The sequence below is a fragment of the Eublepharis macularius genome, chromosome 4 (genome assembly GCF_028583425.1).
Source record: "Eublepharis macularius isolate TG4126 chromosome 4, MPM_Emac_v1.0, whole genome shotgun sequence".
Classification (NCBI taxonomy): Eukaryota; Metazoa; Chordata; class Lepidosauria; order Squamata; family Eublepharidae; genus Eublepharis; species Eublepharis macularius.
In genome coordinates this window covers 174283232-174337523 of record NC_072793.1, presented here as the reverse complement: position 1 = coordinate 174337523, position 54292 = coordinate 174283232, and the positions used below count along the sequence as shown (strand labels likewise).

Below are 54292 nucleotides of genomic sequence, written 5' to 3'. Positions count from 1 at the left end.
GAAAAGGAGGTGAAGACTCGGCAGGAGTTGTATTTTAAAAGAGACTAAGTTTAAAGAAGTTATTACAAAAATCGGACTATTGTTTTGAATACCTGTGGTTTTGGAGCTGTGGGAAAAAGACACCATCGCGAGACCTGCTGTGGGAAGACGGGAGACAGGAAGTGCGTAACAACAATAGAGTGGCTGGAGGGAAGCGGCCCTTGCCAAAGGACAGGAAGTGGGGGAATCGCCATCTTTGAAAGTGGAAGGGTCGTGGCTTTAGCGGAAGAGGAAGTAGGCCATCTTGGATTACAACAACATAGAGAAACCATAGAGAAAAGACGCCCGACATTTTGGATATAAAAAATTAATTTTGGCAAAGATTGGGACATTTAAAAAAAAGGAAAACGTTTAATTATACGCCACGGAGCTGAGGAAGAGAGCAGATTCGTGGGAGCGAGCTAAAGCAAGCCCCACGATGTCGAAAAAAGAGTGGCAATCGGCAATAGAAAATTTGGACAAAAAACTTATAGACATGATGAAAGAACTTAAGGACACGAAATTGGAGCTTATTAAAGAGGTCAAGGAAGTTACACAGACAGTAAAGTCGGAACTGTCAGAAGTGAAAAAAGGCGTGGAAACGATTAGCAGTGAATTACAAGGAACGCAGCAGAGAGTTAAAACAGTAGAAGACGCGATGGAGAATTTAATAGACACGCAACAAACAGAGATGAGGTTGGTGAAGGGGAGGATGTCAGTTGCAGAAACTAAACACATGGAGAAGCAGCTTCGTTTTCGTGGTCTGCCAGAAGTGGAAGGGAAGTCAGCGCAAGAACAGATGACTGAGGTGTTGGCTGATTACCTGGGGAAGGAGGAGGAGGAGATTGTGGCTATCCTAGATGTGGCGTATCGTGTGAACTCGAGAATTGCAACCCAGAGGAAACTACCAAGGGATGTGATTGTGCAGTTTACAACTAGAAATATGAAAGAGAGGATTGTGACAAAACAATTTCAAGATCCATTGGAGATTGATGGCAAGACGATTATTATAATGAAGGAACTGCCCAGATCAGTGTTATTGGACAGGAAAAAATATAGAGTGCTAATTCAGACTTTGAAGGACATGAATATCAGATACAGATGGGAGTTACCGGAAGGAGTGTCCTTTGAGTTTGGAGGGGCAAAAAAACGCATCAGATCTGAGCGGGAGATGGAGAGATTTATCAAGGACAATGAAAAAGACTTACCAACAAAACCATGAATATGGAGTGTAAAGTATTATCTTGGAATGTAAATGGACTAAACTCACCGAATAAGAGAAAAAATATTTTTCATTGGCTATTAAAACAAAAATGTGATATTGTTTGTCTGCAGGAGACCCATATTAGAAAGCAGGATGTAAAATATTTAAAATCTGGAAAATTGGGCAAAGAATTTGTAGCGGCTTCCAACAAGAAAAAAAGAGGAGTGGTGTTGTATATAAAAGAGGAGCTGCAGCCAAAACTTGTTATGAGAGATGTGGAAGCTAGATTTGTAGTAGTGGAATGTAATTGGAATTTAAAGAGAGTGTTGGTAGTCGGACTTTATGCACCTAACGGTGCAAAGGAAAGCTTCTTTAAGGACTTAAGGAAGCACCTAGACGATCTTGTATATGACCAGATAATTCTTGCTGGAGATTTCAATGGAGTGACAGATTTGGAACTAGACAAAAAGACTACAAAAGCACAAAAGAAAAGAGGACTATTGCCAAAGCTTTTTTTTGAGTTGATTCAACAAGAGACTCTCGAAGACGTATGGAGGAGAGAATATCCTAAAACCAGACAGTTTACTTTTTATTCTGCAAGGCATCTTACATTATCAAGAATTGATATGATCTGGGCCTCAAAGGACTTAGCGTTATGGACTAAGGAGGTAGAAATAATGCCGATGGTAGGCTCAGATCACAACCCAATTATGTGGAAATTTGGAAAAAGGAGAAAAAGGAAAGCCTGGAGAATAAATGAGGACTTGTTACAGGAAAGTGAGAATATGGAAACATTGAGAAGAGAGACTAAGTTTTTTATACAATACAACGTGAATAAAGAAGTACCAACCAGTAAAGTTTGGGACGCGTACAAGGCGGTTGTAAGGGGCATACTAATGGACTTAAATGGCAGAGCAAGGAAAAAGAAAGAGGAGAAGAGACAAGAGATTGAGGAGAAAATAAAGGCCAAAGAAGCACAGTTAAAAAAGAGACCAGGGAAAAAGAAAATACATCAGGAAATCAAAATTCTTCAAGAACAGTTAACAGCAATGAGTAATAAAGAATTGGAGTGGAACCTTAAAAGACTGAATCAAAAAGCTTTTGAGGGTGCTAATAAACCTGGGAAATATTTGGCATGGCAATTGAAGAAGAAAAGGGAAAAGAAAATAATAAATAAAATCTGTGAAGAAAATAAAACGTACCTGGAGCAGACTACCATTAGTAGAGCCTTCTATAAATTCTATGCGAAGCTGTATAATAAAAAAGAAGTAACCAAAGAATCAATAGCATCATATTTGGAGAAAACTAAACTTCCAGAGATTTCGGAAGCTTGGAGAAACAAGTTGAACAGTGAAGTAACTGATGAAGAAATAAGTAAGGCAATACAATCCGCAAATCTAGGAAAGGCGCCAGGGCCAGATGGACTTACGGCTAAATTTTATAAGACAATGGCCAACGAACTGGCACCATTCCTAAAAGAGGTGATGAACGGAGTTTTCAGGGATCAAAGAATTCCAGACACTTGGAGCGAAGCGAATATATCATTGATCCCAAAAGAGGGCCAAGATCTGACTAACGTGAAAAATTACAGGCCTATATCATTACTTAACAATGATTACAAAATTTTTGCGAAGATATTGGCGGAGAGACTGAAGGGGTGGCTCTCGGAAGTCATAGAGGAAGAACAAGCAGGCTTTTTGCCGGACAGACAAATAAGAGACAATTTAAGGACAGTGATCAATGCTATTGAATACTATGACAAGCGTTGTGATAAAGAGGTTGGTTTCTTCTTTGTAGACGCTGAAAAAGCGTTTGACAATTTAAACTGGGACTTTTTGTTTGCCACTATGGAAAAGCTACAATTGGGAGAAAGATTCATCAGAGCAATTAAAGAAATTTATAGAGACCAGACTGCAGCAATTGTAGTGAATGATGAATTGACCAAGAAATTGACGATTAGTAAAGGAACAAGACAAGGTTGCCCGTTATCTCCATTGTTGTTTATTTTAGTATTGGAGATTCTGATGATACAAATACGACAAGATGAGGAAATACGAGGAATAAAAATAAAGGACTATTCATACAAGGTTAGAGCATTTGCAGATGACATAATGTTAATTGTAGAAGATCCATTGGAGAACATGCCAAAAGTGATAGATAAGATCAAGGAGTTTGGTGATTTGGCAGGTTTCTTCATTAACAAAAAGAAGTCAAAGATACTATGTAAAAACATGACTAAGCAGAAACAACAATTGTTAATGGAAACAACGGACTGTGAAGTAACTAGTAAAGTGAAATATTTGGGAGTTGAGCTGACTGCAAAAAATATAGATTTGTTCAAGAATAATTATGAAAAATTATGGACTCAGATAGAGAGAGACTTGATCAAGTGGAATAGACTGAATTTGTCATGGTTGGGCAGGATTGCAGCAGTTAAGATGAACGTGTTACCAAGAGTAATGTTTTTGTTACAGACAATACCAATCATCAGAGACTCTAAACAATTTGAAAAATGGCAGAGGAAAATATCAGATTTTGTTTGGGCAGGCAAGAAGCCTCGAGTGAAAGTAAAAGTTCTACAAGATGCAAAGGAGAGAGGCGGAATGCAACTGCCCAATCTGAGACTTTACCATGATGCAATCTGCCTAGTTTGGCTAAAAGACTGGATGACATTAAAGAATAAGAAACTATTAGCCCTAGAGGGATATAAAAAAATTTTTGGATGGCACGCATACCTATGGCATGACAAAGTAAAGGTCAACTCGATGTTCCTGCATCATTTTGTAAGGAGAAGTCTATATACAATCTGGAAGAAGTACAGAACTTACCTACAAGAAGGAACCCCCTTGTGGGTGGTTCCATATGAGGTGATAGATCCGAGAGCTGTGGATAATGAACAACAATGTTTAACGTACAAAGAAATAACTAAGATTGAAGTATCTAAACTTAGAATAAAGACGCAAGAGGAACTATCACCTAACTATGATTGGTTTCAGTATAGACAGATTAGAGACTTATACAACTCGGACTTTGCAAAAGGGGGCATACGAACAGAGAACTCGGAACTAGAGCAGACCCTTCTTAAAGAAGACAAGAAAAGAATATCCAAGGTATATCAAGTACTGTTGAAATGGTATACTGAGGATGAGATAGTTAAAACACAGATGGTGAAATGGGCTATAAACTTTAATAAAGAAATAACAATGGAGGCATGGGAATACTTGTGGAAAACTACAATGAAGACAACGACATGTATTAATATTAAAGAGAACATTTTCAAAATGATCTATCGTTGGTACATGACACCAAAGAAGATTGCGCTAGGGAATTTGAATACATCTAACAAATGCTGGAAATGTAAGAAACATGAGGGTTCCCTCTATCATATGTGGTGGTCGTGTGAGGTAGCTAGGCAGTTCTGGGGGGAAATAATAAGAGAAATGAGTGAAATTTTACAGTTTCAAATAAATAAGAACCCAGAACTCCTGCTGCTAAACTTGGGAATGGAGGGAATTCCAGCCCATCATAGGACGATGATATTTTATATGACTGCAGCAGCTAGACTTTTGTATGCGCAGAAATGGAAAGTACAAGAAGTGCCAACTATTGAAGATTGGATCTACAAATTGCTGTACATGGCTGAAATGGACAAGATGACAAGAAAACTGAGAGATCTGGACTCAGGGCAGTTTAACACAGACTGGGAGAAGCTGAAACAATATCTGGAGAAGAAATGGGAGGTGGGAGGAAAACTGTGGCAGTTTGAGAACTACTGAAGTATAATAAAAGTATAAAAGAGAGGGGTGACTTTACCGGGGGAGGAAGAGAAATGTGAATTTATAAGCAGTTAGATTAATTGATCGAGATATATATAGATATGTAAAGATTAAGTGATAGAATATTGATAGAGAATAATTAATGATAAGGTTTAAACATGAGGATTGAGTAACTAACAATATTTTCTTTCTTTGATAAGATTTATATGCACCAAACTGAATGCATAGAAGAGTTAAATTGATTGATTATGTGATAAGTTAGATAGAATTACCATAAAAAGATGAAATGAGTAATATATAGAGAATAAATCAAATTGTTTGATTTAAATGTGGGAAATTTTTATGGTTTACGATGTATAGGTTTATGATATATAGAAATATTCAAAACTGGAAAATGGGATAAATTGGTTATCTAAAGACGTACGGTTTGGGTGTATAATAAGTAAAGGAGTTAAAGATGTACTGCTTAATATAATGGAGAATGTATATTTGTTTTAGACAGATGAATTTTATAGAAGTAAGGGAAAAGGGACAGAGGGTGGGAAAGCTGTTGGAAGTCAACAAAAGGGGGGGAAAGGGAGGGGGTTAGAAACGAAAAATTAGGGGAAAATTGAATGTAATGTAAAAATAATAATGCTCTAACCCAATAAAAAATTTTTCAAAAAAAAAAGAAGAGGCTGGATGAATACTTGTCAGAGATGCTTTAGGCTGATCCTGCACTGGGCAGGGGGTTGGACTAGATGGTCTGTATGGCCCCTTCCAACTCTATGAGTCTATGATTCTAAGAAGGGAATTGCCTCCTGCTCTGTGCCTGATCCCACCCAGGTGAAGGCGCTGGGTGGGCAATGGCACCTGCTCCACTCCTGATCCCAGCTGGGTGAAGGGGGCGAGCAGTGCCATCTGCCCTGCTTCTGATCCCACCTGGATGAAGGGGTGTGGGTATGGTCCCCTGCTCCGTGCCTAATACCAGCTGGGTTAAGGCAGGGTTGGGTATTGCCACCTTCTCTGCTCCTGATCCCAGCTAGCTTAAGGGGGCAGGCGTTGCCACCTTCTCTGCTCCTAATACCAGCTGGGTTAAGGCAGGGGTGGGCATTGCCACCTGCTTCGCTCCTAATACCAGCTAGGTTAAGGTGGGGGGCAGGCATGGCCACCTGCTCCACTCCTAATACCCCCATCACAGGGGACCAAATTGAGATCCCTACTTATGAAAAGGCTATCAGGCTTAAATCTTTCACTACCTGTCAATCTGTTGGCGTTGTTTACTTAATAATTTGTAAATGTAATATGCTGTATATAGGGAGCACTGTTAGACATCTGAAAACCTGGCTACTGGAACACATGTCTAGAATCAGACTCAGAGTAATGGATGCACCTGTGGTGGAACATTTTGTGAATAATGGCCATAGACACGATGACTTTAACTTCACAGTTCTTTTTTCTGACCCAGGGACACCTAAACGTGATCTCCAGAGAGTATTACTTGGGAAGGAGGCACAATGGATATTCACCTTAAAGAGCCTCAAACCCACGGGTCTAAATAGTGATCTTGATCTCCCATGTTTTTTGTACGTTTCATTTATGTTCGCTTTAACTCTCAATGTGTAGTTGTGTCAGGAACACTTCCTGATTAATTCTTGTCTGTATATATTTGCCCGGTTCGTCTTGTAGTATGCTGGTATGCCACATGTTACTCTCTTGAGATTCATTGTAAACTGCTTGACTTTATTGGCACTTCTCAAGAATTTACTTTTGACTGTTGGTAAGTCTTTTTCATGTTTATTTATATAATTCTGGGGTTTATATTAATTTATATTAATTCACAAAAACATATACCAGCTGGGTTAAGGGGGGGGCATTGCCAACTGCTCCACTCCAATTACCGGCTGTGTTAAGGTGGGAGGTGGGCATTGCCACCTCCTCCGCTCCTAATACCAGCTGGGTTAAAGTGGGGGGTGGGAATTGCCATCTGCTCTGCTCCAGATTCAAGCTGGGTGAAGGGAGGAGGGCATTGCCACCTTCTCCGCTCCTAATGCCAGCTGGGTTAAGGTGGGGGTGGGCATTGCCACCTGCTTCGCTCCTATTACTAGCTGTGTTAAGGTGGAGATTGGGCATAGCCACCTGCTCTGCTCCTGATCCCAGCTAGGTGAAGGGGGGTGGGCATTGCCACCTTCTCTGCTCCTAATAACAGCTAGGTTAAGCCAGAGACGAGTGGGCATTACCACCTGCTCCGCTCATGATCCTAGCTGACTGAAGGGGAGGCAGGCATTACCAGTTGCTCTGCTCCTAATATCAGCTGGGTTAAGGTGGAGGATGGGCATTGCCACCTGCTCTGCACCTAATACCAGCCGGGTTAAGGCACGGGGAGGGCATTTCCACTTGCTCCGCTCCTGTTCCCGGCCTGGGCTTCCCACTACGACATGTTTGGATTTTGTTTTTGAAGGGTTTCTGTTGAACCACAGCGACTTTTAAGTCTTTGGTGGAATGTCCTGGTAGATTGAAGTGTTCTCCCACTGGTTTTTGGACGTTTCCATTTCTAATGTCAGATTTGTGTCCATTTATTCTTTTGCGTAGAGGTTGGCTGGTTTGTCCAATGTACAGAGCAGAAGGACATTGTTGGCACATGAGGGCATATATCAGATTGGAGGATGAGCAGCTGTAAGAGCCAGAGACAGTGTAGTTGATGCCATTGGGTCCTGTAATTGTATGTAATTGTAATTGTAAACGTCCAAAAACCAGTGGGAGAACACTTCAATCTACCAGGACATTCCACCAAAGACTTAAAAGTCGCTGTGGTTCAACAGAAACCCTTCAAAAACAAAATCCAACGGGAGGCTGCTGAATTGGAATTCATATGCAAATTTGACTCTGTCAAGCTGGGACTGAATAGAGACTATGAATGGTTATCACATTATCACAGGTAACAGATTTCCTTTACAGAGACGTGGTCTGGGGGAGCCCAGAGACGCCTGGTGTGGGCTTTGTTTGTCAATTATCTCAGCCTGAGTGCCTGTGGGCTTTCGGGGACCACAGTTCTCTTTGTCAGATGCAGCTGGCAGGGAGAGCTGTGGTTATCGAGGGCTTATACTACATAAGAATTGTATACCTTCACTGCGGCAAACTGACTCCACACCAAAAGGAGATGTTTACATTTACAAGCAAAGGAATGTTTTGATTGCCTTCACACTAATTGCATTCTGTCTTCTTGTGATATATGTCCTGTTCTTTCCCCTCCCCTCCTCTTCTGTATTTGACCAGTTCGGATCAGGCATCTGATGAAGAGAACTTGATTCTCGAAAGCTTATGCTACAATAAAATAAAATTGGTTAGTCTTAAAGGTGCTACTGGACTCTTTTCAATTATATAGTAAGATTCTATAAACAATTAGCTCTGAAAGTATATAAGATTCTCTACTATGACTGATTTTTATGCTTATGTCCTAACAAGGCATAGCACCTGAGCTTTATTATTAATAAAACTCAAATTTCTTCACTGACTGATCAGTTTGGTGTCTTGATTAATGGAGAGTAATGGCTGTTAATGGAAAATAAAATTAAAACAGAGTACTTTAAAAAGAAATTTCCATAACAATCACCCCTCCCTCCAAGGAGCTCCGGCAAGATTTCAGGATGTATCCCCCTCTCACTCTGATTTATCCCCACACCAACCCTGCAGGGTTGTAGAAAAGAGATAGAGTCTGGTAGCACCTATAAGACTAACACAATGTGTGGAAGGGTATGAGCTTTCACGAGTCACATCTTACTTCTTCAGATACAGCTAGAATGTGAGTCCATCTGTCCTTATAACTTGGAGAGAGGAGTGATTTCAGATGCTGAATGACAATAGCTGGTGAATGATAATGGCAGGAGTGATTCAGTTAGGTGGGGTATGTAGAAGGGTGGTGGGTGTGGAGAAATCGGCATTGGTAATGAGGCAGGAAGCCTAGGTCCCCATTCAGTCCAGGTGGATGCATTGTCTTGAGCTTTGTTATCAGTTGCAATTCAGCAGTCTCTCTTTCTGATCTCCCTTTGAAATTCCTCTACGAGATAACTGCTACTTTTAGGTCAGAAACTGAATGTCCTGGAAGGATAAAGTGTTTTTGAATGTGGTGGTTTCTGATGTCAACCTTCTGTCCATTAATTCTTTGTCAAAGGGAATGTAGAGGGCGAAAGGGCATTGCTGACATGCAATGGCATAAATCGCATTAGGGGATGAGCTGGAGTATGAATGAATCTGAGACGGTACGGCTGACGTTGGTGGGTGCACTGATGGTGTTGCTAGGATCTCTAGGAGAGCAAAGTTGGCATCTTGGTTTGTTGCAGGCCTTGATACGAAAGTCCATGTTACTGTTAAGTAGTTTATCTTTGTGACAGCGCCCCAAAGTGCTGGATGCTGCAAATAGGGGGGAAATGATCGACAGTGTGACTTCGGGTTTATTTTGCTTTCTACTGAGACCACGAAAGGGTTAAATAGAAGGAGTCTCCATTCCTAGAGAGGCCACAAGAGGGGAGGCCACCGGGACAATGACTTCCTGCTCCAGCTGCACACTTGCCTGTGGAGCGGCTGGAGTGTTGTGGGGCGAAGGGGCGAGGAGGCAGCGCCTGAGGACTCTTTGCAAAGTGAGTAACGCAATCATGTCTCCTTTGCAAAAGGCGTCCCTGCTATTGCCGTGAGGAACCAGAGGAATGCATTTCTCAAAGCGCTTTTCTGCTTGCTCTGGGGAAAGCACCGGAGGTGGAGCTGAGTTGTTCTTCGAAGAAGGAATGCACCTTCCGCAGGGGCAATCCGATCCCTTCTGAAGGAGTCAACAAGCCCTGCAAAGCCAGACTTCGGTTTTCCCAGATCAGCCACTCAACTCCGAAAGGAATTTGCCTGCCTTTGCTTCCCTGTGTGAGAAAGATACTTGTTTCATTAGAGAATGTTTAGCACATTGTAATGAAAGCATAAAAGATTAAAAGTGTTTCATTAAAAATCCAGCATAAAAAACTCAGCCCCAGAGTATAAAAACTTAGATCTATGAATGATAACCAATAACAGTTTCTCAACTGAAGGCACCCTATCAAGATAGTTTTCAGTTTCTTACTTAAAAAGGTACCTTCGGAAATCTCCTTTGTACTTGGCATATGAGGCTCTTCCAGCTTCTCATAAGAACATAAGAACATAAGCAAAGCCATGTTGGATCAGGCCAGTGGCCCATCCAGTCCAACATTCTGTCACACACAGTGGCTAGAAATCCAGTGCCAGCTAAAGGACTGTCAGTGAGGCCAGGACACCAGAAGCCCTCCCACTGCCTTCCTTCCAGCACCAAGACAACAGAGCACCACCTCCCCACAAAGAGAATACCATCTATCTCCTGTGGCTAATAGCCACTGATGGACCTCTGCTCCATATATTTGTCCAGTCCCCTCTTGAAGCTGGCAATGCTTGTAGCTGCCACCACCTCCTGTGGCAACGAATTCCATGTGTTTATCACCCTTTGTGTAAAGTAGTATAGAGTTCTCATCCCACAAAGTTAGTTGCAAGACATGAGACAAATCAGGGGGACCAAGGCCTTCCAAGTTTCAAAACTGGTTCTCCTTCCTCCTCTCTGTCTCCTCCATGACTCCATTGGCTTCCATGAACTGCTGTTGAAATATTCTTCAGTTGTCTTTAGCCAGATTAGAGAGATCCGGCATCTCCGGGCCTCGAAGTTGCTCTGTTTTGCTTCTGGTTCACCCTTTCCAACTTCAAAACAACCACTTGGTAAATAGGTACTCTGCTCCTGGTACCATGTAATGTTGTGTGGCTTCTGAACGCTGCAGGAATCTTTAGTCTATGGTTAAGCAATGCTTTTGTTGAGCAGAGCAGAGCCTTTCTGCTTGCTCTATGGAAGCTCCTCTGCACGTGCTCCGTCCAGCCTGTTCTTTATGAACACCTTTGATTCTGGGGTGGTCCATGAGCTTTTGTGACTCACGGCTTACCTCTTTAGATGCAGGTGTCCATGTATATATTTCCAGCAACTGTCTTCTCTTTGTAGGAGGTCATAGATCAGGCATTTGCCTTTGCAGAAGAATCCAGCAGAGGAAGAAGGCGATCCACCAGTCCAGGTGGAGGTTGTCTGTAGGGAAAGGAAGGATGACCGGAGAGCCGGAGTTAGTTGGTCCAGAAGCAAGAAAAGGCCCTGATGCCACTGAGGCTGGCAGCAGAAGGGAACTGTGGGAAGGAACTGTGCGGAAGTGCCTGGGAGATGATTTTCCCCCTTCAGATGTGCAGTGCCAGCAATTCAGACACTTCCGCTACCAGGAAGTGGAAGGGCCCCGCGAGACTTGCAGCCGACTCCACCATCTTTGCCACCAGTGGCTGAAGCCGGAAAGGCACAGCAAGAAGGAGATGCTGGACCTGGTGCTCCTGGAGCAGTTCCTGGCCGTCCTGCCCCCGGAGATGGAGAGCTGGGTCAGGGAATGTGGGCCAGGGACCAGTTCCCAGGCAGTGGCCCTGGCAGAAGGCTTCCTCCTGAGCCAGGCAGAGGCCAAGAATCAGGACCAGCAGGTGAGAGGGGATTCATCTGGGTAGTATGTGAGGCACAGCATGCGATCAAGGGTAGCCTTGAAATCAATATGGATTGCTCCAAGTTTTTTAGAAACCCCTTCCCAGCCTTTTTCCTGCTACTTTTCTTAACACTCTCCCCTTTCTTGGATCCTCATTTCTGTTTCAGGTGCAGGAAAAGCTCGTGCAGGTTTGTCACCATGGAGCAGCTTTTCCAGGTAAGAGCAAAAGGGCTCTTGTACCCACTGAATGTCCACGTTGAGTGTAGGTGGGCTGCTTTTACCCCTGCCCCCATCCAGTGCAGGAAGGATGCCGCTTTTCAGCTTCCAACTTTAGAAATATCCACTTGCGGAAGAAAAAAAAGAGAGAATTTATAATCTTCACTACATAATTGGAAGAATAATGGTTTAGGCCATATTCTCTCTCCAAGTATATTATATGTGTGCAAAGGTAATATGGTTAACAGGTTGGGTAACTACTTTCTAAAAATGCCAGTAGGTTTGTGGTTGGGGATAAAGAAAAATGAAAGGGATTTATAGTTTAACCACGATTATGCTGCAATTGAGAATCTACTAAATGAATGGGAGAAAATATGATGAAAACGTTTCCGGCCCACCTCACCTCTGGTGTCAGTAGTAGGGGTGCATTGGGAAGAAAGCTGCCTCCTAACTCAAACAATGACGATTAATGTAAATGAACGTTAAAAATTGGAAAGAGAGTACATTAAGCCAAGAAGAAGAGGAACAAAATTATAATCCTTGAGGAGATCTTAGGGCATAGTAACATAGTTCAGGCTGAGGCTACCTGGTCCTGAGCACTTCAGGATTTCATGGTCTCCATGACAACCCAGGGCCTGTCTCAGGTAGTAACAGGTCCCACACTCTGCACAGGCCCGCAGCTGTTTTGCTCATCACTTCTCGGATAAAATATCTTCCCTGTGTTCTGATTTGTACCCTGGATCAGCAGTGACTGGGTCAGATGGTGGCAGGGTGCCAGCTTGTCTGGTTGTTTGTCATTCTCCTCATTTTAATCATTTTTAGGATGTGGATAGAGTCCTTAAAAGTTTCGACCCAGGAGATCTCATTGTACCAGCTCCAGGGTTTCCAAGACCAGGCAGATATTTAGATGATTTCCAATCTGGTTTTAGACCTGGTTATGGGAGTGAAACAGCCCTGGTCACCCTAGTGGATTACCTTCACCAGGAGATGGAGAGATGGATTGCCTGTATACAAAGAAGACAGTGGTGCTTCTCCAATAGCGGGGCTGCCTTTTTCCATATGTGGCAGCTGCGATTCTGTTGGTGGGTTTAGGATTGCCCGTTCCTTTCATTTCAGAGGTCTTCCTTTTTAAGTTTGAGCATTCTGTACCACTGGAGAAACCAGTCTTAATTTTGTCTACGTTACTGTAGCAAGGGTAGATTTTGCAGAGGAATCACAAAATTTTGATACATAAGGATACTGTTGCAGTTCTGACCGTGAGCCAAGAGAGGGAGAACTTTCTTCCCCCCAGCAAGAAACTGAAATGCTAAACACTTGGAAAGTTTAAATGTTTTCAATTCCTTTTGATCCCTCCAGGCGAGGCCTTGAAAGCAACGATATATTCTTTGCCGTCTCTTTGCGGCAGAGAGAAAGGAGCTCCTGTACCGTCAGGTGGGGTAAGTGTGGAACTGCCAATCATGACCCCGGGTGCTTCCCTGTAGCTCTTTCTCTCCTTCGCTTGTCTCCTGTCTGTGCTGTTCACAGGATAGAAAATGAAAAGCTCTGATGGAAGTTTGAATCCTGCATGCAAGTGCCTAATTATAATATTTTTGGATCGAGCTTGGAAGGAGACGAATTGTTACATTACCTGAGAGGAGCAGAGAATCATAGAATCATATCATAGATTCAGAGTTGGATGGGATCTTACAGACCATCTAGTCAAATGCTTGTGCAATGCAGGAACATCCTAAAGCATCCCCAATAAGGATTTGTCCAGCCGCTCCATGAAGACTGCCAGTGAGGGAGAACCCACCTGAGCAGCCAGTTTCACGGCTGAATTATTCTTAATGTGAAGATGCCTTCCCTCCTGTAGTATAAACCCACTGTTTCGAGTACTCTTCTCTGTTACCAACAGGAACATCTCCCTTCCCTCCTCTTAAGTGACAGCCTTTTAAAAACATAAAGAAAACAATCATGTCTCCTCTCAGTCTCCTCTTCTCCAAATTGAACATGCCCAGGTCCCTCAGTCTTTCCTCGTAGGGCTTGGTCTCCAGGCCCCAATCATCCTGGTTGCTCTCCTCTGCACCCATTCCAATTTGTCCACATCTTTTTTGAAATGAAGCCTACAGAACTGCACACAATACTCCAGGTGGGGCCTGAACAACACAGTATATAATAGGAAGACATCCTGTGATTTGGATATTATGCCTTTGTTAATACATCCCGAGATTGTATTTGCCTTTTTTGCTGCTGCATCACCCTGGGTGCTCATATTTATCCATCCATATCCCAAGATCTTGTTCACACACACTGCTACCCAGAAGTATATCCCTCATCCAGTATGCATGCTTTGCATTTTTTTAACCGGCTGGAGAAGCTAACACTTATCTATGTTAAATTGCATCTTACTCAAATATGCCCAATTTTTCAGTGTGTTCTGACCTCTTTGAATTCTCTCTCTGTCTTCAGGGGAGTTTGCTACTCCTCCCAGTTTGGCATCATCTGGAAATTTAATGAGGAATCCCTTCACATCCTCATCCAGATTGTTTATAACAATATTGAAAAGCATTGGGCCCAGAACCGAGCCCTGTGGCACTCCACTGGACACCTTGCTCCAATCTGACCTGATGCCATTGACAACTTCTCTTTGGATGAGGTTACCAGGCCAGTTGGCTATCCATCTAAAAGGGTTTATTATTTTCTCTTTTCAGGCTCTGGTGACCTTTTCAGAGGTGTCTGTTCATTTTAGTGAGGAGGAATGGGCTCTGCTGGATCCAGACCAAAGAAGCCTTTACATGGAAGTCATGGAGGACAATTATCAGACCGTATCCTCTCTGGGTAAGGCTACCCTTTCCCGTAATTCACAATTGCTGAAGGCAGAAATGGCTGCTTTTAAGAAGGACTCCCATAGGGCTCTTCCAGTGGACATTGTATTAATTTGTAAGCTAAAATGTTCATTTGTAAACTAAAAGGAACACTTGTGACAGAGCAGTTCCTCAGAGAAACAGCTTTCCCTTGGAGGTGGGGAGGCTCTCCTTCTTTGGAGGCTGTCTGGCAATGCCGTCCTCCTTTCTGACACACACACACACTGTCAGTAGCTCAGCTGCAGGTGCGTCCACAGAGTCCAGGCCATGTTTGCCCTCGGAACAGCAGCTGTCAATGCCCATGCCCTGGGCAACACACCCTAGCCACTCTGGCAGCTCAACCTCAGCCAGGCGCCCAGGAGCTTGTTGGCAGCCTCAAGAGGACAAGGGGGCCACTCAACAATCTTCAGCAGCAGGAGGGGTGAGCCAGGGAGAGGGCGGAGGAAACACCCTACCCTGGGCAGAGATGCAGTGGGAGGGCCCGGGAGACTTCAGAGTCTTCCCAGCACTTTCACTGGATAGGCTGGGGAAATGGCCACTTGGGGAGGCTGGCTGAGTTTTGGGAGAAAACCCAGGGAGGTGGGAAGTGGGGAATCCTTTAAAAGCCAGTTCCTGGGAGGTGGAAATCCAGGGAGATGCAGCTGGCGTGTGCTGTCAGTCCTGGGCAGGAGAAGGAACAAGACGGTGCAACTCCCTTCCCTACCCATCTGAGGCCTGCAGATGCCTGCCCGGGGAAGCTGATAAGATGGAGGTGGTTGGTTTGGGGCGCTGTTGAGGAGCCACATGTTTTTGAAGCAGGGGCCACGTAGCCCTCAGTCATCAATGATCTTCTTACTATTTAATTGAGTAAGCGTATTCAAGACGACTCACTTCCTACCCTGGTTCACCACCAGTGGGTGCTGCCATGGAGGGAAACCCAGGTAAAGCACCAGGTCCCTCCAGAAAACGTGCCTTGGCGTGAAGCCCAGGATAGGAGCAGATGGCAGTGCCCCCCCTTCACCCAGCTGGTATTAGGAGCGGCTCACCAAGAAGAGAAGCACCCTTAGAAACAGAACGATAACTGTCAGAGTGGAAATCCACAGCTAAGGGAAAAACCGACAGAATATTTCAAAAATATAAAGTGATTGTTAAGCATATAAAGTGGCACATTGCGTAAATTAACAATCTTCAATAAATTACAAATGTAATATAACAAACTTCATACACATTTTTGCACTACAATCCGGCCAACTGTAGAATAAACACTGAATCCAACATAGGTGGAAGCACAGCGGAGATAACAAAGTCAGTTCATTGAAGAACGTGGAACAAAACTGTTCCTGTTGTATTCATTTAAACAGTCATTTTCATTATCTTATCTCTTTACAGGTGGAACAAGGAGATGATATACTTCCAGGACCAAAGACCCAACAAGGAACCGGTCATTGATAACACTTGTTTCCAAACTGCATCGGGGTCAACAGATCTTATCCCTGTGTATCTCCAAGTGCGGCAGTGTAGCATTTGTTGATACATGGGGAGACGGTCTGTTGACCCTGATGCAGTTTGGAAACAAGTGTTATCAATGACCTCCCTTCACCCAGCGGGAAGCAGCTGGCAATGCCCACCCCCCTTCACCCAGCTGGGATCTCAGAGGCAGGTATTGCCGTCTCAGAGTAGACGGCAATACCTGCCTCCCTTAACCCAACTGTAATCACGTGTGGAGCAGGAGGCAATGCCCACTTCCCCTTCACCCGGCTGGGATCAGGAGCGGAGCAGGTGGCAATGCCCTCCCCTCCCTTTACCCAGCCAGTATCAGGCATGGAGCAGGTAGCAAAGCCCACCACCTCTTTATGTGGCCAAGATCAGGCATGGAGCAGGTGGCAATGTCCACTCCCCTCCTTCACTTGCTGGTATCAGTGATGGAGGAGGAGGGAATGCCTGCCCGCCTGCCCTCCCCTTTCTAGAGCCCATTGTCTTTTTTCCTGCAACAGGTTTTGTTGCTAGTGATTCTAGTATGTACTTGAGCAGATAGTGGGAGGGAGGGCAGGAAGGGGGGAACTGGAACTTGGCTCCCATGGCCCTTTCTTTTAAATTTTTTTTTTTAAATTAAATTATGCTTAATAAACAGTTACAAATATAATAAAGGTAGATATTATATAATTATATCAAATAAGTCTTCTGTTACAAATGTTAAAGATAGTTAGCATACAATGATATTATTAGTTTTCTTTCCAATGTTTGCTACCTATAAAAAATAGTTAAATAAATAAGTAATTTTTTTTTCTTTAGCATTATCCAAAGGCCTGACATTATTATTGAAACATCTTTATAATATTATACTTGATATAAGGCTCTATTTCTATATTGATGATACTCAGTATATTGGTAAAGATAATATATAAAAATAGATTCTTTTATAAAGGTGATTAAATAAGGATTGTCATAGTGCCAGATCTTCAGTAGATTGGTTACCGAAAATGATATATAAAAAAGAAAAGAAAACAATGATTTGTAACCATTATTCAAACGCTTATTAACCTGCTTAACTAATCCCTCCCCTTCCCCCTTCCCTCTCTTAACTCTATTCCTTCTTAAAAGAAAAGTATTGATTTGTAGCTTTTATTAGAACTCTTATTAACTAAGATAATTCCTTCATTCCCACCTTCCACACTTAACCCTAATCCCCCTCTTTTTTAATGATATTAATACCTAGATTGGTTAAATAATGAATATTTTACCTACTGATAAATAAACTATGGTCATTATGCTAAACAGTTCCCTGTAACCTAAGAGATACACCCTATAAACTATCGGTATCTAAATATATACCAAACTTAAAGAACTGTAAAAAAATAAATGGGAGCCCTATATGAGCTCCGCTCCCTCCCCCCCATACCTCTACTCCTATATGATTTTTAAAGATTATATGGTCATAATATATTTACATGATATTAAATTTTGCATTTAATTTGCATTGTTTCATCACATTTTGTTACATCAAATTTTATTTGCTCTTGACTTGCTGGCTGCATCTCACTGGAATCCTGCTTCCCCTGTGTGTTGGCAAGAGATTGGGTTCTTTTCTTTTCTGTATGGTACTGTTGCAGTTCTTAGGAAACTCAATACCGAGGTTTTGCAAAAGTAATCTTCCAGATTCCTGATCTGTAACTTGATAAGTAAAGTCCTGTGTTTTAACATGAAGTTTCGTATACTCGGTCCATTTATATTTTATCTGAGCTTTCCTCAATGCTTCAGTTATTGATCTAAGTTCTCTTCTTTTGTTTAAAACTGAAGATGGCAAGTCTGTAAGTATTGAGATAGGTGTTCCTTTATAAGGGATTGAGCCTTTCTTCCTTGCTATTTCCAGGATTTTCTCCGTATTTCCCAATCTGGAATTGTAGCTAAGATATCTTTAGGCTTCTTAGATTTTGGATTTTTTTGGGTTCCCACTTAGTAAGCTTTGGTAATCAAAGGGGTTGCACCTTTTTAAAGTTGTAAGTGTTGTGCTAACCATGATGCGAGAAAAGAAGGCAGATCAACATTTAAAGTTGCTTGCTCTTCAAAATTTCTAAACTTCAGATTTGACTTTTTTGCTATCTCCATATGTACATTTTTTTCTTGTGAGTTGCTTGTTCTCTTGTTGTAACCCAGATAGTTTAGACTGTAACGACGTGCTTAATGCTAGTGCTTGTCCAGCAATCTGTGCTGTTTTATCTAAAGCCGATTTTATTTCTTTTAGCTGATGTATCAATGGTTGAAGCAAAGTTGACATTTTGTTCACTATTTTTTGTTCCATATGGGCTAGAAATTCAATAAGCATGGGATCAGCAAGGGAAGTTAAATTGCTCCTACCTTTGCTGCTTTCGTCCGCCATTTTGATTGCAGCACACTTTTCCTCTGCTGCCTGCTGCGAGTTCGGGAAGAAGTCTTGCAGTCTTTTTGAGACATTTAACTTTCCTTTTTTCTTCCCCATGCCTTGTTTGCCCATATTCTTCTCTTATTTTGATTTTTAGTTTTGTTATGACGATGTAGTGAGGAATTAGGGGGGGAGGGGCAGAGCTCTCTTCTCAAGCAACCTTCTTTGGAGCCGGTGCCACGCCCCTCCACATGGCCCTTTCTAATGGACTCAAGGTCATTCCAGTTGGCACTTGAGGTCAGGAAGGAATTTCCTCCAGGCCAGGTTGGTCAGGAATCTCAGAGATTTTTTGTCTTCCCGTAGGCATTGCTCAGGGGTCACTGAGGGACTGGTGGGGGGTGGGGATGCTGTGAATTTCCTGTATTGTGCCGTGGGGTTGGACTAGATAACTCTTGCAGTCTATTTCATATAGATGTTTTTATGTTTGTTGTACCTGAAATCTGAACAAAAAAATTGAATGTAGGAAGATTTCTCCTGCCTTCCAGTGATTTTTGTTCTGTTGTTATATGGGCCATACAGAGCCATTACTGGCCTTCTTTCCTTGATTCTGCTTTTCTCTTTCCTCTTTTTTCCAGAGGCTGATGGTATGCAGAAAAAAACTGATAAACAACCACAACATCTCCCATTGGAAAGGGAACAGCAGGGAACAGGCAATGAAACAAGATGGAAAAGGGGGAATGATACACCTGCTTTTCAGAGTGCTGAATCCCAGGACATCCTGCCATACCATAGAAGAATCACTTTCCCCGTGTGGGGAAAAAAATTCATTTACCAGTCAGTGTTTGAGATGCACTGGAAGAAACACAAAAGGGAGAAACCATATAAATGTGTAGACTGTGGAAAGAGCTTTTCTCAGTGTACAAACCTTACTTCCCATAGGTATATCCACACAGGAGAGAAACCATATAAATGCACAGAGTGCGGAAAGAGCTTTGGTCAGAGTGCAAAGCTTACTGTCCATCTACGTATCCATACAGGGGAGAAACCATATAAATGTGTGGACTGTGGAAAGAGCTTTGCTCAGAGGGTGCAGCTTACTGTCCATCAACGTATCCATACAGGGGAGAAACCATATAAATGTGTAGACTGTGGAAAGAGCTTTGCTCGGAGAAATGACCTTAATATCCATCGACGTATCCACACAGGGGAGAAACCATATAAGTGTGTAGACTGTGGAAAGAGCTTTGCTCGGAGAAATGAGCTTATTATCCATCAACGTATCCATACCAGGGAGAAACCATATAAATGTGAGGACTGTGGAAAGAACTTTGCTCGGAGAAATGACCTTATTATCCATCAACGTATCCACACAGGGGAAAAACCATATAAGTGTGTAGACTGTGGAAAGAGCTTTGCTCGGAGAAATGACGTTATTGTCCATCAACGTATCCATACTAGGGAGAAACCATATAAATGTGTGGACTGTGGAAAGAGCTTTGCTCAGAGGGTGCAGCTTACTGTCCATCAACGTATCCATACCGGGGAGAAACCATATAAATGTGTAGACTGTGGAAAGAGCTTTGCTCAGAGGGTGCAGCTTACTGTCCATCGACGTATCCATACAGGGGAGAAACCATATAAATGTATAGACTGTGGAAAGAACTTTGCTCAGAAGAAAGACTTAACTGACCATCTGTGTGTCCACACAGGGGAGAAACCATATGAATGTGCAGACTGTGGAAAGAGATTTGCTCGGAATGAATACCTTACTGTCCATCTACGTATCCATACAGGGGAGAAACCATATAAATGTGTAGACTGTGGAAAGACCTTTGGTCGGAACAAAGTCTTTACTGACCATCTACGTATCCATACAGGAGAGAAACCATATGAATGTGCGGACTGTGGAAAGAGCTTTGCTCAGAGTGCGCACCTTATTGTTCATCGACGTATCCATACTGGAGATAAACCATATAAATGTGTAGACTGTGGAAAGAGCTTTTCTCGGAGGAAAGCCCTTTCTGTCCATCGATGTATTCATACAGAACAGAAACCATATTAATGTGCACACTGTGGGAAAAGCTTTGCTCAGGACTTCCAGTTTGGATTGATGGCGACCTGATGTTGCCCAGGGAGCTGGGCAATCAAGAGCAACTGTTTTAGGCTGGCCAGGTTCTTAGATCACCCGCTGCCACCGCTCTCCAGGTAGGAGAGGGGCTGGAACACTACAAGACCCTGAAAGTGAGTAATCTCGGTGACGTGGGGGGGTTCTGAATAAAGGATCTCTCCTACCGCCTTGAGGTCCCCTCTGAGAAGGGCGAGCTAAAATCTCTGCAGAGCTCTTTTGAGTCAAATTTTGGCATAAGATCTTCAGAAACCAAGCTTCAGTACCGAATCTGATCAACTTTGAACGTGAGAAACAGCACGAACAACCCAAATGAAAAAAAAGAAGATAAAGATTACTATCTTATTTTTTGGACTAAAGATCAGAAGAAAGAGCCAAGAAAAACTGCAACTAATGGACTGAGCTGCTAGTTGAGTACAGGAGGAGGGCAATTCAGGGGAAGTTGCAGAAATTTGATAGAATTTTAAAACGTTAAAGAAGAAAAATCAGTCTTGTTTATACATACCTGTGGTTTTGGAGGAGATAACAGCAACGAGAGAGGGAAGGGAGCGCGAGAGGAAACAGAGTAAACATCGCGAGACTGTAGAAGACACCGAGCACCGTGAGTTTTTTCGCCTAGAGAGGAGCCAGCTCTGGAAGGAAGTGGGAACAGCGTAGAAGAACATGGAAAAAGAAAAGGAGAAAGACCGCAAGACAGAGAAACTGAGAGGTCAAGAGGAAGTGAAAGCCCACCATTTCGAGAAGGGAAAAGGAGCAAGGAAGTTACCATAGAGAAATTGCGCCCGACATTTTGGTAAGGTTGAAATTGATAAGACTTTAAATTAAAAGAAATTAACACTGATTGGCTTAAAATAGAAATTGAAGTGAACATTAAAAACAGAGCTTAGAAAGAGAGCCAACACTTGGGGTGGCGCAAAAGCTAACCCAGGCACGATGAAGAAAGTGGATAAGGAATGGCAGACTGCTATAGAAGCGTTAGAAAAAAAGGTGTTAGATGGCAATAAAGAGTTGGGCCAATCTATGCAAAGAATGGAGGAAAGTTTGATCAAAAATATAAAAGAATTAATAAAAGCTGAGGTGACAGAGCTGTCTAAAAATATAGATGAAATAAAGAAGGAACTACAGTCAACAAATCAAACAGTTCAATAGGTGGAGCAAAAGACCTCTAGTTTAAAACTGAAAAATCAAATACTACAAGAGCGTGTGGCGGTGATGGAGTGTAAAATCACAGAAAACCAATTGAGATTCAGGGGAGTGCCAGAATCTACAACGCAGAGTGCGCAAGATCAGATGATTGCAATATTGGCAGAATTTTTAAACAAGCAGCCAGAGGAAATAGAAGTAAATTTGGATTTGGTATATAGAGTAAACTCCAGCTATGCACAACAGAAAAATTTACCGGGAGATATAATTGTACAACTGACAACCAAAAGAATGAAGGAAGAAATTTTAAAAAGGCATTATACAAGCCCCTTGGCAATGGAGGGAAGTAGAATCAGAATTATGAAAGAACTTCCTAGAAAATTTTTGCAAGAATGAAAAAAGTATCGAGAATTAATGGGAAAACTGAGAGAGAAGAGTATCAGGTATAGATGGGAAATACCAGAAGGACTGAGCTTTCATTTTCAATCTACAAGAGTGAACATCCAGTCAAGACATGATATGACAGTGTTTCTGCTTGACAATGAAAGAGATTTTTCCCGGAACTGTTAAAAAAGTAACATTATGGAGTACAAACTAGTATCTTGGAATGTTAATGGACTGAACTCACCTCAAAAACGTAAAGCAATTTTTCATTGGTTAAAGAAACAAAATTGTAATATAATATGTTTGCAAGAAACACATATTAAAGAGCAAGATTGTAAATTTTTAAAAAGCAGACAAGAGAAGAATTTTTGGCATCTGCAGAACAAAAGAAGAGGAGTGGTGATATATGTAAAGGAAGAACTGGATCCCAAATTAATTTTTAAAGATAAAGGTGGAAGATATTTGGCAGTAGAGATAATGTTAAATTTTAAGAAGACCTTGATCTTAGGAATTTATGCGCCAAATGGAGCTAAGGATGATTTTTATAAGGAGATAATTCAAAATCTGGACCAATATTCATATGAGCAAATTTTAATGGTTGGAGATTTTAATGGTGTTGTTAATCTGCAATTAGACAGGAAATTAAAGTCACCTCATAAAAAAACAGGGAAGTTACCAAAATCTTTCTTTGAGCTGGTAGGACAAGAAAATTTGGAGGATATATGGAGAAATTGGAATCCTAAAATAAAAGACTATACGTTCTATTCTGCAAGACACCAGTCCTTTTCAAGAATTGACATGATCTGGGCAACAAAAGAATTAAGTCTGTTGACGAAGAAAATAGAGTTGATGCCAAGGGTGAGTTTGGATCATAATCCAATGATGTGGAAAGTTTCGATGGGATTTAGAAAATCCCAGAGATGGTTCACATCTCTGCCACGGCTGATGCGCTGCCTACAATGAAGGCACTGGGCAAGTTGCAGGTCTTCCATTCTCTGGAAGTGATTCCGAGTTCGGAGCTGAAGGGTTGCCCATGCTTCACAGGAGAGGCGCTCACGGGCCCGCCCTGAGACACCTCCTGTGAGGTACTCTGGCCGGACACACCGTATCCCACTCTCGGCCAGGCAGTTGGGGATGGATGAGGATGAAGGGGCAGAGATGTGGGCTCTTCCACCACAGTCTCTTCCTCTTCCTCCTGCACCCTCTCCTCCTGCACAGCCGCAAGAGGCCTGCTGCTGGCCTCAGAGGAAACTGGGGTGGACCGCCCCGCAGGGGGTCTCACCGGCAGTTCCTCCAACATCCTCTGGGTTCCTGGGGTGATCGTGGGGGATGGAAAAGTCACATGCCCCACGTCCATCCTAGGAGACATCACATGCTGCCCCTCCTCCAGCAGCTGGCTCACAACCACTGGAGGAGGTGGAGCCTCAGCAGCAGGCCCCCACCCAGTGCCAGCTCCTGCCTGAGACACCTGGGTTGGGGGTGGCCCTCCTGAGCAGCTGTCTCAGGAAAGAGGGCCTTGCAAACCCTCTTCCTGTCACCAGAAGCCAGGCTGGTGAACGGCAGCAGTGCAGGGGAGGGCCTCCTCCACTCAGATGGGGGGTGGCTGCCACAGCAGTCCCCCTCCCACTCCCCTCCACCCCTCTAGTTTTCTCCCTGGCCTTTTCCCCGGGGCCCCTCTCTGCTTTCCTCTCTGACATACTTTCGCCTCACGAAATCTACACTAACTAATCAGAAACCCTTGGGGAAACAAAGGTTGACTTTGTTTTCAAGACCTATCTACCTGCTTCTAAATCTGTTCTTCTTGTAGCTCTGTAACTTGGAGATGGACAATCAAATGTCTTTTTAAGCGACCCTATTTATGTTGGGGAACCTGAGCCTGCCAGACAGCTGAATTCCTCAGGAATAGAGCTGGCCCTAAAGCACAATAACAACGGAAAGCCTTAGACACTAACAAGACTAGTATGCCTGGGCCGGCCTGGCTCCACCACGGGTGCCAGAGATGGGCAGTGAAACCCTAGTTAAGGGAGCACTAATGGGAAGCCTATTTTCAACTATGCCAATATGTGTGTGTGTGTGTGTGTGTGTGTGAGTGTAAATCAAATATAACCTAACTCTAACTGCTGCTTATCCTGACGATCCCTATTTACTTTGTTAAACAGGCTACGCTTGGTTCCCTATCAATTAAGTTGAGGGCAAGTAGCCACTGATCACCTACTAACTGGCCTACCTTCCTAAGACACTATTTAATGGGGGAAACTCTGTAGTGTGTCTGTGTGGGGTGTGGATGCGGTGTTCTTAAAATGTACCTCCCCCCACCCAGGCAAGCAAAAACCCACCCCTATGACCACCCGAATGTTAACCCCGGGGAGTCACAGACTCACTCACCAGTCCTGCAGTCCAGCGATGTTCAGGCAGACAGGCATGCAGCAAGTCCTCTCCTCCTCTAGGCTGGGAACAGAAAGGTGGGATGTTAGCAGAGATCCATAAACTGCACAACCCCCAAAAGTCAAGGCTCAGGCCTGGTTTCGACCTGGCCAGGCCCACTGCCACAGTGCAGAGCCAGGCCAGAGAGTTAAAAGGCAGGAAACATGCAAGCATGTTAATAATCCAAGCCATAAGAAAACCAAGGCCCGCCCTGCAGTGCAGAGCCAGGCCTGGCCAGGAAATATGCAAGCATGTTAATAATCCAAGCCATAAGAAAACCAAGGCCCGCCCTGCAGTGCAGAGCCAGGCCTGGCCAGGCCCACAGCCACAGTGTAGGGCCAGGCCAGAGAGTTAAAAGGCAGTAAACATGCAAGCAGTGAGGCAACCCCCCCCCCAGTAAAAATGCTCCCAGTTTGGTTCCATGGCTGGCCTAGAAAGATGAAACAGGGAACAATAATCCAATCCATAAGAAAACCAAAGCCCACCCTGCAGTGCAGTGCCAGTCCTGGTTTTGGCCTGGCCAGGCCCACAGCCACAGTGCAGAGCCAGGCCAGAGAGTTAAAAGGCAGTAAACATGCAAGCAGTGAGGCACACACACACACACACACACACACACCCAGTAAAAATGTTCCCAGTTTGGTTCCGTGGCTGGCCCAAAAAGATGAAACAGGCATCAATAATCCAATCCATAAGAAAACCAAAGCCCACCCTGCAGTGCAGAGCCAGTCCTGGTTTTGGCCTGGCCAGGCCCACAGCCACAGTGCAGAGCCAGGCCAGAGAGTTAAAAGGCAGTAAACATGCAAGCAGTGAGGCACACACACACACACACACACACACCCAGTAAAAATGTTCCCAGTTTGGTTCCGTGGCTGGCCCAAAAAGATGAAACAGGCATCAATAATCCAAGCCATAAGAAAACCAAAGCCCACCCTGCAGTGCAGAGCCAGGCCTGGTTTTGGCCTGGCCAGGCCCACAGGCCAGAGAGTTAAAAGGCAGGAAACATCCAAGCAGGGGTGCAACCCCCGCCCCCCCCACACACACACAGTAAAAATGCTCCCAGTTTGGTTCCATGGCTGGCCCCAAAAGATGAAACAGGGAACAACAATCCAAGCCATAAGCAACCCAAGGCCCTCCCTGCAGTGCAGAGCCGGTGTCACAGTGAAACATTTTTTAGCAAAGGCCAGCAAATTGGCCCAGCATCAATTTAAACAAACTCTGTGCCTTCCCTTCCTCCCATCTCTCTCCTTAAAAAAAGAATCTCATAGCAGTCCTCTCCTGAATGTCCAGCCCTGAGTTGATCCACAGGCAGAAGTCCACTCCACAGGCAGAAGTCCACTCCACAGGCAGAAGTCCACTTGGTGCAGTCCAGAAGACCAAGGCAGAGAAGAAGCAGTCTCTCACTCTCTCCACAGTCCAGCACAGCAGCAACAGAGGCTGTCCCAAGTCCAGCCTCTAATTTAAACCTCCTGCTGCATCTTCTGCCAAAGATTTGAATCTATTGGCTGGAAGAAGGATGCAGCAGTGGGATTGGACACTCCTAAGTCCTCCCTCCCTTGCCTTACCCCCCCCCACATCCCCACTTGGAGTCCTACTCTATCACTCCTTCCTGCTCCTCCCTCCCTTACGTGGGAATTTTGGCGGGAATCTCTTGCTGCTTGATTTGCATTGCATTGCATTGCAAAGTGCAATGCTAGCAAGCAAGCACCTTGCAAAGCAAGGATTCCCTCCTTTCCTAGCAAGAGGGGTGAGGGGTGAAGAGGAGGTAGTGAGTCACTCACTCCTCCCCCCTCCCCTCTTCAAAGAGCCTGCAGGAAACTAGCCACTTGCAAATGCAAACGGCTAGCAAAATGGCGATTCTCTGATTACCGAAACATACCGAAACGTTTCGGTAATCACTGTTTCGATATTACCAAAATGTTTCGGTAATCAGAAAAAGTTTCGGTATTACCGAAACAGGTCTGTTTCAGAATTTTTTCAGTTATATGATTACCAAAACGCACACCCCTAATTATAGCCCCATTTCTCTATTGAATAATGATTATAAAATTTTTGCAAGAATTTTAGCGGAGATTTTTAATTGACTTTGTGGGAGAAGAACAGGCCGGATTTTTACCAAACAGGCAAATTAAGGATAATTTGAGAGTTGTACTGGATGCCATTGAATACTATGATAAGCACCCTGAAAAGGAGGTAGGCTTTTTCTTTGCGGATGCGGAGAAGGCCTTTGACAGTTTAAATTGGGACTTTATGTTTCTGACAATGGAAAAGATGGAACTGTGGCAAGAATTTATAGAGGCCATGAAAGCTATATTATAAAGAACAAAAAGCATCATTATGTATAAACAGTGATTTGACAGAAAAATTCGAGGTAAGAAAAGGCACAAGGCAAGAATGTCCACTTTCACCTTTGCAGTTTGTTATGGTGTTGAAAATACTTTTAAGGCAGATAAAAGAAGATAACAGCTTTAAAGGTATAAGACTCAAAGGCTTTTCATACAAGTTCAGAGCATTTGCAGATGATGTGATGTTTATAGTGGAAGAACCAGTCCAGACATTACCATTATTGTTAGATAAAATTAAAAAATTTGGAGATCTGGCAGGGTTTAGTATTAACAAAATAAAATCGAAACTGCTCTGTAAAAATATGACAAAAAAGAAACAAGAGGAGTTAATGAGTTACAAAGTGTGAAGTGGTTCAGAAAACAAAATACCTGGGAATAGAATTAACATTTAAAAATATAGATCTATTTAAGAACAACTATGAAAATTGTGGTCACAGATAGAAAGGGACATGTTGAAATGGAATAAAATGAACTTGTCGCTGTTGGGACGTATTTCAGTTGTCAAAATGAATGTGCTACCCGGAATGATGTTTTTGTTACAAACGATTCCAATTATAAAAGACAAGAAACATTTTGATAAATGGCAAAGGAAAATATCGGAATTTGTGTGGGCAGGGAAAAAACCAAGAATCAAGATGAAGGTGCTGTGTGACGCAAAAGAGAGGGGTGGTTTGCAATTACCAAATTTGAGACTGTACCGTGAGGCGGTATGTCTAATATGGTTAAGGGATTGGGCAAAACTATCTAATCTTAAATTGTTAGCTCTGGAGGGGCATAATAATTTGTTTGGTTGGCATGCATATTTATGGTATGACAAGCATAAAATAGATGGGATGTTTCAGCATCATTTTGTGAGAAGGAATGTCTTCATGATTTGGCAAAAGTACAAGAAGTTTATCGGGGGGGAAGACCTATGTGGATTGTTCCAGCAGAAGTTATAAACCCAAATATGGAATATAAGGGAGAAGATTGGATAACCTATAAAGAACTATTATGATTGGACAGAGACTTTTTTAAAATAAAGAATAATGAAGATTTACCATTTGAATATGGTTGGCTGCAATATCGACAGATTAAAGACTTATTTGAATTGGATAAAAGAAAAGTGGGTTTTAGAACTAAAAATACGGAATTAGAGGAGCTATTATTTGGAGGGGAGAAAATTGATTTCTAAGGTGTATAAACTTTTATTGAAATGGTATACGGAAGATGAGATGGTTAAAACTCAAATGGTGAAGTGGGCAATAAATTTTAATAAATCACAATGGAGACATGGGAATTTCTATGGAAGAACACATTGAAGATATCTACATGTAATAATCTGAAAGAGAATGGATACAAGATGATGTATACGTGGTATTTAACACCGAAAAAATTAGCAAATGCAAATAGTAATATGTCAAACAAATGCTGGAAATGTAAAAAAACATGAGGGTTCTTTTTATCATATGTGGTGGATGTGCGATAAGGCCAAGCTTTTTTGGTCAAAGATATATACGGAAATGTTATTAATTATGAAATGTAATTTGTTGAAGAGCCCTGAAATGCTGTTATTAGGATTGAATATGCAAAAAGTCAATGTGAAGGATAGGGCATTGTTATTTTATATGACAGTGGCAGCAAGATTACTATATGCACAGTATTGGAAGCAAGAAGAGATATCAGAAGTTGAAGATTGGATTCAAAAACTGTTGTACATGGCGGAGATGGACAAAATGACAAGAAAACTGAAAGAGCAAAATCCAAGTGAATTTTTAAATGACTGGGGGAAACTTAAGGAGTATCTTGAAAATAAGTGGGACGTGAAAGGACAGTTGTGGTCTCTGGACAACTATTAAGATGTATAGAGAATAAGTAAAAACTTTACCTTTAATAATAGGGACAAATATTTGAATAGAAATAAGAAATAAAGGGGTTATAGTGCTGTTGGGAGTCAAAAAGGGAAAGGGGGAGGGGGGGAGGGAGGGGGCATATATACCGATTTAAAGGGTAAATGTAGATGTATGATGTATTATGGGAATGTATGTTGTTAACCCATTCAACAATTTATTTATTTTTTTAAAAAAGGAAAAGCTTTGCTCAGAGGGCCCAGCTTACTGTCCCTCAATGTGTCTGTACCAGGAAGAAATCATATGTATGTGTGGACTGTGCAAAGAGCATTTCTCGGATTAAAGGCCTTACTGTCCATCAATGTATCCACGAAGGATGCATGTAAATGTGTGGAATGTGGAAATAGCTTTGCTTCAAGTCCCCGGCTTTGTGCCAGTTTGGTGTAGTGGTTAAGAGCAGTAGGACTCTAATCTGGAGAGCCGGGTTTGATTTCCCACTTCTCCATTTGTAGCCAGCTAGGTGATCTTGGCTCGGTCACAGCTCTCTTAGAGCTTTCTCGGCCCCACTCACCTCAGAGAGGGATTGTTGTGGGCATAATAATTATATATACTGTAAACTGCTCTGAGTGGGCATTAAGATCCTGAAGGGCAGTATATAAATTGAATATTATTATTACTGCCTATCAATGTATCCATACAGGTGAGAAACCATCTAAATGTGTGGACTGTGGAAAGAACTTTGCTCAGAATAGAGAGCTAACTCTCCATTTATGTATACGTACCAGAGAGAAACCATATGAATATGCAGAATATGGAAAGTGCTTTGCTGAGTGTGCACAGCTTACCATCCTTTGATGTATTCATACCAGGAAGAAATCCTATAAATATGTAGACTGTGGAAAGCAATTTGCTTGGAGTGCAAACCTTACTTTACATCAATGTATCCACGAAGGGGAGAAACTTTCATGAAAGAAGGTTATATGAGTTATCTTCATTCCTATCAAAATATTCACATAGGAGAGAAAATACTGCCTTTTGAGGTTGTGTTAAGGGCAGCCATCTTTTAAGGGAGGGCGTGGGAAACGTTATATTACTTTTTAGTTGGAAAGTTTAAAAATCAATTTGTAGGCTGCCTTAAACTATGTGAAAAGGCCAGGTATAAACACTTTAATAAATAAATTATTAAATAATAAATAAATGCTTCCACTGTGAGAACAGTTTCAGCCACAGCCCCACTATGGCCAGGCATCATGGAGTCCACACAGGGCAGCAACTTTGCATCCTGTCAAAGGTGTCAGAAGAGAGGCAAGTTGTAGAAATGTTAGCATCTAGCATTATTGTATGGGTCTGATTTTGCACAACTTCGAAATTGTTTTGTTCAGTTCCCAGATAAAACCTGTCGTAGTGTCAGAGACTTTAGTCTTAATGAGTTATGTTTTTTAGAACTAGGGGCTCTGCCCCGTTTGCTCCTTTCACCATATTTAACAATAGTTTGATCATTGAATAAGCTGTTCTGCCTCCTGCCAAAGGAGCAGCAGCTATACCGAATGAAGCAATGGCAAGAGCAATCATCTTTTTCCCCAAACTGCATCCCAAGTTCTCTCCTCGTAGGGCCCACAAATGGATTACATGATTCTCTTCTCCTTCGTCTTAACCTCTCAACAAGCCAGTGAGATTTGTTAGGTTGAGAAAGTGTGCCTGGCCCAGGGCCAGCCAATAACTTGCAGTAGCAAAGGGGAAATTTGAATATTGGTCTCCTACAGGGTTTTTTTCATAGAAAAAAAGGTGCAGGAACTCATTAGCATAAATCATTAGCACATGCAATGCCCCTTCATCGGGCCAAAATGGCCTGGATTTGGCTGCTGCCAGACGGGGGAGTGTTCCCCCATCTGGCAGTGGCCCAATCAGGACTGTTTTGGTCCCAATCCAGGCCGAAAGGGCTCAAAATGGCCATTTTGGGCACGTTTTGACCTGGATCAGGCCCAAAATGGCCCAAATCGGGTTGGTGCCAGGCTTGGGAGGCACCAGGCACTGACCCAGTCCTCATGGTTTTGGCCCTGATCCCATCCGAAACAGGACCCAAATGGCCAAAAATGGTTCCCCCACCTGGCACTGACCTGATCTGGGCCATTTCATCCCCAATCCAGGCTGTTTTGGCCCCAATCGAGGCCTAAATGGCCAAAAATGGCCAAAAGTCAGGTGGGTGAGACTTTCTGGCGCGTTCCCCCTGGAAATGAACCCTGGTCTCCTAGATTCTAGTCAGGTGCTCTAACCCTTAAACCATGGTGTCTCTGATAGCTCAGGAAGGTTCTTAGATGCCCTTCATTTTATAAAGGAGGGGATATGGTCCATCCTCCCTTTTTGTGCTGCCTTTCTCCCCAGTGTGAACCAATAACCTCTAAAATTGTTCTCTTGTCTTCCAATTTATAATCCCCACAGCCCTCCGAGTTAGTAGCAACATGTCGCTAGCTTGTTGAATGGTGAATATGTGCATTTTGGCATATGTTTTTGAGCTTTCTCTACCTGATGGGCCTGGTGGATATATTATTCCAGTGCAGATGTGTGTGTGTTATGTGCCATCAAGTCGCCTCTGACCTATCGCGACCCTATGAAAGAAAGATCTCCAAAATGTCCTATCATTAACAGACTTGCTCAGATCCTGCAAACTGGAGGACGGCTTCTTTTACTCAGTCAAGCCATCTCGTTTTAGGTCTTCCTCTTTTCCTACTTCCTTCCACTTTTTGTAGCAGTATTGACCTTTCCAGAGAATCTTGTCTTCTCATGATGTGACCAAAGTAAGCTTTAGTCTTGTCATTTTAGGCTTGATCTAATACCCACTTACTTATCTTTTTGGCTGTCCATGGTATCCGCAAAACTCTCCTCCAGCACCACATTTCAAATGAATCAATTTTATGGGGAAACAGAATGGTTTCCAATTGGCAAGGGTGTCAGACAAGGATGCGTATTATCTCCCTCCCTGTTCAACCTCTGCGCAGAGTATATCATAAGGAAAGCTGGATCAGATCTAGAAGGTGGAGTGAAAATTGGTGCAAGGAATCACAGCTCCCTACAAATGCATGGAAATGGTAACCCAGACCAGCAATACTAGGATTCACCCTTCCTTCATTCTCCAGAAGTCTCCTGAGCGAACCAGAGGCATTTGGACCCCTGCTCTCTCCCAGTGTCTATGGTACTTCGTCCTCCTCCCCTGTCCCCTTGGTATTTCCTACCATACTTCGTACAGGATCTTCTCTGCTTGCTTGCAAGAAGCTGGATTTTGGTTCCAGCAGTTGAATACAGTGTTGGCTCCTATGCTCATTCACATGTTCCTGCATGTCTCTATTGTTATAGTAGTTACTGATTTCCAGATCTTCAGTGACACATCCCCGACTCTTCTGGGAGAACCCAAACATTTCTGACATGATTCCTTCCTCTGAGCCGACTCCAGCCCATCAAAACTGTTGCTACAAGAGCTTTTTCGTTGCTTTGGGGAAGGGAGTTGCAAATAGAGTAGCCATCTTCTTGATGGGGTCTGGAGATCTCCCAGAATGACAGCTGATCTTCTGATTACAGAGGTCCTCTGGATAAAATGGCTGCTTTGGAGGGTGAACTTTTATGTGGCTGAGGGGAGAATTTCACAACGCAGTCCTATGCAGAGTTATCCCCATTTAAACTGGCTGATTGCAATGTGTTTAGCTTGGAGTAACTCTGCGTAGAATTGCGTGGATACTAGCCTCTCTCTATGAGCGAAGGTTTCAAAGAAATAAAAGCTGGCAGAAGGCAAATAGCCTCTCCGAGGCCTTTTCCAAAGGAAGGGTCATCCCACCCTTTCTCACTTTCAAATGGCTGTTGAACTGAGCAAACGTTGCGCATCAAAATAGTTATCCTGTTAGCCTCCTTAAATCAGAGTTGTTAAAGTGCACTGTGTACATTGGATTTCATTGTGTGTGAGAAAGTATTCTGGGGTGGAGCATAAATTCTCCTCTTTCCTCATCTGGTCGAGATCTCTGAGAAGCGGAAGTAGATACAAGAACAAGACCCTTTCATCAGCCCCACTTCATTTCAGAAGTCATTGCAAGTAGTTTCAAGACAACCCAAACTCTTACTGAGGCCAGAGGAAAACATGCTGGAAGATCAGGTGCCATTACCTGTCCAGGTGCCTCTATCTGGCCTTCATGGGAAACAGGGAGGTTAGTTGCCCTACCTCCTGCCCCATCATTTCTGCCCCCCCCCCACCAGCCCACTTTCTTTCGTGTGCCTATCGCGTATTTCAAAGCCTGCTGGAGAACTGGGTGAATAGGGGAGGAGGAAAGAAAGAAGGTAGCAAGACAGGACACTGAAAAGTAACCAAGGCAAGGGTACCATCTGGAGTCCCAGGTGGGGTGCCTGCATGGTACCTGCATATGCATTTCCCATCTGGGACAGGCCAGCAGCTTTCTCTAAGGTTGCCAGTAACCTGGAGGGGGGGGAAGCCCTGCTTCTTTAATAGGATATCATTGACCTCCATGCTGTGAAAAGCTTCAGCTGCCCATTTCCACACACTAAACCTCTATAAAAAGGGACAAGACATTTACCTCCAGGCCAGCTGCCAACTCACTGTCAGGCAGGTCACAGGCCTGCCTGTCATACTCCGTGATTTCTGTTTCTGAAGGGGATGAGGGGGGATAGTTTGTAGGTCTCCTGTTCTTTCACTATTTTCCTCAGTTGCTGCTCTGCATACAGCTGTCTTATCTCCAGGCGCCTGGGAGCATCAAATGACCTTGGTGCCCGTCTCTCTCTCCCTTCCTTCCAGCTTTCCCGTGAGAACCTGCACGCCAAGACTAATGGACTTCTGCTTGCAAAAAAGGGGAGGAGGTACAACAAGCCCATGGCCTTTCCCTGGTATTCCTGGCAATTACTTTGTACTGTACTCTAAAGGTGGAAAGCTCTTAATAAAGACCTTTAAATCATCTAGCCTGGCCTGATGAAGTGGAGCCGCCTTCAGGAATCCCCTGGCAGAGTATGACAGACTCTACTCCTGTACAGTGCAGAATGGATCCTTCAGGCCCTCCCCCATTGACCAAAATCTGCAAACAAATGTATTGCAAAAGTAATTGAGATAAAGAGTGATTAAACAATGGACTAGTAGTTTATCCTGCTTTCCTTTGACTAAAAAAGTCATGTTTTGTCACAATTCATTAGTTTGCATAATCCTAGCAATTTAGTCTCCCAAGGTATGCAGGAAACCTAAAGGGAATCTGCCTCTGGGTCAAAACACATGATACTCATGGGCAAGTGTTGGGTTCTGCAATGAGCCCTGGGAATTGTAGTTTAAAAAACCATCTGCTCAATGTGATTCTCAGCTGGGGAGGGATGGGGGAGTTTCTCTCTCTCTCTCTCTCTCTCTCTCTCTCTCTCTCTCTCTCTCTCTCTCTCTCTCTCTCTCTCTCTCTCTCTCTCTCTTAAAAATCCTCTGAGAACTTGGGATGGGGGTGAGGGGAACATAAGAGAAGCCATGTTGGATCAGGCCAGTGGCCCATCCAGTCCAACACTCTGTGTCACACAGTGGCCAAAACCCAGGTGTTGACAGGTCTGCCAGTGGGGAAGGGACACTAGAAGCCCTCCCACTGATTGTCCCCCCAAACACTAAGAATACAGAGCATCACTGCCCTAGACAGAGTTCTATCTATACCTAGTGGCTAATAGCCACTGATGGACCTCTGCTCCATATACTTATCCAATTCCCTCTTGAAGCTGTCTATGCTTGAAGCTGCCACCACCTCCTGAGGCAGTGAATTCCACGTGTTAATCACTCTTTGGGTGAAGAAGTATTTCCTTTTATCCATTCTAACCTGACTACTCAGCAATTTCAATGAGTGCCCACAAGTTCTTGTATTGTGAGACGGGAGAAAAATACTTCTCTACCTTCTCTATCCCGTGCATAATCTTGTAAACCTCTATCATGTCACCCCTCAGTCGTCGTTTCTCCAAGCTAAAGAGCCCCATGTGCTTTAACCTTTCTTCATAGGTGAAGTGTTCCATCCCATTAATCATTCTTGTTGCCCTTTTCTGCACTTTTTCCAGTGCTATATCATCTTTTTTGAGGTGTGATGACCAGAATTGTACACAGTATTCCAAATGAGGCCGTACCATTGATTTATACAGGGGCATACGATACTAGCTGATTTGTTTTAATTCCCTTCCTACTAATCCCCAGCATAGCATTGGCCTTTTTTATTGCCGTCGCACACTGTATTGACATTTTCAGCGAGTTATCCACTATGACTCCAAGCTCTTTCTCTTGGTCCGCCTCTGCCAGTTTGGACCCCATCGTGTATTTATAACAACATCCCAAGAGACAGGGAAAAGACGAGGAGAGAAATCCGTCCCTCCCATTCGTCTCCCTGCAGGGACTTGCAGCTCAAATCCCCCCCACCCCATCTCTGAGGTGAAGCAAAACCAGCTGATTGGATTTTTGAAAGAGAATCAGACTCTCTTTGAGAGAATCTCTTTGAAAAGAGAGTCCCTTCAGTTGAGCGGCTGTTCTTTGCAATAAAATCCACTTCGCTTGGAAGGGGGCGGTGTTGGATTACTACTCCCAGCAGAGATTGTGGGAGCAATCCAGCGCTCTCCATGTGAAGTTTGCCTCTTGTGTTCTGACCTTTTGTTGTAGATTTATCTACAACCATTGTTGTAGATTTATTTATTTATTTATATCCCATTCCCCCCCCCTCTCCACACACAATGGGGACCTAGAGAAGCTTACACTAGTCTTTTCTCCTCCATTTTCTCCTCACAACCCTGAGATAGGTTAGGCTGAGAGAGTGTGAATGGGCCAAAGTCACCCAGTGAATTTCCATAGCAAAATGGAGATTTGAACCTCAGTTCTCCCAGATCCTAGTCCATCCATCTATGCACTACTCTGTGCTACGCTGGCTCTCAGTTCAGCAGACACATTTATTTATTTGGGAATTGTTATACCACTTTTCTCCCCAAAGGAACCCAAAGCAGTTTGCAGAACATTCCAAAAAGAGAATCCTACAGCCTATTTATTCAACATTATCTTAAACTAGCAACATAGCCTGTTGTATTTAACAATACAATGGGCTCTAAGAGCCAAAACACACGTTAAGAAAAACCTAGGTTCAGCACGTGTTCTCTTACCTCAAGGTTTGCCGGGATCTGTAGGAGTCCTGGAAGCTTAAAGTAGGCGTCCTGGAAACTTAAAGATCTGTAGGGGTCCTGGAAGCTTAAAGTCCTGGAAGCTTAAAGGATCTGTAAGCGTCCTGGAAGCTTAAAGGCGTCCTGGAAGCTTAAAGCTTAAAATACAGGCGCCTGTATTTCCCTTTCCCTTTTTGCTGCTCTGTAAATGCTAAACTTTAAGCTTCCAGGACGCCTACAGATCCCAGCAAACCTTGAGGTAAGAGAACACGTGCTGAACCTAGGTTTTTCTTAACGTGTGTTTTGGCTCTAACAGGGACTTGAGAGGGCATGCACTGCCCCAGCAGCATCCCTGTGCTTCACAGCGGGCCAATTTTGGACTCAAATGGGTGGAAATCGGGTTGGTGAGGTGCACAGGAGCACTCTAGGGCCCATCACACCACCCTGCAGCGTTTCTGCGCTCTGCACTGGCCCAATTTCAGCCTCAAACAGGGGGAAATTGGGCTGGTGTGTAACATGTGAGCACTGCAGAGCCCGTCACATCCTTGAATTTTAGGGAAAAAATAGACTTTCTTCTTTTAATAGATCAAGAGGGGTAGCCATGTTAGTTTATCTGTAGCAGTAGAAAAGAGCAAGAGTCTTTCCAAAAGAGCAAGCTCTTTCCACAGTCTACACATTTATACAGTTTCTCCCTGGTATGGATATGTCGATGAACAATAAGGTGTGCACTCTGAGCAAAGCTCTTTCCACAGTCTGCACATTCGTATGGTTTCTCCTCAGTATGTCTTATGTAGTGGGTACAACAGTTCAAGTGATTTCCAATAACTCTTTTATTACCAGGAACATCACCACTCAAAACACAAAACATCAAAACAGCAGTTATAGAACAATCAACTCCCCTCCAGAACACGTCCACAATTAAACTCAACCAATAGCAAACACCCGGTATCCAGAAGCCCTATTCACTAGTTCATTAGTCTGAAGGGGAATCCTGATTGACTGGCTCACAACACAGCCAATCGGAATGCAGCTGTACGTAACCTTGCTATGAAAGCCTTTTTGCTTCACGCTCCCAGTACACTACAGTATGGATATGTAGATGGTCTGTAAAGTCTGTCTTTCGAGCAAAGCTCTTTCCACAGTCTACAAATTTATATGGTTTCTCTCCTGTACAGATACACTGATGGACAGTAAGTTGCGCAGTCTGAGAAAAGTTCTTTCCACAGTCCACACATTCATATGATTTCTCCCTTGTATGGATATGTCGATGGATTGTAAAGTCTTCCAAAGAAAGCTCTTTCCACAGTCTACACATTTATATGGTTTCCTTCCAGTATGGATAGGTCAATGATCAGTAAGCTGCATGCTCTGAACAAAACTCTTTCCATAGTCTGCACATTTATTTGGTTTCTCCCCTGCATAGAAGCATTGATGGACAGTAAGCTGCGAACTCTGAGCAAAGCTCTTTCCACAATCCACACATTTATATGGTTTCTCCCCGGTATGGATACGTCGATGGACAATAAGGTCATTTTTCCGAACAAAGCTCTTTCCACAGTCTACACACTTATATGGTTTCTCCTCATTATGGATACGTCGATGGACAATAAGGTGCACACTCTGAGTAAAGCTCTTTCCACAGTCCGTACATTCGTATGGTTTCTCCCCCGTATGGATCCGTAGATGGTCTGTAAAGTCTTTCTTCCGAGCAAAGCTTTTCCCACAGACTACACATTTATATGGTTTCTCCCCTGAATGGATACGTTGATGGACAGTAAGTTGTGCAGTCTGAGAAAAGTCCTTTTCACAGTCCACACATTTATATGGTTTCTCCCCAGTATGGATACGTTGATGGACAGTAAGGTCTTTACTCCAAACAAAGCTCTTTCCGCAGTCTGCACAGTTATTTGGTTTTTCCCCTGTATGGATGCGTCGATGGACAGTAAGCTGTGCTTTCTGAGCAAAGCTCTTTCCACAGTCCGCACATTCATATGGTTTCTCCTCTGTATGGATACGTAGATGGTCAGTAAAGTCTTTTTTCTGAGCAAAGCTCTTTCCACAGTCTACACATTTATATGGTTTCTCCCCGGTATGGACACGTCGATGGACAATAAGGTGCGTACTCTGAGCAAAGCTCTTTCCACAGTCTGCACATTTATATGGTTTCTCCCCAGTATGGATACGTAGATGGTCTGTAAAGTCTTTGTTCCAAGCAAAGCTCTTTCCACAGTCTGCACATTTATATGGTTTCTCCCCTGTATGGATATATTGATGGGCAGTAAGGTTTGTACTTTGAGAAAAGTTCTTTCCACAGTCCACATATTTATATGGTTTCTCCCTTCTGTGTTTTCTCCAGTGCATATCAAACACTGATTGGTAAATGAATTTTTTCCACACATGGGGCAAGTGATTCTTCTATGGTATGGCAGTATGTCCTGGGATTCAGCACCGTGAGAAGCAGGTGAATCGTTCCCCCATTTCCATCTTGTTCCATTGCCTCTTCTCTCCTCTTCCCTTTCCAATGGGAGCTGTTTGGGTTCTTCCTCAGGCTTTTTCTGGGAACCATCAGCCTCTGGAAAAAAAGAGGAAAGACTGCTGAGACCTTAAAGCAAAAGCAGAATCAAGAAGGCCAGTAATGGCTCTGTATAACAATAGAACAAAAATCATCGGAAGGTGGGACAAATCTTCCAACGTGTTAATTTTTTGTTCAAATTTCAGGTACAATAAACATAGAAACATTTATCTGAAATTGACTGCAAAGGTCATCTAGTCCAACCCCACAGCACAATGCAGGAAATTCACAGCAACCCCCCCCCCCCACCAGTCTCTCAGTGACCCCTGAGCAATGCCTACAGGAATACAAATAATCTCTGAGATCCCTGGCCAACCTGGCCTAGAGAAAATTCCTTCCTGACCTCAGGTGCCAATTAGAATTACTCTGAGCACATAAGAAAGAGCCACAGGAGCCGAGTTCCAGTTCACCCCTTCCTACCCTCCCTCCCACTGTCTGCCCAAGTACATACTGATTTACAGAATCATCATTGATAACTGATAGCCATATGGCCTCTGCTTCAAAACCCGTGTGGGCTCCTCACTCACCAGCACCCAACACCAAACCACCTGCCATCCTGTCAGTTTCCCCAGGCAGGCATCCTCAGGCCTCAGATGGGTAGGGAAGGAAGTTGCACCATCTTGCTCCTCCTGCCCAGGAAGTGACAGCACACGTGAGCTGCATCTCTCTAGACTTCCTCCTCCCAGGAACTGGCTTTTAAAGGATTCCTCATTTTCCACCTCCCGGGTTTCCTCCCAATCCTTAGCCAGCCTCCCCGTGTGGTTGTTTTCCCAGCCTATCCAGTGAAAGGGCTGGGTAGATTTCTGAAGTGCCTTGGGTCCTCCCACTCCATCTCGGCTCAGGGTAGGGTGTTTCCTCTGCCCTCTCCCTGGCTCACCCCTGCTCCTGCTGAAGCTTGTCCAGTGGCCCCCTTGTCCTCTCCAGGCTGCCAACAAAGTTCTGTGCGCGTGGTTGAGGTTGAACCACTGGAGTGGCGGGGGGGGGGGGTTGCTGCTGCTCAGGGCATGGGCGTTGACAGCTGTTATTCCAATGGGAAACATGGCCTAGGCCCTGTGAAGGCACCTGCAGCTGAGCTACTGACAATGGGTGTGTGTGTGTGTCTGAAAGGAGGAAGGCATTGCCAGACAGCCTCCAAAGAAGGAGAGCTCCCCACCTCCTAAGGTAGGCTGTTCCTCTGAGGAACTGCTCTGTCAGCAAGTTCTTCCTAACATTTAGCTGAAAACTTTTGGTTTAATTTTATCGCACTGCAGAAACAGAAAACAACTCCACTCCATCCTCTATGCAACAGCCCTTAAAATGCTTGTAACACTAACAATAAAGCTCGTTGTGTTTAACAATACAACGGGCTCTAGCGGGGCCTTGCGAGGGCATGCACTGCCCCAGTAGCATTCCTGTGCTCTGCAGTGGGTCAATTTCAGCCTCAAATGGGTGGAAATTAGGCTGGTGCGAGTGCAGGAACACTCCAGGGTGCCACTCTGGCAGAATTTTTGCACTCCGCACTGCCCGATTTGGCCTCAAACGGACAGAAATTGGGCCGATGCAGAACAGAGGAGGATTCCGGGGCCCGTTACACCGCCCCCAGCAGTGTTCCTGCACCCTGCACTGACCTGATTCAGCCTCAAACGGGTGGAAATCGGGCGAGTATGGAGTGCAGGAAAACTCCTGTGAGATTGTTATATGCTCAAGTGGAAACCATGACATTACCTACAACAGAGGAATGGGTGTGGAAGATGATGGAACCTGCAGAGATGGCCAAGTTTACATCTATGATTAGGGAAAAGACGTTAAATTTATTTTTACCTGGAAACTCCTTATAGACATTTTGCGGGAAACAGAAAGAAATGAACTGATGGTCTGTACTTCTGAAGATTAAGAGGAAAAAAAAACTTTAGAGGGAACGGAGGATTTCCTTATGGTAATTTTGGAATTGGTGTATAATATGTATTACCTATGTATCCTTCAAAGAGAAAATTAGAGCTTATTCCTATTTTCTTCTTTTTATTAATGTGCTTTGTTGTTGTTGTTATTTTTGTTGTTATTTTTTTCTTTTTTATATATCCTACTATATAAAAGGTGCACTCTGGCCTGCATGAGGATAAAAAGTGAGCCATCGCCAATATGTTTTATTAGAAAGCTGTGTTAATTGATTGTGATTTTATCTTGTATATTTTATCTTCTGTTATGACTCGCCCTGAGCCCACTTGCGGGGAGGGAGGGATGATGATGATGATGATGATAAAGGGAAAGGGTAGACTTACCCAGAGAGGCTACAATCTGATAATTGTCCTCCATGACTTCCGTGTAAAGGCTTCTTTGGTCCGGATCCAGCAGAGCCCACTCTTCCTCACTAAAATGAACAGACACCTCCGAAAAGGTCACCAGAGCCTGAGAAGAGAGAAAAAAAGAAACCTTTTTTGATGTATAGGGAACTGGCTGGATAACTGCACCCAAAGAATAGTTGTGAACGGCATCAGGTCAGATTGGAGCGAGGAATCCAGTGGAGTGCCACAGGGCTCAGTTCTGGCTCCAGTGCTTTTCAATATTGTTATAAACAATCTGTATGAGAGCGTGAAGGGATTCCTCATTGAATTTCCAGATGATGCCAAACTGGGATGAGTTAAGCAACGAGGGTACCTCCGATATACACACTGTAGAACCCAAAACAACTTGGAGGTAATAATATTAATAGAATGTGAAATATGAAATATGTCAAATTTAATAAAGTGCTAAGTGCAAAAGTATTATGTGTCAGTCGATTGAAAACAATATCATAAATATTTCATACACAACCGGTGAAGAGTTGGTTGATGCTGATGGAACAATGACGGCATTGTTCCATCGGCATCAACCGTGTGATGTGACTGTGAGCAGTTGGAAAAGATTAATACAAGCAACGCTCATGAGGAAGTCCCAGGACGAAACGGGGATTGGAGAATTGCTGGCTTAGACCCGTAGGGCTGTTCTTGGAGTGAGATTCAGCTCAAGGTCGTTTCCATCTGACTGAATCCTGGTGGTTCTCGAATTAAGAGTTCCAGTTCCAGGCTGCTTTCCACCATTATCGCTTCTTCATTTTGAATTATGGACTCTTCACCAGTTGGATTATTGTCTAAATAGACATTGCATGAACCACATAGACGGCTATATAGCTGCTAGTTCTGTGTATCTTAGCTATTTATGAATGTTGCATATGAAATGTGTATGAAATATTTATGATATTTTTTCAATTGACTGACACAATACTTTTGCACTTAGCACTTCATTAAATTTGACATATTTCATATTAAACTGGGATGAGTAGCAAACACCCTTGAAAATAGGGATAGAATTCAACAAGATCTGGATAAGTGCCAGGTTCTCCACCTGGGTAACAAAAATGCAAAGCATATATATCGGATGAGGGATAGACTTCTGGGTAGCAGTGTGTGTGAACAAGGTCTTGGGATATTGGTGGATGGGAAGCTAAATATGAGCAGTCTGTGTGATGCAGCAGCAAAAAAGGCGAATGCAACTTTGGGGGATTATCCACAAAGGCATAACATCCAGATCATAGGATTGTCCCACTATATACATTGATCAGCCTCCACCTGGAGTATTGTGTGCAGTTCTGGAGACCTCACTTCAAAAAGGATGTGGACAAACTGCAACGGGTGCAGAGGAGGGTGACTAGGGGCCAGGAAACCAAACCCTATGAGAAAAGATGGTGGGACCTGGGAAAGTCAGTTTGGAAAAGAGAAGGATGAAGGGAGACATGATTGCTCTCTTTAAGTTTTTAAAAGGCTGTCATTTAAAGGAGGGGAGATGTTCCTGTTGGTAACAGAGAAGAGTACTCGAAACAGTGGGTTTATACTACAGGAGGGAAGGCATCTCCACATTAAGAATAATTCAGCAGTGAAACTGGCTGCTCAGGTGGGTTCTCCCTCATTGGCAGTCTTCATGGAGTGGCTGGACAAATCCTTATTGGGGATGCTTTAGGATGTTCCTGCATTGCACAAGCATTTGACCAGATGGTCTGTAAGATCCCATCCAACTCTAAATCTATGATATGATTCTATGATTCTCTGCTCCTCTCAGATAATGTAACAATTCATCCCCTTCTAAGCTCGATCCAAAAAAGATTATAATTAGACACTTGCATGCAGGATTCAAACTTCCATCAGAGCTTTTCATTTTCTATCCCATGAACAGCACAGACAGGAGACAAGGGAAGGAGAGAAAGAGCTACAGGGAGGCACCCGGGGTCATGATTGGCAGTTCCACACTTACCCCACCTGACGGTACAGGAGCTCCTTTCTCTCTGCCACAAAGAGATGGCAAAGAATATATCGTTGCTTTCAAGGCCTTGCCTGGAGGGATCAAAAGGAATTGAAAACATTTAAACTTTCCAAGTGTTTAGCATCTCAGTTTCTTGCTTGGGGGAAGAAAGTTCTCCCTCTCTTGGCTCACGGTCGGAACTGCAACAGCATCCTTATGTATCAAAATTTTGTGATTCCTCTGCAAAATCTACCCTTGCTACAGTAACATAGACAAAATTAAGGCTGGTTTCTCCAGTGGTACAGAATTCTCAAACTTCAAAAGGAAGACCTCTGAAATGAAAGGAACAGGCAATCCTAAACCCACCGACAGAATCGCAGCTGCCACATATGGAAAAAGGCAGCCCCCGCTATTGGAGAAGCACCACTGTCTTCTTTGTATACAGGCAATCCATCTCTCCATCTCCTGGTGAAGGTAATCCACCAGGGTGACCAGGGCTGTTTCACTCCCATAACCAGGTCTAAAACCAGATGGGAAATCATCTAAATATCTGCCTGGTCTTGGAAACCCTGGAGCTGGTACAGTGAGATCTCCTGGGTCGAAACTTTTAAGGACTATCCACATCCTAAAAATGATTAAAATGAGAAGAATGACAAACAACAAGACAAGCTGGCACCCTGCCACCATCTGGCCCAGTCACTGCTGATCCAGGGTACAAATCAGAACACAGGGAAGATATTTTATCCGAGAAGTGATGAGCAAAACAGCTGCGGGCCTGTGCAGAGTGTGGGGCCTGTTACTACCTGAGACAGGCCCTGGGTTGTCATGGAGACCATGAAATCCTGAAGTGCTCAGGACCAGGTAGCCTCAGCCTGAACTATGTTACGATGCCCTAAGATCTCCTCAAGGATTATAATTTTGTTCCTCTTCTTCTTGGCCTAATGCACTCTCTTTCCAATTTTTAACGTTCATTTACATTAATCGTCATTGTTTGAGTTAGGAGGCAGCTTTCTTTCCAATGCACCCCTACTACTGACACCAGAGGTGAGGTGGGCCGGAAACGTTTGAATCATATTTCCCCCCATTCATTTAGTAGATTCTCAATTGCAGCATAATCATGGTTAAACTATAAATCCCTTTCATTTTTCTTTATCCCCAACCACAAACCTACTGGCATTTTTAGAAAGTAGTTACCCAACTCGTTAACCATATTACCTTTGCACACATATAATATACTTGGAGAGAGAATATGGCCTAAACCATTATTCTTCCAATTATTTAGTGAAGATTATAAATTCTCTCTTTTTTTTCTTCTGCAAGTGGATATTTCTGAAGTTGGAAGCTGAAAAGCAGCATCCTTCCCGCACTGGATGGGGGCAGGGGTAAAAGCAGCCCACATACACTCAACGTGGACATTCAGTGGGTACAAGAGCCCTTTTGCTCTTACCTGGAAAAGCTGCTCCATGGTGACAAATCTGCATGAGCTTTTCCTGCACCTGAAACAGAAATGAGGATCCAAGAAAGGGGAGAGTGTTAAGAAAAGGCTCTGACACACACGGATATGACTTGTTGGAAAATGAATTGTTTATATGACTTTGTAATATATGGTGGCCTGAAGAAGGACCCTCAGGTCTGAAACGAGAGAAAAAAGAATTTTTGGCCGGCTGATGCTCGTTGCCTTGCCTTCCTCTCGCAGCAGCTCAAGTTAAACCTTCAGCGGTTTTCTGGGTGGTTGCCCCTGGATATACAGTGTATTCCATCTTACTGCACGTACTTGGGAAGTCTATTGACTACAATTGGACGGACTATCTTCTCAGCAACACTGCTTTGGTTTCCTTTGGACTCTGTTGATATATATGTACATTATTCTGATTCTGTGTGTCCTTAGGATATATTAAATATTTTTGTATAGTTACGTACAACTCTGATGAAATTTTGTAATTATACTTTTCATCATTGGGTTTGGTTGTAATTTCTTCCGTCTGGGGCGTGCTTTTTTCTGCTCTTGTTGTTGTGTTAAGAAAAGGAGCAGGAAAAAGGCTGGGAAGGGGTTTCTAAAAAACTTGGAGCAATCCATATTGATTTCAAGGCTACCCTTGATCGCATGCTGTGCCTCACATACTACCCAGATGAATCCCCTCTCACCTGCTGGTCCTGATTCTTGGCCTCTGCCTGGCTCAGGAGGAAGCCTTCTGCCAGGGCCACCGCCTGGGAACTGGTCCCTGGCCCACATTCCCTGACCCAGCTCTCCATCTCCGGGGGCAGGACGGCCAGGAACTGCTCCAGGAGCACCAGGTCCAGCATCTCCTTCTTGCTGTGCCTTTCCGGCTTCAGCCACTGGTGGCAAAGATGGTGGAGTCGGTTGCAAGTCTCGCGGGGCCCTTCCACTTCCTGGTAGCGGAAGTGTCTGAATTGCTGGCGCTGCACATCTGAAGGGGGAAAATCCTCTCCCAGGCACTTCCGCACGGTTCCTTCCCACAGTTCCCTTCTCCTGCCAGCCTCAGTGGCATCAGGGCCTTTTCTTGCTTCTGGACCAACTGAGTCCGGCTCTCCGGTCATCCTTCCTTTCCCTCCAGACAGACTCCACCTGGACTGGTGGATCGCCTTCTTCCTCTGCTGGATTCTTCTGCAAAGGCAAATGCCTGATCTATGACCTCCTACAAAGAGAAGACAGTTGCTGGAAATATATACATGGACACCTGCATCTAAAGAGGTAAGCCGTGAGTCACGAAAGCTCATGGAACACCCCAGAATCAAAGGTGTTCATAAAGAACAGGCTGGATGGAGCACGTGCAGAGAAGCTTCCATAGAGCAAGCAGAAAGGCTCTGCTCTGCTCAACAAAAGCATTGCTTAACCATAGACTAAAGATTCCTGCAGCGTTCAAAAGCCAGACAACATTACATGGTACCAGGAGCAGGGTACCTATTTACAAAGTGGTTGTTGTGAAGTTGGAAAGGGTGAACCAGAAGCAGAACAGAGCAACTTCGAGTGCCAGAGATGCCGGATCTCTCTAACCAGGCTAAAGACAACTGAAGAATATTTCAACAGCAGTTCATGGAAGCCAATGGAGTCATGGAGGAGCCAGAGAGGAGGAAGGGGAACCAGTTTTGAAACTTGGAAGGCCTTGGTCCCCCTGATTTGTCTCATGTCTTGCAACTAACTTTGTGGGATGAGAACTCTATACATGATGAGAAGCTGGAAGAGCCTCATATGCCAAGTACAAAGGAGATTTCCGAAGGTACCTTTTTAAGTAAGAAACTGAAAACTATCTTGATAGGGTGCCTTCAGTTGAGAAACGGTTATTGGTTATCATTCATAGATCTAAGTTTTTATACTCTGGGGCTGAGTTTTTTATGCTGGATTTTTAATGAAACACTTTTAATCTTTTATGCTTTCATTACAATGTGCTAAAAATGAAACAAATATCTTTCTTACACAGGAAAGCAAAGGCAGGCAAATTCCTTTCAGAGTTGAGTGGCTGATCTGGGAAAGCCCAAGTCTGGCTTTGCAGGGCTTGTTGGCTCCTTCAGAAGGGATCGGATTGCCCCTGCGGAAGGTGCATCCCTTCTTCGAAGAACAACTCAGCTCCACCTCCGGTGCTTTCCCCAGAGCAAGCAGAAAAGCGCTTTGAGAAATGCATCCCTCTGGTTCCTCACGGCAATAGCAGGGACGCCTTTTGCAAAGGAGACATTGCTGCGTTACTCACTTTGCAAAGAGTCCTCAGGCGCTGCCTCCTCGCCCCTTCGCCCCACAACACTCCAGCCGCTCCACAGGCAAGTGCAGCTGGCAGGGAGAGCTGTGGTTATCGAAGGCTTATACTACATAGGAATTGGATACTTTCACTGCTACAAACGAATACGGCAAACTGACTGCACACCAAAAGGAGATGTTTACATTTCCAAGCAAAGGAATGTTTTGATTGCCTCCACGCTAATTGCATTCTGTCCCCTTGTGATATATGTCCCCTTCTTTCCTCTCTCTCTCCCTTCTCCCCTCCTCTTCTGTATCTGCCCAGTTTTGATCAGGCATCTGACGAAGAGAACTTGATTCTCGAAAGCTTATGCTACAATAAAATTGGTTAGTCTTAAAGGTGCTACTGGACTCTTTTTGATTTTACAGGCATCTGTGCAGCTGGAGCAGGAAGTCATTGTCCCGGTCCGGTGGCCTCCCCTCTTGTGGCCTCTCTAGGAATGGAGACTCCTTCTATTTAACCCTTTCGTGGTCTCAGTAGAAAGCAAAATAAACCCAAAATCACACTGTCGATCATTTCCCCCGTATTTGCAGCATCCAGCACTTTGGGGCGCTGTCACAAAGATAAACTACTTAACAGTAACATGGACTTTCGTATCAAGGCCTGCAACAAACCAAGATGCCAACTTTGCTCTCCTAGAGATCCTAGCAACACCATCAGTGGACTCACCAACGTCAGCCGTACCGTCTCAGGTTCATTCATACTCCAGCTCATCCTCTAATGCGATTTATGCCATCGCGTGTCAGCAATGCCCTTTCGCCCTCTACATTCCCTTCGACAAAGAATTAATGGACAGAAGGTTGACATCACAAACCACCACATTCAAAAACATTTTATCCTTCCAGGACATTCAGTTTCCGACCTAAAAGTAGCAGTTATCTCGTAGAGGAATTTCAAAGGGAGATTAGAAAGAGAGACTGCTGAATTGCAACTGATAACAAAGCTCAAGACAATGCATCCACCTGGACTGAATGGGGACCTAGGCTTCCTGCCTCATTACCAATGCTGATTTCTCCACACCCACCACCCTTCTACATACCCCACCTAATCAAATCACTCCTGCCATTATCATTCACCAGCTATTGTCATTCAGCATCTGAAATCACTCCACTCTCCAAGTTATAAGGACAGATGGACTCACATTCTAGCTGTATCTGAAGAAGTAAGATGTGACTCGTGAAAGCTCATACCCTTCCACACATTGTGTTAGTCTTATAGGTGCTACTAGACTCTAGCTATTTTCTACAACCTTGCAGGGTTGGTGTGGGGATAATTCAGGGCAAGAGGGGAATGCATCCTGAAATCGGCCAGAGCTCCTTGGAGGGAGGGATGGGCCAAAAGTCCCAACAGAGAGGCTGCTGGACCCTGGCTAAAGGGTTCAGCTGCAAAAGCCCTCCCAAAGCATCCCTTGACATGCCCAGTTCTTTAACAATGAAGCAGCCCTTTCATTGGGAGATGCCCCTTATTTTAAACCCACTGGAGTTCCACCACCCAGGAATACTGGGAGGGGGCTAGCACTGGCCACATAAGAAAGGGATAAGAGAGCTAACACTGGCTCATCCCTTCCTTCCCTCCTGCTCACAATCTGCCTAAATTCACACTGCATTTTAGAATTAGTATTGCTGACGGATGGCCATCTAGTCTCTTCCTTGAAACTCCACAGAAGAGCCCACCACCTCCTGAGGAAGCCTGTTCCACTGAGGCACTGCTCTTACCATCAGGAAAATCTTCCTAATGTTTAGCCGAGATTACTTTGGGCTTAATTTTAACCCACTGGTTCTGGTCTGACCCTCTGGGCAACAGAAAACTCTGCTCTTCCTCCATGTGACAGCCCTTCAAAAAGGGAACCAAGGAAATGACAGGCCCTCAACCCTGATACCTGCCCTTGCTTTTGTTTAAAAAGGAACTCAACTGTCATAGGACTGAGCACCGCCAGAATGCTGAATCCACCTTCTTTGGAATCAGTGCAAGCTTGCAGCCAGCTTCACTTGTTGTTTGTGAGACATGCCTATAGTTCAGGGATTCTGAGCTATACAGGAACCCAGGCAACTTAGGGTAAAGATACCTTCATGTGACCAAGTATCTATAGCTGATCTCTCTTTATCTATATAATGAATTAAGTTGTATTCACATTCCCAGTACAAAACTTTAAAAAATCTTAAATACGGGAGAGGTTTATTTGGAAAAAAATTAAAGCAAATCCAAGAAACATGAGGGGCATTTTCAGCTTAAGAAGTTAAGACACCGGATAAACTAAAGCTTCTACCAAGCAGCATATGACCCATGCATGGACTAACAGAGCAAAGACTGTGGCTTCATGATTGATAGACTCAATTTAGATATGACATGAAACCATGGCTTATTTCAACCCTGGTTTATTTTTACCATGGTGCATGTGGGAAACCAGAATTCAGCTTGCAGATGATCACTCAAATCCTGGTTTATCTCAAAGAATATTGGCTTCATCACCTTCCCTCTACAGATGGGTAGGAAACAACCCAGGAGAAAGTTGGGATTCTCCATATTCACAGGTCAAACAAAATCATAGTTAAGACTAACTTCAAATCATGGCTTCAGATTTTGGTTTGATGGATCCTAACCACTAACTTCAAATCATGACTTCAGAATTTGGTTTGATGGATCCTTAACCATAGTTAGTAGAACAGTCCAAACTAACTGTAATTTGCTTAATTAAATCATGATTCAACATGATTCAACCATGATGGCTGAAATGAGAAACATAATTTAATTTAACTCATGGAAACATGAGCTTAAATTGATCACAGCTAACTACAGCACAGTAGAGGCTACTGTCTTTGATCCTCCTTCCCCCAGGAGTGTTTATTTGAGTTTCTAGATTTTTAACTGATATATCGATAAGGAAATTGTGAAAATCTGATCATCGCATGTTCTTTAATCCACATCTTGACTAACTGGCTGGATCTCATATTCTTTTGATCAGCCAGCAACAGGGAACTGAGCTGCAACTTAGACAGTCTGATTAATACAGTAAAAAGTCATCATACATGTCTGTGCAACTCAAGAACAATTGTGACGAAGGGAGCTTTGATTCTCGAAAGCTTATACCATGGAAATTTTGTTGGTCTTTAAAGTGCTCCTGGACTCGAATCTTGATCAAGGACAATTCCTTTTTTTTTAATTTTTATTTTTTATTGGTTGCAATACACAATAACAATACAAATATGAAACACGAAACAGGAACCAATTAGACCAAGGACAATTCTGTACCTCCAGCACGGCATCTACAACCTCCCCAACTTGCATTCGTGAGTTATCAGAGAGTTTCTTTCATTCCACTACTGCACCATGTTTCATTGATGCTTGCACAAAAGTATCTGTGCCTCCTAATGGCTTTAGATTGGTTCAAAAGACACTGACTACAAGCCCCTATTCATGCACCACAACAAACTGCACGTAATGTAGGATAAGTACAAAAGACATCAGTACACTGGACAGACGCAGTCATCTCAAAACAGCTTCATCAAAATTTCGGGGGAAAACTACTGTTCTCTGTTACTTCTTTGCCTTGAAAAATTCCACAAGGAAAAGATCAAAAACGGAGAGTTTCCTGCCCTCAAATAAAAATGGTGACTTTGTGAGCATTGATTTTTTTTTTTGCTGTGTACACTGGAGTTCAGCATGTGGCACTGAAATTAGACAGAAGTAGTTAAGAAATAGGGATCTAAGCAGAAAAACAGAACGTATGAACTCAAGGGCAGCTATGAATGTCAGCACCTTGCCATGGATGCTACCCACATGGGGCATTTGGAACTTGCACTTGAGCCATCTGATGCCAAGTAGATATTTGGGCAGAAGCTCTGGCTTTTCTTGGCTCTTCTGTGAATCATAAGAAGTGAGTTATGACAACAGCCTTCCCCACAGTCAGCGCATGATTGTGCCAAGATTTCTCTTCATTGTGCATTCTCTGATGGCTGACCAGCTGCGATTTCCAAATAAAGCCCCCTCCACACTCTGAGCACTGATACGGCTTTTCCCGCGTGTGGGTCCTCTCGTGTCTGATCAGGTCCGATTTGGATCTGGTGGTCTTCTCACAGACAGAACACTTGTAGGGTTTTTCCCCTGTGTGGGTTCTCTGATGCCTAACCAGTTGGGAATTACATCGGAAAGTCTTTTCACAAGCAAAGCAGTTGTATGGCTTCTCCCCTGTGTGGATCCGACCATGTTCGACAAGTTGTGAATTGCTCGTGAAGCCCTTCTCACAGACCAAGCACTTGTAGGGTTTCTCCCCTGTGTGCGTCCTTTCATGAATGGTCAGGCAGGAGCTCTGACTGAAGCTTTTTGTGCAATAGGAGCATTTGTACGGCTTCTCTCCAGTGTGGGTCCTCTCGTGTTTGATCAGGAGAGAGCTGTGACTGAAGGTTTTGCCGCAGTAGGAACACTTGTACGGCTTCTCTCCCGTGTGAGTCCTTTGATGTACGATGAGGTGAGAATTACGTCTGAAATTCTTCCCACAAGCAGAACAGTTGAAGGGTTTCTCCCCTGTGTGGGTCCTCTCATGAATAATCAGATGTGACCTACCACTGATGCCTTTCCCGCAGTAAGAGCACTTGTGCAGCTTTTTGGTCGTGTGGATTTGCTGATTTCGCAAAAGGCGGTCTGGGCAAGAGATGGATTTGCTCATCCTGTTCTTGGTGTGGCTCCTCCGCTGCCTTCCTGGCCTCTCTTGATGCGCGCCAGATTCTTCCTTTCCCTCATCATCGGAAATGTTCTCTGCTGCTCTTCTTTCGAAGGCAGTTGGCGACAGTTCTGCTTGTGGGTCGTTTTCCAGCAGATCGCTGGCATCTGCATAGTCATTTGGCTGCTCGTAATCTGTTGGAAGAAGAAAAGAGAGAACAGACCCATAAGCAGGTACCTGAAGGCAAGGTTATTAAACCGAACTCACTGTTTTGGGGAAAAGAGAAGTCGTGTCAGTGGAACCAACAAGGAATTTTGTGGGACATCCAACACTGGCACGTTTACGGGGGCTTTAGTGGACTACAGACTGCTGACTTATCTGAGCTCTAGTCCCCAAAAGCTTAGGGCTTGGATCCCACTGACCGAAGGGATTTCCCCATCAGCAGAGTGGAAGTTCTTCACTTTCCCCCTCCCACTGCAGCCCAAAATGCCACTCCTGGAGGAATGAGCCAAAAAAAGCAGCTCTCCCGGACAAACAGATCTAAACCAAAGCACGGGTTGCACCATACACTGCCACAAGAGAGGGTTCATATGTGCCAGTGGAGGCATGGTGGCTTATTTGTATTCCCTGATGAAGTTAAATAGACGAAACAAGAAATTGACCAGCTGGCTTCTTATTGGAATGTGCCACCTCCTTTCCAATATCCCAGCTTCACCTGCAATGAAAAAATATAATCAAGACACGTATGATCATTGTGACCTTTAGAGATACTTACTTGCTGGAGACTCTTCAGAACTTTCTTCTGCTATGCTGTCTTCACCTGTAGAGAAAATTCAGAGATATCAGCTTGGACTTTATTGCCTTTTGTTATACTTTTGAATACTCACTGCTTTGAAGATTGTCTATACATTTCTTGTTCCAACCTGTTGAATTTCAGGCTGATTGAACTGAATGTAGTACTATTTTTGGCCGTTTTATCCACTTTGAGAATACTGTCATTTTGTATAAATTTATTATGCTACTTCTTAGAATTGGATATATTATTAGTAGCACTTTGCACTTTTTCACTGATTAAATTATTACATTCTGTTACTGTAGCTCCCGGTTGTGGGATACCATTCCTGGTTTAGAACTCCTGGAGGAATGGGCAAAAATCAATCTGTTCAGGGACGTGATCCAGTCCTATGACATCATAAATATGGATCCCACTGGATCCAGTCCTGTGACATCATAAATACGTTAGCTTTTCTAGTGCCCTACTAACCTTCTCTCCCCGCACCCCTACAAAACAGAAAAAACGGTGCAATAGTCATTATTCTTATTAATTTACTTGTGTGCTTTTTATTTATGATTGTTCACCTTGAAATTGTAATAACAAGAAAAAATAATCACTTGTTTTGAGATTACTGTGGGGTGGAGAGAAAGGGCTGCACCCTGCATGAAACAGTGTGCTGGTGTAACAGAGCAAGACCTTTGTTCCCCCCCCCACTCCTCTCACACACACACACACACACACACACACACCGTAACTTCTGCCTTTGCACCCTTCCATGGAAGGCAGCAGCAGCAGATCTGTTTTTCTCCCCCACTCCAGACCCCTAAAATCCCTAATTGAAAATGAAATCAGAATTTACCAAAAATCATGTTAATGTCTGTTCTTCTAATCACTTAAAACTGAGTCATATAGACTGAGTTAGAAGATGCTTTCCAACACGGAAAATGACCTATTAATTTATTTATGTACGTTATTTATAGTTCCCCTTTCTCACTGAGATTTAAGGCAAAATGTCTGACTGGAAGCTGAGGATTAGACACAATATAATAAAGCGTATAGCGTAATTCTTTTTGTGGGTTTCTTATTCCTCTTTGAGACCAGCCAGCACCTCCCACCAGGTGCTTGGTAATTTCTGTCTCGCTGGGATCATCCAAACAGCCTGCACTGGTGATTCTGTGCTTGCATTTTATGCCCTACCAGTACCAGGGTTTCTGCGGTGGTGTTCTGTTCTCAGTATTTTTTACAGCATGTCTGCATGTTTTAAAAATTCTACTAGGCAACATGCTACCTCTTGGTACTGCCCATCCATGTTCCCTGGCACCACTTGCTTCTTGAGACTTGGGGATTAAATCTGGCAAGTCGTGAATGGAACAGGGGAAAGGGGCTGCTCCCAGCCACCTGGTGGACTAGCACAGCTTACAGCTCAGTCTTAGCCACAGGGCACCCAGGGCACCTGTCCCAGGGACCTGCTGGGAACCCCTATGACCCTGCAGACAGCTGTCTGAGCTGCTGCTCTGCGGCTGATCCCTGAGTTGCCAGGATCCAACCCCAAGGGCACCCGATCCAGCCCTGCCAATTTCAGCAGGAATCTGATGTAGCCGGGAAATAAACATATGCAAGATTTGGAAAAAAATTGCTCTTTTTGTTGCATCTTTATAAGTACAGTGTATTTTTCCACCATCAGTAGTACAAAGGAGGGGAATAAACCAGCAACTGCCAGCTTTATATGGCAAGCTACATTAGAAACAGCTCTGCTCCAATCACTTCTCAGTATTGCTTCCTTAGGGGCTTGGGCAGCTCTGGGGGATTTGATCTTGCTTGACTACTGCACATAATGAAAGCCAAACAGATAAAAGGCCCTGCTTGGTTATTTTGATAGTTTATCTAGCCCTGCAATCTGTTTCCAACAGTGGCCAGGTACCCTTGGGAAGCTCACAAGCAGGCAGGCAGGTCACCAGCCTTCCCTGATATTCAAAGGTATATTGCCTTGAAACATGGAGGTTCCATTTAGTTATCATGGTGAACAGTCGTCCTGAGACCTCTCCTCCATGGATTTCTTCATCCCCTTCTAAAAGTCATCTAAAAGAGTGGCAGTCATAAATTGTTGAGAAGCAGGACTTCATTGTGTGCCTCTTGAAATCCCATACAACATTCCTGGAATGCTGACACAATGAACCAACAATTTCACAAGCGTAAACCACAAAGGGCCAAGCTATACATGATGAATGACACTTGAACAGCAAGTGTATTTCTCCCTGTTCGCTTACCCTCCACTCAATCCACTTGCCGTTCAAGTGTCATTCGTCATGTGTAGCTTGGCCCAAAGCCTCAAGGCCAACATTATCCTGTAAAATTCATAACACAGCCCCACCCAACGAGACAAGGATCTTTACCCAGAGATGGCTCTTTATCATCATCTGACATGACTTCCCCACAAATGCCACTTTGTTCCAGATCCGGCAGAGAATGTTCTTCTTCC

At 43.7% G+C, this 54292-nt stretch overlaps 3 protein-coding genes across 5 annotated transcripts in view; 1 reads left to right on the top strand and 2 right to left on the bottom strand.

The window, feature by feature from the left end:
- Positions 1 to 9560: 9560 nt before the first annotated feature.
- LOC129327065 (zinc finger protein 436-like) lies at positions 9561 to 28762 on the top strand. Its single transcript, XM_054975487.1, has 6 exons — positions 9561 to 9614; positions 11012 to 11523; positions 11690 to 11738; positions 13095 to 13174; positions 14429 to 14555; positions 19055 to 28762. Exons 2-6 carry the CDS (start codon positions 11110 to 11112, stop codon positions 20479 to 20481), a joined length of 2097 nt encoding a protein of 698 aa, XP_054831462.1. The 5' UTR covers positions 9561 to 9614; positions 11012 to 11109; the 3' UTR covers positions 20482 to 28762.
- An 8508-nt stretch (positions 28763 to 37270) lies between these two features.
- On the bottom strand, positions 37271 to 45188 carry LOC129327873 (zinc finger protein 501-like; the record flags this gene model as incomplete). The annotated part of the gene is made up of 4 exons (XM_054976624.1): positions 44950 to 45188; positions 44077 to 44125; positions 40637 to 40763; positions 37271 to 38175 (listed from the first exon to the last, which is right to left on the bottom strand). Coding segments are annotated over exons 1-4 (1320 nt in total), but the record flags the coding sequence as incomplete, so codon positions are not given.
- Positions 45189 to 49566: 4378 nt separating this feature from the next.
- LOC129327073 (zinc finger protein 436-like) overlaps positions 49567 to 54292 on the bottom strand; it is a 10447-nt gene continuing 5721 nt past the window's right edge. For all 3 annotated transcript variants that reach the window (XM_054975500.1, XM_054975499.1, XM_054975498.1), the window contains exons 3-5: positions 54207 to 54292; positions 51814 to 51858; positions 49567 to 51232 (exon numbers count right to left, since the gene is read on the bottom strand). The exon at positions 54207 to 54292 is cut by the window's right edge and continues 41 nt beyond it. In XM_054975500.1, coding sequence (XP_054831475.1) covers positions 50247 to 51232; positions 51814 to 51858; positions 54207 to 54292 — 1117 coding nt within the window. In that variant the 3' untranslated portion in view covers positions 49567 to 50246. The remainder of the gene's footprint in view (positions 51233 to 51813; positions 51859 to 54206) is intronic.

Excerpts from the sequence above, each read along its gene's own strand:
- LOC129327065 (XM_054975487.1), top strand. The coding sequence starts at position 11,110 with ATGACCGGAGAGCCGGAGTTAGTTGGTCCAGAAGCAAGAAAAGGCCCT. Across the intron at positions 11,739-13,094 it reads CCATGGAGCAGCTTTTCCAG|GCGAGGCCTTGAAAGCAACG; the intron begins GTAAGAGCAAAA and ends TGATCCCTCCAG. Across the intron at positions 13,175-14,428 it reads CTCCTGTACCGTCAGGTGGG|GCTCTGGTGACCTTTTCAGA; the intron begins GTAAGTGTGGAA and ends TTCTCTTTTCAG.